We start from the raw sequence: 72,089 nt of genomic DNA, 5'->3' as shown, positions 1-72,089 counted from the left end.
TTTGCAAGAAATGTGAAGAATGTGGTAGATGTCTTCAATGAAATGGGAAATCCTATTACAGAAACAAACTCAGATTTAATTGCTGTTGACACGAACATATTCATGCTAATGAAGTTGTTCAAAGTGTTAGGAAAGCTACTAAAGATCCGGAAAAATTTCAGTACAAGGCTCTTTTTGATGACCGCATGATCAAAAAAACATTACTAAATCAATCCATGACACTACACCAAAAAAACATTCTAACCCTATTCAATTTGCTTCAGGGATGAGCAGTGTGTTGACTTTGATGAATCATAGAGAGTACTTGTATAATCATTAATAGTAGTCTAAACCCATTTGCTCTAGCGACATTATTAACATATCTGATCTATGCCAGTCTCCGAATATTATATTGATAAGCCTAGAAGTGGCCCATATCCTATCATTAAGTACAGTAGTACTTAATGGTAGGGATCATCAAGGTTCACCATTTCCCGCCAAAAAATATTGCACGAAAAGCAGACTTTCTAAGCTATAACGGCGATTTGTCATCATTGTACTATGAAAACAAAGCACGCCTAGTGCTTTCAAAACAGCTCGAAACGCATCCAATGGATTTCTACGAATTTTTAAAAAAAAAATATCCAACCGAATTTTCTACTGACTGACTGACTGACTGCCTGACTGACTGACGCGTTCAGTCAAGCGTATCGGAAAACTGTGTACTGCTACAGCCCTAATTCTTTCACAGAAACGCTCAAAATTTCTGCAAGAAGAAACCTTTGACATAGCGCTAAAGATACAGTGTGCGCTATTGTCTTACCTTTTATCCTTCTTTACTGCGGCCATCAGCCTTGGTTCTCCACTGTAGTGATAATCATACACAATCACCAGCATGGTAGGGCTTCACCACCGCATACACAGCCGGCTTAGGCTAGCGCGGGGCCCAAACACTAGCCAGAAAAGTTGTCGCACTAAATTATTCGAATACACGTCACAGTGTTGTTTAGAAGTAGACTTTGAGAAAGAGCGAGTTGTTCAACGTCGAACTATATACACGTGTAAGTGAATATATATTAGCGATATCTAAGTGTTGTTTTCAAGTAAAGATAGTTGGCCACGTTTTAATTGCGGCTTGCTTTTCTAAACGCATTTCTTTGCTTTGAACAGCACTACCTATTTAGTGTTATTTTCAATTCAGTTATTGTAACAAGATAGCGTTAACTAAGAGTATTGCTGTTATTATCGTTTTGTCCGAGGTAATATTGGATTCACCAGCAGAAGAATAGCACATCAGGAGGTGATAGAGGTTGGGGACGTGGAGGCAGAGGAGGGAGACGTGGAGGCAGAGGAAGGGGACATGGAGACAGAGGAGGGGGACATGGAGGTAGAGGAGGGGGCATGAAGGCAGAAGAGGAGGGCGTAGAGGAAGGGGGCGTGGAAACAAAGAAAGCGATGATGGAGGCAGCCAATCTGGGACAGAAGTTAAAGTTACACCACCAGTGACTCAGGAGCATGACACAGGACAGAACATAGCAACACAAGGTTGCAGTATTTTTGCTTATAATTATAAATAGTTGTGTATCAAGAGTAATGTGGATGAGGGACAGTGTCTATCTGCACTACAGGCACAGCTCTAAGTATCACCTCTGGCTTCCCTAAATAATTAGCCTAATCTCATCATCAACACCGATCATCGCCTATCAACAAATCAGGGTAGATGTGTGGTGATGTGTTAATGCTTTGATGAATCTTAAGCTATAACTGGTAGCTATTATAACAATGCATGGTACTTCTATGCATAATTTACTTCAGCAAAATTAGTACCATGATAAAATTAATTTGCAATTGCATCCTTATGAACTTAGCATTTGTAATAGATTTTGTTGTAGAAATGAGCAGTGCACAGATGGTAGATGAGAATCACATATTAAGATTTCTCAAATTACAAGAAAAAAATAAATAAATTACATTTCAATAAAACAGTCAACAATTTCTGGTAATGAAAATATAAGACAACTATTTCTGCTGAGAAAGATTTCATTCTACATCACACCTCGCTGTATGGTCTGTATAAAAGTCCATTGTACTATGTTACTAGCATTTACATTGAGAACTTGCATGTAATCCTGGAGATTCTGCTAATATGCTGCAGGTGAATAAAAAGTACACAAACAAGTGTAACAAAAAATTTGGAATTTTCAATATGAGTAGGGATCAAAGTAATAAAAAGTACTGAAACAAGTGAGATTTACCACCTGATGCCTTACTACTACACACATATCCTTACTAGAACTGCAGAGGGTCTTGAAATGCTGAAACAAGTGACATTATCTACCACCTGAAGTCTTGCTAGTACACACACAATCCCTACTTCAGTTCCTGAGAAGTTAGAGACAATGGCACTGAAGTAGGAATTGTGTGTACTAGCAAGACTTCAGGTGGTAGATAATGTCACTTGTTTCAGCATTTCAAGACCCTCTGCAGTTCTAGTAAGGATATGTGTGTAGTAGTAAGGCATCAGGTGGTAAATCTCACTTGTTTCAGTACTTTTTATTACTTTGATCCCTACTCATATTGAAAATTCCAAATTTTTTGTTACACTTGTTCTATATAACATCCATTGTACTGTATAATGCCAGTCAATGAAGTTATCAGAAGATGATCCTTACATAGTGAGCAATATGGCTGGACTCTATGCACTAACTGCTATTGGTACTTGGAAGAACATATTTTTACAGCATACCTGCTGGGTGTTCTGTAAGAGCAGCAAGCTACATTCTGCCATAGTGGACAAGAAAGGAAAGGCCATGCATATTGATCTTTAGTGTAATAGAATGGGGACTACCATTGATTATTACTATGGCCATATTCTCCATTGATTTTATTGACAGGAGAGAATTCCTCTATGATACTGAGGAATGCGTACACATATTGGATGAGCCAGCCTTTGGAGTGGGCAAGTTACTAGCCTTCATTTATATTGCATTACAGAACATTTATAATGTAATATTATTTGTAATAATCCTTGTGTTCTTCCTGCGAGCATTACATGATAGTGATCAAGAGATTAGCAAACAATCTGGTTTAAAAACACAACTACTAAAGGTGTCATTTGCCCTACTGGTTGTCACAGGACTGTTATGGATATTCAATCTGATAACAGCATACAGAGATGCCAGGTGGATAATAGGACTAGCAGTGACTGTTAAAGTAACTGAACAAGTGTTACTATTAATTTTGTACTGTTCACTCATACAAAGGCTGTTATGAAGTTGTACTTGACCAGTATTTCAAATATACTGCAGAGAATTAGAGACCCTTTTATCTTGTAAACTTCTACTATAGCTATTAGTATTGAATCAGTTTTTTTGTGTAATAATTAATATCCCCGCAGAGTAGGCTTGAGCCAATTATACTTTGAAAATTGCCTATTATGCTTTTGAGCAGTGCTAAAAAACTCCAGCATATTATGCTCAAAATTATGCTCTCAATATCAAGATTATGTTCAAGAGCTGACTGTTTTATTACAGTATATCTGCATTTCCTGACTGCTGTATTAGAGTAAGTGACTGCTCTATTAAAGTATCTCGATCTTATTTCCATAAAGTGTCAATAATCAGTCAAGAAATAGTAAAAATTATTATATTACTTTACAATACATGTACAGCAGCATTAGTACAGATAAAAAAATTACATGTGTGTGTATGTTGTACAGTATTTTTGGCATGTGCATTGTGTGTTTAATTAAAAATTTTGAAAATCGTTCTATTATGCTGGAATAATGCTTGATGCTTTTACTAGCCTATTATGCTTGAAATTATGCTGGCATGATTGGCGCAAACCTACCGCAGAGTACAAACAATTGCAAGCATTTCTTTCAGTATGATGAGCAAGTTGCTTTAAACATTGGCACAGATTAACCACCATTTGAAGTACAAACAGGAGGGCTACCTGCAGAGAACATTATCCATCCCTACTTATTATAGTGTATAAACAACATGCAAGCATAAAGTGCTTGTAAAAAAAACTCAAGTCAAGACACTTCACTAGCTGATGAAGCCAAATGAATCACTTGATGACCAAACAGAAAACCACAAAATAAAATTCTCCACATAATTGTACTGTATTTGTCCAAGTGTGCTTTATTTAGGGACCCACTGATTATTTTACCTATTATGCTATGCTGCACTGCTCAAACTTTTGCCTATTATGCTTAAATTAAGTAATATTCACCTATTATGCTCAAATTATGCTCAAATTATGCTCAATATTTATACGTCAGTTCCCACGTTTTTCTAGTAAATTTCACTTTATGGGAAAACAGTAAGTTGCTGAAGCACAGACTCTAAATCTTTGCTTGTCAAAATGCATGTCACAGAAAAGATCGATATACTCTAATACAACTCTGACTGTTCTATTAGAGTATATCAATTTTTTCTGTGATATGTATTTTGATAAGCAGTGTTCTGCCTATTATGCTAGCATTATGCTCAATGCTTTCAGGAACTATTATGCTCATTATCATGTCAGCATAATCGGCGGGCCCCTAACTTTATTTGCCCAGTCTGCATAACTGTATTTGCTGCATAACTGTTCTGTATGACTCATACAGTACAGTTATGCAGCTATTTAGTACTCAGTAGGGACAATACAGTACGCATCATCGCTTTGACCCTCCCACGCAAAGTACAACATTTGTACCTACAAGTTTTACAATGAATAAATGACAACAATTTTGTTTTATCTTTACTCCATCATAAATAAGCACACACTAATGACCCTTGTTGTTGCAGAAACAAAACAAACATATTTAAACTATCCATGAACAAGTGAATAAGATGGTGTATATATTTGAGACTTGTCTTCCTAACTAATGGCTCAATTAAAACTCGCACATTTTTTCTTTAAACATGCATAACTTCACCTTTTTATGAATCGTGCTTCATTAAAATGTAAGGTTGTGCCAACTAAGCACATTTCTGTTAAAATAGTTACATATAGTTGTGGTATTATAACTTAAACCCACAATCATTTTGTACAGATACTACAATAGTGGTATTCATAGGCGGTCGAGATAGGGGCCATGGCCCCCCACTTTTATGGGACACTGTTTGCAAGAAAAGATCGAGATACTCTAATAGAACAGTCAGGATCTGGATACTCTAATAGAGTAGTCACAGTATTCAGAGAAGCAGTGTAGCAAACTACTTAGCTACGTATGTGTATAGTTATAAATAAGGAGATATAATTGGTGGAGAACAGCTATTGTCAGTAGGTAGTGATCTTTTTTTTTTGGTCTTGAACTTACAGCTGGCCTGGCCCCTTCACTTTTTGGCCTGTTCCACCGCTCCTGGTGGTATTTGTAGCAATTCTGTTATTGTGTGGTGTTTATAGTTGTGGTTGAGACAAGACTGATATTTGTAGAATGTTGTTTTGATATAGAACAAGTAATGTGGTGGGATGATCTCTATGAAAACTAAAACCCACAATTGATTTGTACACCTTCTACTATATAAGTAGTGAATGAATCTTAACTAAATGGCCAGTTCTAAAGCACCCGAAGTTGCAGAATTTTTGGCAGGCTTCAATGAGCCTTGAATACACAATACAATGTTTAATTCAACACTAGTGAGTGTTTGTGTGATCAATGATACACAAAATGTTATGTCCTTGTTGGTCCACACATTTTAGACATTGTCCTATGCACATGTAACTGGTGTAACCCTGGTCTGTGTTCACCTACACTCAGATCAAAATAATAAGTCACCATCCGAACTAATTGGGGGAAAGGGTGTTCATATAATTGAATAGTACAAAAAATCGAACATTTATACATTTATATACAGAACTTTGCTCAACTACTTTAATAAAGCATACATTTGTTAACAAAATACCCTAATTGGGCAGTTGATTTGGTGTTCGGATAATCAGTGTTCAGATAATTGAGGTTCCACTGTATAACCTTTTCTATAACACAGTATGATAGTACTGTATATTAGGGATCTTTGGAGTTTTGGGCTTTCTTACATTTCAAAGTCACTCTCAGTAATACAGCTTGGCAGTTTTGGTTAATCATAACCAAGCCCAACAATGTCTTCAGAGCAGCCTAACAAGTTTCTATGAAATTTTTAAGATTTTCTATTTAGACCAACCATAATAATGTCACAAAAAAGTTAACAAACAAGTACCGGTATAAGGAAAAAATATGAATTTCCATTCATGTCAATTTACTTTAAAATTTGTTTATTCTGTTAGATTTTTAGTTAAAGACCAAATTGGCAAGTTCCTATGATGTACAGAAACATTTCCTGACACATCTTGAATATTTGCATTCTGTAACTTGCATCATAAGCCAATTAAATGCTTACTAAGAGTTGAAACGTGCATTGCCATAGTATAGTGGTATAAAAAGTTATGAGTGATGAAAATTTGAAAAAGTAGGCAAAAATCATGTGCCCACATGCCCTATTTTCACAGGCCCAATCACAAATGTTTAACAATATCATACAGTTGGCATTGTAGTATTTGCATACAAGTAGCTATAAGGAAAAAAATTTAATTTAATATGCTCTAATAAACATTTTAAACTACTCTAATTGAAGTATCACTTAGCTTGAAACCATCAGATGATCATAAATCTGGTCAATGCATGGAAATATCTTAATGTCTTATAGCTAAAGGTACACATGTCATACACTATCCCACTAGGGACCTGTGAAAGGTTAGAGCCTGTTAGTGAGAAACATGTTACAAAACTTTGTGAAATGTAGTAAAAAAAAAGTCACTGATCCAGTGGTGGTCATGAGTTGATCCAGCAACATGCAATCTAGGCATGCATCAACAGCTGCAGGGAATGACTCTGGAGTCTTTTCTGCATTCAACCTATAATTTAAACATTGACATCTTTCCAGCATTCACTATACATTAATGTATGTAAAGTAATGGAACTTGTAATGTGTCACATTTTGTAAAAAAAGAAATATTATTCTCCATAAAAATTATTATACTATCAGTTCTAGCTGTGCATTTTGGTAGGGTATAGCTACATACATGGTTGAGAATAATGGAGAGGAGTGGGGTGCAGGCCAAAGCTTTAGACAGTTTTAATACTCTAGCCGATCGCAGTACTCTATAGAATATTCAAATTCAAGGAGATGGTTGCAACAACATCACCCTCAGAATGACGTGCAAAGCTACTGATGTATGCTAACACCACTATCTTCCATTGTCAAACTTCTCCTTTACTTATCCATCACCTCCACCATCAAGTGGTGGATGCATGTGTACACAATATACCAATCCAGACTCAAATTATTAGATTGATTAGTAGGATAAACTCCAGTACTTGGACTAGCAGTTCTTCTCTGATGGAGTACCCACACAGGAATCACACACAATTAAAACACCACACAATTAAAACACCACACAATTAAAACACCACACACTGATCATGACATAACAATATACAAATTTAATATTTACAGTCCTCAGTTTACTGCTTAAATCACTGATCATGACAGCTGGCTTGTCCTTACAATTTACACAAAACTTCATAGCCACATGGACACAATGTTGTCAGGTGAAAAAGGATGAGTATATCAGTCACCATTGTGATCAATTGAGAGGAGAAGACCAACAATCTGCCAATTACTGAGGTCAGACATGTTGACCACTTGGTGTATATGGAACATCAGTGATCTGCAGAAAGACATTTATTTCTTGAGTAGTTACATACATTTTTAGTGACATTGTTTGAATTCAGCTAGAGCATCAAAATGCTATACTTAAAGGCATAACTGTCATAGCTACGTAGCGATGTAATTATTGTGCATGTATAATTGATGGTGTACATGCAAATAGTCAGTGCTTATACCAGGTTAGATAGCTATTCTACAGATTGGAGAAACTGATTTGAGCTCCACTGCACAGAAAAAATCTGTTTTCTGTTAGCTAGCTAGTTATAGTGTAGCTATACTGTACATAAATGCAGGGCGGATCCAGACTTTTAAAAGGGGGGTTCCACTTTGGAGTTGCAACTTCAACCTAGCTGTAGGTTGAAGACCAAAAAAAAAAAAAAAAATCATCACCTACTGACAATAGCTACCCCTCACCAACTATATTTATAAATAGATACATAATTTGCTACACCGCTCCTCAAAAGACTACTGTGACTGCTCTATTAGAGTATCTCGATTTGACTGCTCTATTAGAGTATCTCGAGTAAGAGAGGCTCTCTCAAAAGGGGGGTTCCATGGAACCCTTTGAACCCCCCTGGATCCGCCCCTGAAATGACATGCCTTATTATGTCAGTTATGATCACACTGTAAAACTATAGCTTTTCCCAAACCAATACAATACTCTGTGACCAGGATAAATCTTAAAAGTTTTCCACAGCTTTTCCGTACTAACTTGTATGATTATTCAATTAGAGTATTTGAGTCCTCGCTGTTGTTTTCACCATGCATATACTCACGTGTCTATCTCTGCTGTAAACACAAAAATAAGTTGTTGGTATCTGAAGAGCGGCCTGATATTAGAGGTCTAGCGAAGTGTGATATAAACATTTGGCGCTAATAGTTCAACTCAGCCAGACCACAGAGAAGCCGGTCAGTCAGTAGAGAGAAAACGGGAAGAGGAACCATAACAAGGAGCGTGGCTGTGAGTAGTCTATATCATTTTATGATTACAACATGTCGTAATGTCAGAGGGACCAGTTGTAGGGTCCGCAACGCGAAAAACCGATATCCTTCAACTACCTAACTATTGTCATGTGTTAGACTAAGTGTAACTTGAATAACACCAGCGTGGCAGCCAAGTTTTTTCACTTTCTTCTGGTAGAAAACAATACAAATGTCTTAAAATCACGTGATTTTTCGTTGCAGCCGTTCGTAGGGTTCTTCGTATGCCACGATATTCAGGCACTCTCAACATTGTTCAAGTAGTCTATCATCAACTCAAAGTATTGGTGGTTTGATTTTATTGGCTAGTTTCTGGTGGCAGCACGATCTGTGTGCCTTTTTGGCGACAAACAAAATGTTTCTTCCTGTGGAGCACAGGACAAGCAGAGCAGCAACTGCGCCGTGGGTCAGCAATGACCAGTACTAGGTAAAGTACCTGCATGCGGAGTATGGTTATAATTGAAGCTTGTTAGCCATCTGGCTGAAGTATCTATATGCTGGAATTTGGCCAAAATGACGTGATTTTTGCAAACAAATACCAGAATTGTTGATAAATCAGTGAAACAGTCTCCAACAGTAAGGATGCAAAGCTTATAAACCTAACAATACGGCTATCTCGCCCAGTAAACGTATAGAGCAATCCAATGCATGAAATAAGCACTCACGTTGTCAAAATTCAAATCACAAAAATACCCACGAAATCGCTTTCATTTCTGAAAAGGAATCTTGAAGTGCATTCTTTTTGTAAATATTTGTGTTAACTGTTCACTTAGGTGTGTTCTAGGCCAGTACAGGTGTGTCTTATACTGTGATGGCATCATAGAGAGAGTCTTAGACTTCTGGGCTAATCGAGATGCTGAACCTAATGCCGCATACAACTTGTTGTCATTTGATTTCAAGCAATTTTACGGTCATTGGAATAGATTATGGTTGCATTTTCTGCGATTTGAATTTCTATAACGTGAGTGCTTATTTCATACATTGGATTGCTCTATACGTTTACTGGGCAAGATAGCCGTATTGTTAGGTGTTTATAAGCTTCGTATCCTTGCTGTTGGAGACTGTTTCACTGATTTATCAACAATTCTGGTATTTGTTTGCAAGAATCGCGTCATTTTGGCTGAATTTCAGCATATAGATGGCTCAGCCAGATGGCTAACAGGCTCCAATTATAACCATACTCTGCATGCAGATACTTTACCTAGTACTGGTCATTGCTGACCCATGGCACAGTTGCTGCTCTGCTTGTCCTGTGCTCCACAGGAAGCAACATTTTGTTTGTCGTCAAAATGGTGCACAGATTGTGCTGCCACCAGAAACTAGCCAATAAAATCAAACCACCAATACTTTGAGTTGATGATAGACTACTTGAACAATGCTGAGAGTGAATATCGTGACATACGAAGAACCCTACGAACCGCTACAACAAAAATCACGTGATTTTAAGATATTTGTATTGTTTTCTACCAAAAAAAAGTGACAAACTTGGCTGCCACGCTGGTGTTATTCAAGTTACACTTAGCCTAACATATGACAATACTTAGGTAGTTGATTGGAGGATATCGATTTTTTCGTGTTGTGGACCCTACCAGTTGCATAATTGATATAATACCTTTTATATATATATACCCCAAAGGGTACAGAGTGGCAGCACTTGATCCCAGGATCAAATGTCACCGCAGTATCTGAATCAATCCAAGGTCTAGTTTAAGCGATCAAGCACTAAAACGGGCAATCAAAAAGTTTGTAAGCCTTCAGGAACATTCACACACACACACACACACACACATATATATATATAAGGCTTTTGGTTGATCAAGCACGATTTTCTGAATCAACTGGTAGCTAAAATCGATTTGATTTGTCATCGATTTGTCCTTGATTTGTCATTCAAGTAAAAAGTTTTGTACTTTAGTTCAGTGTAGTTAGACACTACTCCTCAGTTTCTATGTTGCATCATTATAACACCTCTTACTCAGCATTTATGCCTCGAAGATGTTGGTATTTAGTGTCTAACTGTTTTAGAAAATGGTCAGCCCAGTGTAGCCATGCCTTGTGCCACAGCTTTGCCAAGTCAGTGAAGAGTTTACGAAAGATTGTACAGGAAACTTCACTCAAAAATGTACCTGCCCAGTTCTGAATATTTAGCCAGATATGTTTTACTGTGGTAGACCGGTGATACATGCTGCTTGATTTTAGTGGCATCAACCAGTATTGCAACAGTTTAAGCGTAGAGACCCACCACCGATTATGCTGGCATAATAATGAGCATAATAGGTGCTTAAAAGTATTGAGCATAATGCTAGCATAATAGGCAGAACACTTGTGCATTACCATAAATTCTTGCTTATCAAAATACATATCACAGAAAAAGATCGACATATTCTAATAGCATAGTCAGCAGTAATCAGGTAGCTGACTGTTCTTATTGATCTTTTCTGTGACATGCATTCTGACAAGCAAGGAATTAGAGTCTGTGCTTCAGCAACTTACTGTTTTTTCCTATAAAGTGCAAATTTACTAGAAGAACGTGGGAACTGAGGTATAAATATCGAGCATAATTTGAGCACAATATGTATATTGAGCATTAATTTAAGCATAAGGCCACATAAACTTAATTATTAGTTTCTCATCCTCCTGTACTCAAAATAGCAGTGTGGGAGGGCAGATTTTTGTTTAATTTTACTGACCAAATAGCTGAATTAGCTAGCTAAAATGACTCAGAATGCAGTTTTCTAAGACTGCTCTAGCAAGCTACCAACTTTAGAAGGTGCTGGATAGCTATACTCAGCCACCAGTGGTATAAAAAATTCTTAATGAGGTAAGAATAATGGCCATGCGGGTGGGGATGAGAAACTAATAATTAAGTTTATGTGGCCTAATAGGCAAACATTTTGAGCAGTGCAGCATAGCATAATAAAATGAGCGTGATTGGTGGGTCCCTAGTTAATTAGCATAGATGCTATGTGACTAATATAGATCTATGGTTTGACCGAGGAAGAAATGCGTGCAAAAGTAAATCCAGACAAGTACCTTGCAACTAGCCAACTACCATGAGTAAGACTCAATCAGTTATAATGGATCTCTTCACCCTGTTCATGTAGAAGAAGTGAAAGTGGGTGTGTAGGGACCATAGCACATCGATAAAAAGTACTGAAACAAGCTGGAGTAGTGCATGATATTAAATCACAGTAAAACAATAACAAGTGTTATATCCCTACTGTGCTCAAGATACCATAATGGAAATGGAAATGCACAGTAGGAATAAAACACTTCTTATTCATTTACTATGATTTAATGTGGTGTGCTAATCCAGCTTGTTTATCGATGAGCTATGGTCCCTACTCTAGTTGAAAATTCCAAATTTTCTTGTGTACTTGCATACATTAGAAGTGTTATGATAATTGTGTAAATATGGAAATACAGCTAGTGTGTATGATAATAAAATATCAAGAAATACTTGTAGTGATTCTGTTATTGTGTGGTGTTTATAGTTGTGGTTGAGACAAGACTGATGTTTGTAGAATGTTGTTTTGATATAGAACAAGTAATGTGGTGGGATGATCACTATGAAAACTAAAACCCACAATTGATTTTTACACCTTCTACTATATAAGTAGTGAATGAAACTTGACTAATAACCAAATTAATTGTGTGTGGTGCTTTCACATTTGAATTTTTGGCAGGCTTCAATGAGCCTTGAATACACAATACAATGTTTTCATTGATTTTGGGCTTGGTTATAACTAACCAAGCTGTTGTTGGCTGTTTTGAAGGAATGCTAAGGCTGTTTTCAGGCGATTTTGAAGAACAAGAAAGCCCAAAACTCCATGATCCCTAATATACAGTACTGTATGGTACACTGTTATTGTGAACTACATACATACTGAATTCACCCTTAAAGAGACATGTGACTTATTATTGTGATCTGTGTACTTGGATTAAAAGAGTGTAGGTGAACACAGACCAGGATTATACCAGTTATATGTGCATAGGAAAATATCCAAAATGTGTAGACCAGCAAAGACACAACAATTTGTGTATCATTGATCACGCAAAACACTCAGCCTTCAGAGAAACCCCAAACCCTTCAAACAAGATTTTGTGGGAAAATGTTTTTTATTTAACTGAATTTTCTACCAGCTAACCAAATGATGCCTTCGGCTAAGCAAACTCTACTGAACTAAATTATACCATGTATACCATCAAATAGCAGAGACTTCAATTCTCATGTTGTAGGTACCTCAGAAAAACTCATAACTCAACACCACATAACAGGAGACCACTTTAATTAATATCACTGGAGTACAATGATATAAAGTAGGGAAGTGAACAACAGAACTGGTGTAACAGTTTTAATAAGATACTTTGATCAGTTAGAGTTGTTGATGAGAAGGCAATTTAGTGAGAAGACTGAAGCATTAAGATTAATGCAGTATTACATGTATGGCTGCTGTGCCAGAACTTTTCTGGTGCCCAGGCAAAGTGACCTGATGCCCAGGAAAGTGTCTAGGTATGCTGGCTGTAGCTGCATCACTTTTTATTGTATTTTTAGAACAGTGCTTGTGTCCATGTAAAGTGTAACTACACATACTCAGTTCTTACCCACAATTGTTCTCTGGTAAAGTAGTTATGTGTTGAGTACATGAAGTGGATCATGATGATGTGTTGATTGTAGTTGTTAACATGTGTAAAACTAAAACCCACAATTGCTTTGTACACCTTCTACTATATAAGTAGTGAATGAAATTTGACTCATGTGCAAGGATACAATTCTTGATTATCATACAGTACTATCGTACTGTATAGTAGGACCACAAAGGAGAAGGTGTGGCCCACAAAATAACATCACCCAAAAACCACCCTCAATTTTCTCTAATGATGATGAGGCAGTATTAGTTAGGTAAAACTAAGTCCAAACAAGCTTTCAGATTGACCCGAAACGCTTTCAACAAGTTGCTACAGAAATTTATTTAACAGAATTTTCTACTGACTGAGTAACTAACTGACTGACTGACTGATTTGATTTGATTGATAGATTTATATAGCTCCTGACAGTCGGCATGGCCGTTCTTCCCTGATCAAAGCTAGTTACACACACACATACATACATACATACATACATACATACATACATACATACATACATACATACATACATACATACATACATACATACATACATACATACATACATACATACATACATTACATCCATGCATGCATGCATATATACAATAATTAATTAGACCACATCTATGTACACACATACACACATACAGTTCCAACATTAGAGAACAGTAACAGCATAATAAGCACATTTAATGTACAAGTCTAATGAAGTTATATACATGATTGTTGGGAAAATGCAAAATCAATTAAATTTTGTTGTCATGTCTATAAACTACTTGAAGGAATGACTTGAAATTTAGTCTGTTCATGAAGTAAATATTTTAGTGCAAACATTTTGTGGGTTGAAAGAAATTGAGATTATGGTCATGGAGTTAAAACAAAAAACCAACCATGTGCTATCACGCCTACCAGACTAACCAATGAAGTGAACGAATTGAAAATTGAAATGTAAGTAGACTAGGTCTGTCCAGTGCAAATATGTGCTTCACTCCCTGATGTCTCAGTGGCCAACGATAGAATCCTTGGATAGTTCAGTTTCACAGAAGTTTATAGGTTTAATACAGGCTGTATATGACCTTTACTTCTCACATAAAGGCTGTTATTAGCAAACAAAGTTTTGTTCAAGTGGGTGTGGAAAGACAAACAAATATACAAACACACATACCGTAAAGTCGGGTTGTTAAGCACATGCGCTTATAATTTTCGGAGAAAACTTTTTGTAAAAATCACACTATCTGTTAGGCGCATATGCCTAATAAATAATTATGGCGAGTGTAACACAGAATCACTATGTTGTAATAGAGTAGTTAATAGTTTGTGCCAGTAACCACGCCAGTGTGTAAGGATATTTGACTCCATTTCTGGGTGAAATCCTTCATGATAAACGAGATTATCACTATCCAGATGGCTGATTTGCTGAATACACAGCGAAGGGAGACATAAGCACTTGAGAAGACGTTAATTTGTCAGTACTTTCAACTTTTCTTGCCATTTCTTGCTGTGTGTAACTTTATTGTTGAATTTGGCCATGTGCCCTTATCATCCATGGTTAATTACAAGAAATGTGTATGCGCTTAACAAATAATATGAGCTTAATAGATACATGCGCTTAACAACCCGACTCTACGATACGTACATACACTGTACTTACATACAAACACACATACTTTTCAGAAAATAATATCAGCTATAATGACATAGCTATGTACATACATGTCATATTAATCAAAATCCTCAGGAGTATCTTGCTAATGTACAATTACCGTATAGCCGGTAATTTTTGAAGGGTTTTTTATTTTCGGATATTTCGAAGAGGCCCTTCTCTTTGAAAATAAATTCCCACGTCCAGTTGTTCTTCGAAAATAAATTCCCACAAGTGAAAAGAATGATCCAACTTTTGGTGATTCGCTTGTGTATTCCTCAGGTTTTAGCTCATGATAATGGGTAAATTGTATCATTACTGTACCAATGACCAAAAAACAGGTGATCCAGAATGGGAATTGATGCCATCTGCTCTAGAATCTATGCTAGATGATAGCCAGTTAGCTACGATCGAGTGTGATTGAGCCAGTTCCCGGAATTTACTCCACTCAAGACTCCCCCAGTCTTCTCTCCAGTGCACAGGGATGGGAATTATTCCATCACTAAGTCACTTTTTGGCAAACATTCATAATTTGTGACACGAATTTCTGTTTATTTGAAATCCACCCAGAGTTCGAAATATACACTTTTCAAAATTAAAATCCTTTGAAACTCAGATTTTTTGTCTTATGCAAAATTTTCTGCTTCAAAAATAACCTGCTATACAGCACTCTAGGTTAGTATAAATTAAATGACTCTAATAAAATTGACCAGTTGATTTAAATTACTCCAAAGTAGTTTGCTGGTTTCCTGTGGCTCTCCTTTTCACAATACAGCCACATTCATCATATCTTTTCCACCCTTTTCCAATGACTTTTAAGCTAAGTATAAAGCTGCTTGTTCTCTTTCCTTTCTTGCAAGGTAAAATCAGGGAATAAATACACCTTCTGGAAAGCAGGATCATTCTTAAGTCTTGAAGCACATTTAAAAAAAAAAGTACATTTGTAACTATGGCAGCTGTTGGAACATTCTCCCTGTATTTGTGAAGTCTTAATAACTCAGTTCTTACCCACAATTGTTCTCTGGTAAAGTAGTTATGTGTTGAGTACATGAAGTGGATCATGTGTGTTTGATGATGTGTAGATTGTAGTTGTTAACATGTGTAAAACTAAAACCCACAATTGATTTGTACACCTTCTACTATATAAGTTCAGTAGTAAAGAAAACTTGATCAGTAGTGTTAGATCATTGTTTTAGGACCATTAAGAATTTTTGGCAGGCTCTAATGAGCCTTGAATATACAATGCAAAATTTATGTTATGATGATACTACAGGGACAGATCTAGGATTTCTAACAGTGGGATTCCAGTGGTAGTGGGCTGTGGGTGGCAGCCCCCAGACGCTGGCAATATTTTATAATGTTTGGAATTTAACAAACTTGATGGTTTAACACTGCTATATACATTAGTTTTGGTCTACTGATCCTCACTACTATCATCTCATGCCATCACCAACTATTTGAGTGTTTCTTGGAACTTCTTCAGTACAGAAATACAATGGTGTCTTGACTATATATAGGTGATCAATTTTACCAGAATCTTTGAACGGCTACAATACTTACAGTACCTACACTCTATCTAGCTATAGCTATGTGGTACAGTAAGTATGCAATCCATTCACACTCATTAAACCATGTTCAGTTAAAAGATTAATACCTTCCATATTCTATGATCTAATCTTGTAGGAAACTTAGATAAAATAAATGGAACTTTATTTAGTACTTTTTAAAATTACTGGTGGAAAACATTTGCTTCCCATGTATAGCTACTTACTGAACATACAAAATAAATTGCAGCCAAGTTACTATAGCTAGTGATATAGTTATGTAGTTGGATATCAATGTCTAGAATAGATAATAAACAGGTCAGTCTATCTAGTGAATTCTTACTATATGGTTAGCTTACTTAGCTAGCTTTACGCCAGCTATAGCTCACTAGACTAGCAAAATTTTACAATCATTTTGGAACATTTTAATCAATGAATGCTCTGTTAGAGTATTTCACTACAAAGTGACTGTTCTGTTAGAAAGTATCAAACTACGGAGCTAATCAACTCTTTGCTTCTTTGTCTTGGCATTTGTCCTTCATTGTCACTGCTACCATCACCTCTTCTTATGTTAGTATTAGTTAGCTAATGAATATTGGTGAGTATAATTCATGTGTTATGTCCTATGGGATGGTTTGTGGTGCCAGAAGAACCTTACTGAGCTATAGCCAGTTGCCTAATCAATGGCTGGACAACTGTTCTAAAGTAAGCCAAAGTTTATGGAAACCTTGAAAATCCCCTAAAACCACCCCTGGGTTTTGTCTACTGCTGTTCCGCTTATTTCAGACATTTTCAATGACTATTGTTCTGACTAGCCTATGTACTGTATGTAGGTAACTTGTAACTCATGAAGATTGGGACCACTTTACTAACAACTTCACACCGACTTGGATGTGGTATAATATGTAAATATGTAGTGTTGTAAAGAAGTAGTAATGGGTAATTAATGGTTGGGAAATGAAATTACTGGCAAGTTAGAAAAGGATGGATGACACTGCTGTAGTGATTTAGAAATATTTATGTGTGCCCAAGCAACTATGGCACCCATACTTCCTAAGCCCCTGCAAACCCTATCTTACTGATTAACATCATCTGATCTAGTAAACTGCTGGACCCAGTCAACATTAAAAGTTTCTATTGTTGGTTGGTAGCTGATTTGGTATTAAACGGTACAAATTCAAAAACATGAAACTGTACCAACCTGGCTATACATTGATGATATTGATTAAGACTATAGTACAAGTTTCCAATTATTAACATCATCTGTCAAGTGATTCTTATTTCTTCTGTACCTGTCAATGTTATTCCCCACCTCCTACTCCAGGGAATAATAGAGGATTAGTGTACAATTGATGTGGATCAATGCCCCAATGGTGGAGTACATGTGTTTGGTCCTCAGTGGTAGCCTACCTCAAACAGATAATACAAAATTATTTAATACAACTTCACCATCAGCCAGCATAGCTTGTAGAGCACTGCAATAATTACTGATTGACAACTAAGAAAAGTTATTGAGAGTATAACAGCCCACTGTGTTGTTAGGTAGCCTCTATATACTCCATAGTCTGTTTACTTGACAAGTACTGATAATTGGTACCTGCTAATAATACTCTACATTATTTTCAAATGCTTTGAGTGACAAAACTACTGGTATGGATCGACCCATAGTACTGCTTCAAAGTTTTGTTGTTGTTATTAAACCATTATTATTATATTGATGTACAATGTAGCAAGAGTTCAAGAAACTCTCTGTGTGTGTATGTGCGTGTGTACGTGCGTGGGTTGCGTGTGTGTGTGTGTGATCATTATCAGTCTAAAACCGATTTCACTGGTTTAATGGCTTATGCATGCATCTCAGCAAAAAGGTAGATGTATGTAAACAAGATTGTCATCATTTTAAAACAAGCCTGGTTTACTGAAATTGTTTTCCGAAAAGTGTGTGTGTTTGTATGTATATATGTTTGTATATTTGTTTGCCTTTCCGCACCCACGTGAGCAAAACTTTGTTCGCTAAAAACAGCTTTTAGTATGTGATAAATAAAGACCATACAGAGCCTGTATTAAACTTCTGGGCAGCTAAGTTTTGGTTTAAGATGGTTAATATGTGCCAGTTTAAAATACCAGTAAAACGAGTTTATAAGGACGCGGTGAAGACCATTCTCAATGGGGGACGTCAAACAGCCAAAAAAAAACTATCCTCCTAGGCTACCAGGTATAACGAATTCCTTCTATTTGAAAAGAGGGTGAGCATGTACATATGTGAACGAAAATGAAGAGCAACTTTGAGGCTTTGCCTGGAGAATTTGCATAAGAAATTGTTATAGACGAACTATAAAACAGATAAAAAGATACTTCTGTGCATCACTAGTAGGTTAAAGCGGTTTGTTTGAGGTACGCCTCCTTAGCTCTGCTTAGCAACGTAATTGCAGAATTATGAAATATTTCATCAATTATGAAATACAAATTACTATGATTTAATTATTTATGTAGCACAAAGCAAAACCCAATATAAATATTAGTTTAGTACACTGTTAATTAATTCCAGTTAGGTTTGTTTGCTGCATGGCACCTGGTTTTTAGAAGTAGCACACCATCAACTTGTTCTCAATAAAACTGTGCATGCCTTCATATATGTATATGCAATAACTACAAGGATAATAACCATACCTTTGTTGATCTGCTAATTTATAGTGAAAATTTAAAGCCAAATTCCAACACTGTAGACTAATGCTTATGGTTGTGAATGTCAGCGCCTGTATAGTCACTGTACAAATCAATTTCCTTACTCTTCCTACTTTCTAGTGCAATAATTCTGAAACTTTGGTGACCCCTTCCTTGGACACTGTAGATGTTGCTGAGAAAATAAAAAGAAATTTGGAAGCTGTGCAAACTAGTTTGCTTGTGGTCACATATGGAAAGGTAATCACATAACTATGTACATGTCATAACTCAGTTCTTACCCACAATTGTTCTCTGGTAAAGTAGTTATGTGTTGAGTACATGTAGTGGATCATGTGTGTTTGATGATGTGTTGATTGTAGTTGTTAACATGTGTAAAACTAAAATCCACAATTGCTTTATACACCTTCTACTATATAAGTAGTGAATGAAACTTGGATTTTTGACAGGCTTCAATGAGCCTTGAATACACTATGCATTGTTTAATTCACTACACTAGTGAGTGTTTTGTGTGATCAACGATGCACAAATAGTTACGCCATTGCTGGCTTGCACAGTTTAGGCATTGTCCTATTTTATTTTGATCCATGTAACACATCTAACTGGAAAATCCTGTACAATATTTTACTATGATCTGTGTTCACCTTCACTCCCAAAATTCAACTATGTAGATCACAACAATAAGCCACACGTTTTCAATTCAGGTTGAGACGTTATGTTATTATCTTTGTAGTTTACAATAACAATATAACAATATTGTTCTGAGTGTGATGGGTGTTGTTTTCAGTTGCTATTTTCTCAGACTGACTATGGAACAGTAAAAGACTGTTCATATTTTAAAGAAATCATCCTTTATTTTTGTAAAGGCCTGTGACTCTTGGCTGTCTGTGTTACTATATAGCAATCAGAATCACTTCCATGATTGTCAACAAAGAATACCATAGATCAGGAAATATTCAGCAGTAAGAATGTTTCATGGCTGCCTCGACCACCAAAAATAAATCATACGAAATATTTTCACTCAGGAATATTTCCACTAGTGAATTTTTAGGGTGGTTTGTAGGTCAAAATACTTGAGGAATAAGCATGCTGTTGGGGAAGAAAGAATGGGCTACAGGATTCTAATCTCTGCTTGAATACGTACTATAGAGAAGTTGAAGCTGACCTATGTAGCTCTGTCACAGCATCCATTACAGTTACACATTCATAGTACAACAGGTAGCTGTATGACATTTTTGTTGTACCTTTTATCATACCTTGCTCATCTACTTCTGTGTATGAGTCACAGTTGTAGACTGAAGTAGGGATTAAATGTCCACTAGTATATCTTCAGATGTATGTACCCAGTGGCGGATCTAGGTGGGTTTCTGTAGTTTCGACAGAAACTCCCTTTCAAATTTAGTTCAATGGAAATTTTACTTCATTATACAATTTGTCATAGCAAACGACTGAATACCACTGTATTTTAGTAGCATGCATGCTACTGAAAGCATTTTACATCAGTAGCACTTTACTTTCACCTCCCACGACATTAAAACAATCGAGATACTCTAATAGACCAGCCAAATAGCTACTCTAATAGAGCAATTAAGGCTACAACATAATCACAAATTCTATCTTACAGTTAATTATAGTATTCATAGTTTACAGTACTGGATTTAATGTAATTGTTTACTAAAAGTGCCCTAAAATCTCAGAGCTTCTAAAGTCTCAAAGTTTTCTGGAGAGATGCTCAGGTGCCTTATTTTTCAGCTGCATCAACTTTCAGAAACCTCCTTTTAATACTCATCGATCTGCCACTGGTGCCTCCATCCTTTATCAAACTTAAAAGTGCAACTATGAAGACATTTTACAATGAAGAAATGACAACAATTTTTGTTTATGTTTATTCAATCATAAATAAATGCACACTGATGACACATGTTGGTACAGAAACAAAACAAAGATATTTAAACTGCTTTTACTAATAATCAAACTATCCATTAACAAGTGAATAAGATGGTACATAGATTTGAGACTTGTCTTCCTAAGTAATCGCTCAATTAAAGCTCATGTATTTTTCTACCTTCAAGCATGCGTAGCTTTGCCCTTTTTAAAGATTTGCTTCATGCTTGTGCCAACTAAGCATATTTTTGTTGAGATAGTCACATATAGTTGTGGTGTCATAAACTTAAACCCTCAATCATTTTGTACACATGCTACAATAGTAGTATTAGTAGTGATTCTGTTATTGTGTGGTGCTTATAGTTGTGGTTGAGACAAGACTGATGTTTGTAGAATAGAACAAGTAATGTGGTGGGATGATCACTATGAAAACTAAAACCCACAATTGATTTGTAAACCTTCTCTATAACAGTACAATGAAGATTTCCAGTCCATGTACTGTACAGGTACATCTGAAGCGATTCACTGGAAGTCTGGTTTTCAGGTATTTGACCCACAAGGCAATTAATCTATGAAGTTTAAACCACCCAGTAGAGTGTTAAAATGTGTCTAGTCTATCTCCTTACCATTTCCTTTCTTTTATAAGATCAGAATCACTTTGGAGTGTTTGTTTCCTTGTCAGCAAGGAAATGAATATTATAACGAACCAAAATGCTTCAGAAGCTGTACAGTAATTCTTTGCTATCTCCAGGTACTACACCATCTTCAGAACCATTCTGTCAACTGGACAGCATTAAAAGCAAATTGGTACTTTGTGGACTTCCATAATTGTAGCATAAGCAAAACCCACAAACCTGCATACCAGTGTCAAAAAATCACCCTTAAAGTCATCGTGAAAGATACCAAAGGTCAGCGGATATCTAAAGCTAAAAGCCTTATAAAGCAGTCATAAAATAATAGTACAAAATTTATTTCATAAATGTAAAAATGTCACTTAAAGTCTAGTTCTTCTGTTTACTAAAAATTATGGACAAAATCCAACCCCAAAGGTTTTGGTGCTTGTACATACAAATACAAAAAGAAATGAAAAACAGCCAAGCTGTGGAAAAGTGGTGTAGCCTTCCAAAATAATTATAGGCAGACATATAAGCCCATGTGAATACATGATAATATTGCACAAGTACTGAAAGTATTTCATGTGAGCTGAATAGACCCTGTACAAAAATTAGAGGGAGGGGATTGGCGGGGATTAATACATATTCTAGTTCTACTTAGTTTGTTGTGTGCAATGGTGTGATTCATGATTGGAAAAACGCTGCTGTTATGGAGTAATTAAACTTACAACGATGACGATGTGTGGCGGTGATGACTTTCACATCAACAGTAACAGTGGTCATCAATGATTACAATACAGTCATTTTTTGTGCGATCTATTATTTTCAACAGGTAGTATGACTACATTTAAAATAAATATTAAGCACTCTGTAGTGCGCGTGGTCCTGTCCTACCCCCCTGATAGGCAGATGTGATATCAAAGGTAGCAGCCATTTTTGGCTTACATCTTTGGTATCGCATCTTTTTCATACAAGCTTTTTTGAAGGCCACACCCCTTTTCATCATTTGGCTGTTTTGGTGTATGCTAGGCTCATGGATTGGTTGGCAAGCACAGTATGTCTGTGTGCTCTATTAGAGTCAGTAAAATTTCATTTTGAAATTTCCATTGTTTTTTTATGTTGAAACTTTATTTGTGATAGGATGTAAGCTAAGTAATTGTAAATAATATACTAGTGAAAGAGAAGATGTTGTAGGTGTTTGTGGAACATGATTGAATAACATCTGAGGGTAGAGATCTGGAGACATAATCCACTGTTTGTATTTCTGTAAAATTTATACTTATTATGAACTGCTTATCAATTAAAATTTTGCTTTTACACTAGTGCCTTAGTCTATTGCCAGTGTTCCTCACCTTAAATAATTAGCTTAGCTTATACATATGTACTTAAAAATTCTGCAATATACAGTACTACCACCATATTATATGATTATGTAAACTGGTTGATTTGTTGATCATACGAGATCATCCCCATCTAGTTCCCACAATTTCCAATTTCTTTTTGTTATCTCAGTATTATCTACAGTGTTGGGTTACAGTTTATGGTGAGTAATTTTGGAACTATAACATTATACACCAGACAGTTAGAAAAGCAAAGAAATTGATATGTACAGTGACTATATTGATAATAAACTACAGGCACTTACACTGACATAACATTTATTTGTATTGTTCTACAAAGTTGGAATTTGTCATAACATACTCAGCATGAATTGGCAAATTGATTAAGGTATGGTTGTAGCCCTGTATTTACCTGTGTGTACAACTATGAAGGCATTTACAATGAATAATTTTGCATACGTTTACTGCATCCTAAATTAACACACATTACCCTTGGTTTTGCAGAAAACAAAACAAAGATGTTTAAACTCTCCATGAACAGCTGAATAAGATGGTATAGATTTGAGAGTTGTCTTCCTAAGTGATGACTCAGTGATAACTCACATAATTATTTTTTCTTTTAAGCATGCATAAGTTCACCTGCTGCTTTTGTTTAAAAATTTGTTTTAGTAAAATGCTTATGCCAAATAAGCAAGTTTTTGTTGAGACGGTTACATGTAGTTGTAGTGTTAAAACTTAAACCCACAATCATTATGTACACATGCTACAATGTCTCACAACAGGAGTGAAGGTCCTAGTAAGGCATTCGAGTACCCACATAGTAGTTCTACCCCAGATGGATTTCTCTATGCTGACTTACTGTGCCTAAGTAATAGGCATGTGTCCTGGTACTAGTTCATTAGGTAGGCAAGAACGTGTGTGTGTGTGTGTGTAGTGTGTGTGTGTGTGTGTGTGTGTGCGTGTGTGCGTGGGTGCGTGCGTGCGTGCGTGCGTGCGTGCGTGCGTGCGTGTGTGTGAATGCACTCTGTATATTTGTATGTGTGTGTTTGTTGTAGCTGTGATGATAATAATATTGTTGTAATCTAAACTTGATTTTGCTGTAGTCAGGTAAAGAACAACATAGATACTGTACAAATGTTGCTATTGTTCTGAAAATATCATAATAAGTCTCTATTTTGGTGTCAAGGGAATACCTAACACCCAAATAGGCCTTATCGTGTATAGCTTCTCCATGCAGTAAGCAATCTGTGATGGTTTGTATGTACATTTGTAAGTTGCTGTTTTCAAGTATTTGGCATGCACAGCTACAGTAGTTGATTTATTGTGTGTTCATATAGAATAATGTTAGCAGTTGAAAATTTCTTAGCTATGATGCATTAATGCTAACTATTGACTGTGCATGTCAAAATATTTTTGAAGATTAGTGATACATTACCAGTGAAAAGGACGTGGCCCCAAGATCATGTAAAATGCAGTCAGTTTGTGTACTTTCAAAAAGCCAACAACATTACGTGGTGGTACCCACAAAAATGGCCTGTTTAATGCTCACATACCTCAAAGGAATACTCCACCTTGTTGTCATGGCTCTAGCTGCAGTGCACATAACCACCTTCTCACAAATTCTTCCACTGGTTCATTGCTTTGCCCTGTGTATAATGTATTGTGGGATTTAGAGGCATACCCCCAGACTGAGCCTTACTACTTTCACTTTTACTCTGATACTGCTGTAGAGTAAAGTAGTTCAATTGAATAATGAGTGTGGTATCACAAAACAACTTCATACTGACTTGGTTGTGGTGTAATATGTTAGTAAATATGGAAATACAGCTAGTGTGTTTGTGATAATAAAATATCAAGAGGTACTTGTAGTGATTCTGTTATTGTGTGGTGTTTATAGTTGTGGTTGAGGCAAGGCTAATTGTAGAATGTTGTTTTGATATAGAACAAGTAATGTGATCACTATGAAAACTAAAACCCACAATTGATTTATACATCTTTTACTATATAAGTAGTGAATGAAGCTTGACTAACAGTTCTCAGCAATCTTTCCGAACATTCAGAATTTTTGGCAGGCTCCAATGAGCCTTGAATACACAATACAATATTTAATTCAAATTGGTCCCACACTAGTGAGTGTTTTGTGTGATCAATGATACTGTAATTGATACTTTATGGTCTGAAAAGTGAAGTATCCTGTTGGCTATGCTTAACCCATTACATAGCAGTACGAATCAAGAACTGGTCAAAAAGCACCTCTGCAATCAAAGTAACCACTATGAAAAATATGGATGATTTTCATTACAAAGGGAAGCCATCACGTACTACTGCCCATTCGATACTTTTAGCTGTCAGTAAAGATGAGGGTTAGCATTGTATGTACTGTGGTATGCCAAAAGGCAGCTCTCAGGCCAAAGTGACGTTGAACAATGAAAAAATCTAGCCAGTAAGTAGCCTTAGCCGTTATCGAGTTACACTTGTCTGAAGGAATCAGGAGTCAGTCAGTAGAAAATTCCATTAAATTTTTTTTTAAATTCTGTTAATTCTTTTTTTAAATTCCGTAGCAACTTGTTGAAAACATTTCAGGTCAATCTTAAAGCTTGTTTGGGCTTAGTTTTACCTAACCAATACTGCGTCATCGTCGTCAGAGAACACTGAAGCTGGTTTTTGGGTGATGTTAACCTACTAGATGTGTGCTAGTGTTGTTCCAGTATACTTTTACTAATATTTACTTTTGGAAAAGTATAGCCATTTTTCTGTTAGTATTACTTACTAATACTATACCACATATTGGATAATTTACTAAAGAGATACTTAGTACTTAAGTATAGGGATGGTTAGATACTAAATACTTACTATTTACTTACAGTTTCTGCACCAAAATTTAGTAAGTATTGTCATTCATTTTTTTCAGTATTTCAGCTGAGTTCTTACATTATTTACAGTATAGCTATAACTTTTCAAGATTTCTTTCCAATGTACAAGTAGGTAAGCCTTAGAACGTTCTTTGTGCTTATATTTCAATAAACACTTTGCCTAGAAATTTAGAAAGGAGGTTTCCGGTTCTACTCAACTTCAGCCTAGCTGTGAGTTGAAGACCAAAAAAGGAAAGGTCACTCCTGCTAATAAACGTTGTAATTGTAATTTCAAAGTAAAAGTATGAAGTGTTGCCAGTAGAAAAGTCTTTATATAATACAATATCAAGAGTAAATAATAGACTTGGCAATATGTATAACTCGTGGCGATTTTATCACACACACACACACACGCACGCACGCACGCACGCACGCACGCACGCACGCACACACACACACGATGGATTGTAAATAAATTTGGGGTGCACATAATTTTCAAAGGGGTTTCGATGGAAACCAATGCAACCAATCCACCATAGCTTTGCTCATGCTGTCTGGTCTATCAGTACTGAAGTTAGTGTACAGTATATAATTTTAGTGATAACTGCAACTGTTGGAGTACATTGTAACTGTTAGGAATTTGGGAGTAAACATATCAGTATAGCCATTGAAGAGCATAGAATGGATCAGTTAAGATGACTGGGTTGGGAAACTGAAGCATTAGCTCCTTAACAGCCTGATATTTTAGCAGTAACAGCCCCAAAAAACACATTTTATCAACTGGTGGGTATGCTAACAGTGAAAGGAGAATCAGATTAATGTAGACAGAAATATTTGTTCAAAGAACTCTGTAGATAACTGTTATTAACTGGTTAGATATAGTTATGTTATACACTAACTAGCTACTTACTAAAACTTTTGGTAAACTATACTTTACCAAATCAAAGTTTTGGTAGTAAATACTTTAAAATACTTACTTTTGAAAATTTACATACCAAAAGTATTACTAGTACTTTGCTATCATTGAAAGTTAAGGTCAAATACTAATAATACCAATACTATACTAACAGAATTCATAATACTGGAATGACATTAATGTGTGCCCTAAAGTCGAATACTCAGGGAATAGCATACAACTAGTGTGCTTGATAGTGAGAAATCTAGTGGACTGCTGGAACAATAGCACTGACAAAATATTTCCGGCTGCCGGAACAATAGCAACTTCGTTAAATATAACTAAACACTTACAGGTGGCTGGATATAGAATTTTTTTTAAATCGCCAAAACTTGAATTTTAGTCTCACTGACTGCCTGACTGCCTCACTGACCACAGTCGCAAGGCTAGAGGCCAAACGAAGCAGCATATGGTTACCATTTTACGTCACAATAACAAACTCACCAGTGGAATGTACCTTTTGGAGTTCTGACGAGTGTAGGTCCTCTGTGCCTTGCCTTTTCTTTTATCTTCAATCAGGCTGCTTGTCTTCTTCATCCAACAAAACCATATGGAGGTGTTAATTTTCCATATCAATGCTTTCTTTCAGCAGCATATTTAGATGCCATAGAATTATTTCAGAGCTGGATTCAGAAGTGCTTCAGTCTGGCGCTACTATGAGAGGTGCACTTGCTAGATATCTGCAACTTCATGATTGCGATCTGGTTCACGATAGGTTTGCAACCACGCCCATAGGGACCTGCTGATTATGCTGGTATAATTATGAGCATAATAGGTGCCTGAAAGCATTGAGCATATTGGCATAATAGGAAGAATATTTGATCTATGCTACAAACTCTTGATAGTGCAACGGTTAAGCCTCAAAAATAAAGAGGAATGTTCACTTTGTGATAAAAGCATGAAATTTGGTGGAGATGTAGAGTAAAGCTTTCTGAATCATTGCAGGATTGGTACCACCCAAATATAATTTAATTTAGTGGATTATTACACAATAAAAATAAACCATTAAATACCATTGATAGGGCAGTATTATGTGTGTTTAATGATGCGTTGATCAGTATACCTTTACTAGTTGTCTAAAGAATTTCAGAATATTTGGCAGGCTCCAATGAACCTCCAATACACAATACAATGTTTAATTCAGACCAGTCCCACATTACTGACATTAGTGAGTGTTTTGTATGATCAATAATATCCTGACTATTTTATATTAAAACTCTTGACGATACACAAAAAGTTATGTCTTTTGCTGGTCCACTCATTTTAGACTTTTTCATTGTGAACAAGTGACTTGTATGTGGATGGGTCTATGTACAGTATGTAGGTAACTTGTAACCCATGAAGAGTGGAATTAGTAAAATTGCTTCACCTGTAAATAACACTGAAATTGATCTAGCTATCAAAGATGACTACAGATATTTTATCAGCTGTTCTTATTGTTGCCTCACATGTTATCAGGAAGTGTGAAGCAGTTCAATTAAAACAATGAGTGTGGTAGTCACAAAACAACTTCATACTGACTTGGTTGTGGTGTAATATGTAGATATGTAGTGTTGTAAAGAAGTAGTAATGGGTAATTAATCAATTATTAATGATAATAATCATGTGATAAAATATCAATATTACCCATCCTATATAGAAGTGTTATAATAATTTTATAAATATGGAAATACAGTTAGTGTGTGTGATAACAAATTTCAGGAGCTATTCATAGTGATTCTGTTATTGTGTGGTGTTTATAGTTGTGGTTAAGACAAGACTGATGTTTGTAGAATATTGTTTTGATATAGGACAAGTAATGTGGTGGGATGATCACTATGAAAACTAAAACCCACAATTGATTTGTACACCTTCTACTATATAAGTAGTGGATAAAACTTTACTAGCAAGTTTCATTATTACAGCACTGTACTTTTTGGATTAGAATTTTTGGCAGGCTCCAGATAGCCTTGAATACACAATACAATGTTTAATTCAAACTAGTCCCACGCTTGTGAGTTTTTTGTGTTATCAATGATACACAAAATGTTATGTCTTTGTTGGTCTAAGTTAGGCGTTTACCTATGCACATGTAGCTGGTATAACCCTACAGCTGGTCTGTGTTCACCTACACTCTTGTAATCCAATTACACAGATCACAATAATAAGTCACATGTCTCTTCAACTATAACCTAATTCAGAATGTATGTAGTTTACTATAACAGTGTATCAGACAGTATGATAGTACTGTGTATTAAGGATCATAAATTTTTGGGCTTTCTTGCCCATCAAAATTATCCATATTAAACTAAAGCCTGTCCTAAACAAAAGCTAGGGAGCACTATCTTTATACACAAGGTCTTGTACAAGATCATGAAAGCTTAATCTGTAGAACAATATTTAGTGCAATGTTGAAACCCATAACTTATCAAATAGTGCTCGGCAGTATTGAAATTTGAATACACGGTATATATATATACCTGTAGTAACAAGAAAATATCACGGTATATCGATATATAGTTAGCTAGTTATTGTAACTATTACACCATTTCTTGGGCCTAGTATGAAGCAGTATTGCATCCCAAAAACAAAAAAATATATATATAGTTCAGTACAAGTAGGCATGTGTTGTAATGTGAAAACCTCAAGTTTTTGTTTAGGGCGTGTCTGCTAAACCATTAACAAATTGGGTAATTAAACACCAAAGGCTGGGTTAAAGCAATCCTATACTGGTATTCATCGATAAACCGGTATTTCAATATGTCGGTTATCAAAGGCTTTCACGGTATGATGATCGGTCATGATATTTTATCACGATAAACGGTATCACTGGTATATCGCAGAACACTATTGTCAAAAAGAGGTTAACAGCAACTGTTACAAGGAGCACCAAAAATTTTAGCTTTTTCATGAGTGGATTATAAGAAACACCAGAGCGTCTTTATGATAAATACGATATACTAGCACTCCTAGTTGTTGTGTGGTGTATACAAGACAAAGTTGTAGAATGTTGTTTTGCAAGTTATATGGTGGGATGATCATTATGAAAACTAAAACCCACAATCATTTTCTACATGTGTAAATAGTTATTAAGCATTAACAAAATGTACTATTGTTTTCTGTCTCCAGCCATATAAATTTATGCCAGGCTCCAATGATCCTTTATTCACACAATACAATAGTTGACCAGGTCCTGTACTATTGCATGCTTCAAAGATGTTTAAATGTACAGATAGTATTATTGTGTGTCTTGATGTATATAGTGCATGGACACATCTTGTTCTTCCACACAGTTAGCATATATCATGTCATTGTATTGATATTGTGTCTTTCAGGTAGTATAGCTACTAAGAACTAGTATGGCTCATCCAAGGCCATGTTGTGTGACAATCATGTTGGTGTGACCTGTGGGATGGTGTGTCCGTCAAGTGACTTGTGTGTGACCTGTTTATCACAGAGGAGGGACTGATCACAGATTACAACAGTTTACGACTGAAGTTAGACAGTATATTCGTTTTTGTGTGTCTGTATATGTGTGTGTTTGTTACAAATGCTAACTGCCCACATCTCACACAGTGGGTGAAGGTCCAGGTGGGACTTTAGGTGCCCACACATTCAGTAGCTGAGACTAAGGCTGTGGGCTTGATTTTTGCTGTCCAATGTCATTTCATGCCTTATGGCATACTGCAGTACGTACATTGTATTCTTCATGGACTTACCAGTGTCCTCCTTTGTGTCCCATTCATCTTTTCTGACAGTGAAAAGTGTCAATTTGTCGGTAGTACGAGATAGTTTCCCTTCATAATGGAAATTGTCCGTATTTTTCATAGTGATTACAGAGGTGCTTTTCCAACCATTCTTGATTCGTAATGATGTTAACAGGTTAAACATAGCTGACAATGAAGCGTAATGGATACGTCACTTTTCAGACAATAATTGATAACTGAGGTGCATGCACCATATCTTCTCTGGATGTGGTATGTGTGGGTTGACCAGTCATAATTATTTTTTTTTACAATAAAAAAAGTTAACAAACAAGTATACAAAAAAATTGAAATTTTCAAACTAGAGAAGGGACCATATCACATCAATTAAAAGTACTGAAACAACAAGCTGGAGTAGCGCACATTATTAAATTACAGTAAAACAATAAGAAATGTTATATCCCTACTGTGCTCAAGATACCAAACGGAAATGCACAGTAGGGATATAACACTTCTTATTGTTTTACTGTGATTTAATATCGTGCATTACTCCAGCTTGTTTCAGTACTTTTTATCGATGTGCTATCATCCCTACTCTAGTTAAAAATTCTGTATACTTGCATAGATAATTGTGTAAATATGGAAATATAGCTAGTGCATGTGATAATAAAATATCAAGAGGTACTTGTAGTGATTCTGTTATTATGTGGTGTTTATAATTGTTGTTGAGACAAGACTGACGTTTGTAGAATGTTGTTTTGATATAGAACAAGTAATGTGGTGGGATGATCACTATGAAAACTAAAACCCACAATTGATTTGTATACTTTCTACTATATAAGTAGTGAATAAAACTTGACTAACAGTCCTAAAGGGGAAGGTTCTTGCTCTGCAGAATTTTTGGCAGGCTCGAATACACAATACAATGTTTAATTCAAACTAGTCCCACACTAGTGAGTGTTTTGTGTGATTGATGGATGATACACAAAATGTTATGGTTTTGCTGGTCCACACATTCTAGACATTTTCCTATGCATAATGCCTGGTCTGTGTTCACCTATACTCTTGTAATCCAATTACACAGATCACAATAATAAGTCACATGTCTCTTCAACTGTAACCTAATTCAGTATGTATGTAGTTTACTATAACGGTGTATCATACAGTATGATACTACTGTATATTAGGGATCATGGCTTTCTTGGCCATACATGCATTCATCAAATTGCTACTTTCAAGTACATGTCTAGCTGCAGCTGTTGACCAATCATTTATGTATTATAGAATAACAACTTATCATTTGCTATAGCTGTGAAAACGTCCTAGCTATGATGTATTAATGTTAGCTATCAATTGTGGGATTTCAGCATCATGTGCACCACATGAACTCAACTGGGAATACTTCAATTCACTAAATATTATGCAACCAAACTGATCTGTTTGCTTACTCATGTCTTGACCAGTCTAGATGATTGAAAGTTAAGCTACACATACTCAGTTCTTACCCATAATTGTTCTCTGGTAAAGTAGTTATGTGTTGAGTACATGAAGTGGATCATGTGTGTTCGATGATGTGTTGATTGTAGTTGTTAACATGTGTAAAACTAAAACCCACAATTGATTTGTACACCTTCTACTATACTGTAAAGTCGGGTTGTTAAGCGCTTGCGCTTATAATTTTCGGAGAAAACTTTCTATAAAAATCATACTATCTGTTAGGTGCATATGCCTAATAAATAATTTTGGTGAGCGTAACATGGAATCATCACATTGTGAGAGTAGTTAATAGTCACCACGATATTTGACTCCCATTTCTGGGTGAAATCCTTTGTGATTATCATTATCCAGATGACTGATTTGCTGTATACATAGCGAAGGGAGACCCCAAGGGAGACGTAAGCGCTTGAGGAGACATAAATTTTTCAGTACTCTCAGCTTTTCCTGACATTTCTTGCTGTGCGTAGCTTTATCATTGCATTAGCCCAAGTGCGCCTATCATCCATGGTTAATTACAAGAAATGTGTATGCGCTTAACAAGTGATATGCGCTTAACAGATGCATGTGCTTAACAACCCGACTCTACGGTATAATTAATGAATGAAACTTTCTAAACAATTCCTTCAATGCATTGTGTATTGTAGCTCTCCAATGTACAGAATTTTTGGCAGGCTTCAATGAGTCTTAAATACACAATACAATATTTTTTCCCACACTAGTGAGTTTTTTGTGTAATAAGTGATGCACAAATAGTTATTTCATTGCTGGTCTGCACAGTTTAGTCATTGAATTTTGATCCATGTGTCACATCTTACTGGAAAAACATTATACTATGACCTGTGTTTACCTTCACTCCCAAAATTCATCACAATAATAAGCCACATGTTTTTCAATTTGTGACCGGGCCTGCGAAAACAGGGCATGTGGGCACAAACTACATCCTGTTACTTTACTGGTAATATCTTAGTATTGGAATAGAATATTTGCATTCTGTAAATTGCATCATAAAGCCAATTAATTGCGTACTAAGAGCTAAAAATTGCATTGCCATAGCATGATGGTACAAAAAGTTATGAGCGATGAAAGTTTGAAAAGGTAGGTAAAAATCATGTGCCCACGTGCCCTATTTTTGCATGTCCAGTCACATAAATTTTAAGTTTAGACCTTATGCTATTATCAACTCTTGTTATTACCTTTGTAGTTTACAATAATAATATAACAAGATAGTTATGGCACACAAACATGGTTTGTTCTGAGTGTAATAAGTACAGATTTGGGAGTAACTAAGTTATGTAACTAGTTACTGTATAAAGTAACTAGTAATATAATTAGTTAGCTGCTTTGTAACTAGTTACAACTGCCTGAAAAGTAACTTAGTTACAATAGTAACTAGTTGCAATGATTACATTGTAACTATAGGTAATTATGCTTTAAAAGCTCAATTTTGTGTGCTACAGTCACATTAAGTAAACACTTTCTGTGTACTGCACTTCATGATTCAGCTTGAGCATATAGGCGTAACAGTTGAAACTGAGCTGAAATGGCTACAGAATTGTTATTTTCAAAAAAGGGTGCATATAATTATTATCTAATCCAAAACAGCCAAGCTGCAAAAAAAGAGTGCGGCCCTGAGAAAGGCTATGGTGAAAAAAGATGTGAAATCCAAGGTGGCGGCCAAGAAATGGCTGTGATGGTAGGTTAATGGTAAAAATTTTAATAACAACAATTCAGGTGAATTTGGTGCCGCTTGGTCTTGGCACAAAGAATTGTCGTTATTAAAATTTTTTACCATTAACCTACCATCACAGCCATTTCTAGGGCGCCACCTTGGATTTCACATCTTTTTTCACCATAGTCTTTTTGAGGGCCGCACTCTTTTTTATACAGTTTGGCTGTTTTGGATTAGATTTCACTTCTTTTTGTATTTGTATACCCCAAAGCCGGCCTATGGCCGGCTTTAGGGCTTTTTAACGTATCATTTTTTTCTTTACCACAGGAAGAAAAGATGAAGCAGGGTGATTTCTTTGTAGCTGACCTCTCTACAAGGTGATCCTTCTAGCTGATCTCTCTACCGGATTACTTGTTTGTAGCTGAACTCTCTACAGGGTGGTTTGTTTGTAGCTGAATTCTCTACAGGGCAATTTGTTTGCAGCTGAACTCTCTACATGGTAGTTTCTTTGTAGCCGAACTATCTACAATGTAACTTCTTCTAGCTGAACTCACTACAGGGTGACTTATTTCTAGCTGATCTCTCTACAGGGTGACTTGTTTCTAGCTGAACTCTCTACAAGGTGACTTCTTCTAGCTGATCTCTCTACAAGATGACTTGTTTCTAACTGAGCTCTCTACAGTGTGATCTGTTCATAGCGGAACTTTCTACTGGGTGATTTGTTTGCAGCTGAACTCTTTGCATGATTGTTTCTTTGTAACTGAACTCTCTACAAGGTGACTTCTTCTAGCTGATCTCTCTACAGCGTAATTTGCTTGTAGCTGAATTCTCTACAGGTGATTTATTTGAGCTGAACTCTCTACATGATGGCTTCTTTGTAGCTAAACTCTCTATTAGGTACCTTCTTCTAGCTGATCTGACTACAGGGTGACTTATTTGTAGCTGAATTCCCTACAGAATAACTTGCAATGTAATATAACTGAGTAAATTATAAATGCAGCTGAATGCTTTATTAGGGTGACTGTTCTATTAGAGTATTTCGATCTCGCATTTGCTACACGTAGTTGTCTTTCGAATCATAACTCAGTGGTTTGTAATCCGATTCTTCTGTACTACTGCAAGGACTTTCTATGATGATTATTCCAGCTACATACTGATTTTCAGCTCGTTGCTCTAAGCGGTTTGCCTGGTAGACACGAAAACTAATAGTTTTTTATTCATAAAAATCGATCGCGTAATTTTGACACAGGTTGGATTTTGTATCATATCTCCATGGTCTTTATCCCGATTCCTTTCAAACCACACAAAGGCACTCCTACGATGGTTGCTCCATCTACATATCAATTTTCAACTGATTCCTCCAAGGGGTTTATCCTGTAGGCGTGACAGACCTTCGACCTTATTTTACGCAAATAAGCGGTCATAACGCCGTGCATGTTCATTGGATTCCTACCAAAGTAGGTACGGAGATCCGCCTTAATGAGCCCTTTAAGTGTACCAAATTTCAGCCCGATCCGAGTACGTATTCGTGATTTATGGCGGATTTTGCGAAGTGTGCAAAATGAAGAAGTAGAAGAAAAAAACGAAGAAATTAAAACAACATTTTGTTCGCTAGTATCTCGGAAATTCCTGGAGCGATTTTCTTCAAATTTGGTGTGTAGACTCCCCTAGCTGGCCGGCACTTCTATAGCAAATTTGGTTCAAATCCGATAAGGGATCACAGAGCTACATAGGTGTGAAAATTGCATTTTCTTTCTTCCTGTTAATATACTCACGGGTGGCACGCTGGCTTCTAGGGCCGCACGACACACTACCGTGTGTCTTGATATATAGTTATCTTCTCCCTTGCTCTGGGCAAAATAAACATATTACAAAAGCCAACAAACAAGCATGACTTACATATGAAAGTAACTAGTAGCTAGATACTTAGTTACATTTTTAAACTGTAACTAAGTTACATGGGATAAAATTAACTAGCAACTATAGTTACTTTTTGAAATAATTACCCCAACTCTGGATGAGTGCTATTTTCAGTTACTATTGTTCTCCTCAGACTGACAATATAACACGTACAGTAAAAACACTGTCCATATTTTAAAGAATTTTTGTAAAGGCCTGTGACTCTTGTGGAAAATTGGCTGTATATGTTACTATATAGTAATCAGAGTCACTTCCATGATTGTCAACAAAGAATACCATAGATCGGGAAATATTCAACAATAATAATATTTTGTGGCTGCCTCAACCATCAAAATTAAATAATATGAAATATTTTTGCTCATGAATATTTTGACTTGTGAATTTTTTGTGGTTTGTAGGTCGAAACACTTGAGGAATGAGCACACTGTTGGAGAAGAAAGAATGGCCTACAAGGTTCTAATCTCTGCCAGAATAAGTTTGCACACCACTGTAGCTGCAAATATAGTGAGGTTGGGGCTGACCTAGCTCTCACAGACGTCCATTACAATTACACGTTCATCATACAACAGGTAGCCATATAACATTGTTTTTGTACCTTGATCAACTTTTATCATACCTTGCACACTTACTTTTGCGTACAATATATAAGTCATGGTTGTAGACTGAAGTAGGGATTAAATGTCCACTAGTATATCTTCAGGTGTATGTTCCCAGTGGCTGATCTAGGTGGGTTTCTGTGGCTTCAACAGAAACCCTTTTTAAATGTAGCTCAGTGGAAGTTTCACTAGCTTCATTATTGTTGTAAAGACAATTTGTTGACTACATAGCAAGCTAGATGTGGATAATATTATCACTTCAATGATTTATGACTGTTTCAATTATGGCCAATTTGTCATTCAGTTTTACATTTCCACAACCAACCTTACTTTCCTCTGGTAAAGTAGCTACACTGTTAGCCTGACTTTAGTATGTAAACTGATTTGTTGATCATATGTGACCATCTCAACAAAACCGCTTAGCTTGCACATTTTCCAAATTTCTTCTTATTGTCTCATAATTATCTACAGTGTCCAAAGGATTGGTTACCAAAGTTAATAATGGTGAATCGTTTAGGAATTATAAGTAGAGCAGCAAAGAAATCAATTTGTAAAGTGACTACATTGAAATAACTACAGGCATTTACATTTGCAGTCACAACATTAGTTTGTATTGTTCTACAGAGTTGGAAATTGGCTTGAAATGTTAATCACGAATTGACATATCAACCAAGATATGGTAGACCTGTATTTACTTGTGTATACAACTATGAAGACATTTGCAATGAAGAAATGACAACAATTTTGTTTATGTTTACTCCACCACAAATAAATGCACACTGATGACCCTTGTTATTACAGAAACAAAACAATAATATTTAAACTATCCACGAACAAGTGAATGAGATGGTAGTCATGGTATGTAGATTTGAGACTCGTCTTCCTAAGTAATCACCCAATTAAAACTTGTCTTAAAGCATGCATTGCTTTACCTTTTAAAAATAGATTTGCTTCATTAAGATGTACACTTATGCCAACTAAGCAAGTTTTTGTTGAGATATGTTATGTATTTACCTTTTGTTGTGTAAAATTGGCTTTTGTATATTTTTATAATTCAAAGTATCTACTGTAGCTGCATAGCTATATAGAGAGGTTGAGGCTGACAGCTCCGTCACAGGTAACCATTACAATTACATGTTCCTCGTACAACAGTTAGTTGTATAACATTGTTGGTGTGTCTTGACCAACTTTTATCATACCTAGCACGCTTACTTCTACTGCGTGTGAATCATGGTTGTACACTGAAGTAGGGATTACTAGTATGTCTTACGTGCCTCCACTATTTTCTATTCTTTGATCTCTAATAAAACTTGTATCTAAATTTTTCCTTGTACTTGTTATTATACTTTTTGCCTATTTTTGTCCCATCTGTTTGTGTGGATTGTAAGGGACTATATAGCTAGTGAGATATGGATAATATTATAACTTAAATCCTTCATAACTGTTTCAATTATGGCCAATTTGTCATTCAGTTTTACATTCCCACAATTGAGATAGTGACAGAGTTGGAACATGACATCAATACTTAGACACTATGGAAAATGATTAGTGTTAATGTTTTATTTGAAATGTGGAGAATATACAACCAAATTTACTTCCTCTGGTAAAGTAGCTACACTGTTAGCCTGACTTTGGTACATCAACCACAGTGTCCAAGGAATGTGTTAGCAAAGTTTATGATAAGTAGTTTTGGAATTATAAGTATGAAGAGCAAATGAGATGTAATTTACTACAACAGAATAAATTGAAGTTAACATGCCTTGGTGTGGGCGTAGAGTGGATACAGTGCAAACCTACGTACCATACCATAGTAAATGAAGCCAGCATCCTTTAGTGATAAACTAGATTTTCAGGTTAAGTAATTAAATTCAGCAACACAGAATCCATGAGATGACTGTAAGGTCCATTAGATGAGCATTGTACATTAGCAAAGTAGCTCAGTGCTAGCACCACAAACTGAAATCCATTCATTTGTTTCAGGTAAAACTTGAACCAATCTTGTAGGATCCATGAGACGTAATGACATCATAATGATTCATTGTAAACTGGCTTGACAGGTTTGAGATCACGAGATCATGCCATAGTGCATGGTGCGTTCGTGGACAATTATGCTAAATTTAACTTGTATGATTATTCATTGGTTGCTGCTATCACGTTGTGTTGCTATGCATATATGGTGCGTTGCTGCAATCTTGTACTAATTGGAACACATATTTGTTTCATGGTCAACTGTTAATCCAGTTATGCCATATCCACAATGCTTGTCTGCATGGCTTGTGCAAAAGTTATTACACCCTACTCCAGCAATTTCCTCAGTTGCCCTTTCCCCGATATAGAGCAAGTAATGTAGTGGGATGATCACTATCAAAACTAAAACCCACAATTGATTTGTACACCTTTTACTATATAAGTTGTGAATGAAACTTGACTAAACTGTCACAACCAATAAAACTTCCAGGATTTTTAGCAGGCTCCAATGAGCTTAAATACACAATACAATGTTGAATTCAAACTAGTCCCACACTAGTGAGTGTTTTTTGTGATCAATGATACACTAAAACGTATGCCATTGCTGGTCTGCACAGTTTAGACATTGCCATAATTGTATGGATATTTGCATGAGTGTTTGTTTATTTGGTATTGTTGCGTACACTTTATGGCTTTGTGGGAAAATGTTATTGTGGTTAGAACTAGGAAAAAGTAGGCAATAGAGCTAGGTGCGGTGGAAGGGTGGTGTGTATAACTAGGAAAACATTATATAGTCATGTCTATTTTGTATGCACACATACTAAATATGTGGTAAGCGGTGATTGCACCCCGGGGGTGTGCACTGCTCGAATATGCTGAGTGCACACTGCCCCAGGGTGTTTCCACACCAATCAGCATGTTAATCAATTTGTAAAGTGACTACATTGAAATGAAATACAGGCACTGGTCTTACATTCACAGTCATAACTTTTGTTTGTATTGTCTAATCAACCAAAGTGTGGCAGCTCTGTATTACTGTGTATATAACTATGAAGAAATTAATATAATGAAGAAATGACATTTTTGTTTATGTATATTACATCATAAATAAATGTACATTACACATCCTTGGCTTTACACAAACAAAGCAAAAATACTTAAACTCTCCAGTCCATGAGCAAACTTGTATATTTTTTCTTGAAGCATGTGTTATTTCATCTAGCCATTTTCTTTTTAAAAAGGTATGTTGCACCAACTAAGTGGGTTTTTACTGAGACGGTCACATTATATTTGTTGTATTAAAACGTAAACCCTCAATATTTTGTACACATAGTACTACCATATTTATCTGTAATAAAACAGTCCTAAATGAAGGCCAGGGACACTACCTTTATACACAAGGTCTTGTACAAGATCACAATAACTAGCTTAATTTGATAACAAGGTTTACTACAATGAATGAAATGTGTGACTTGTCAAAAGGAGGTCTACAGCAGCTGTTACAAGGAGCACCAAAATTTGATTCACGAGTGGATTATACAAATTAATCGCTCAGGCATCTATATGGATAAATACTATATTGTGAAATGTTAGAGACAAATGTGAAAAATGTTATTTTGCAACTGATGTGGTGGGATGATCACTAAAACCCACTATCATTTTAAGTAGTTATTGATCTTTACCCTTGTTTTCTGTCTCTAGCCATATAATTTTTTCCAGTCCCAATAAGCCTTTATTCACACAGTACAATAGCTGACTAAATCCTGTACTATTGTATGTGTGATCAATGTAACGCATCTCACTTCAAAGGTATTTACAGATAGTACTATTGTGTGTCTTGATGTATGTAGTGTATGTATCTAGTTCTGCACTGATATTGTATTGATATTGTGTCTTTCAGGTAGTATAGCTACTAAGAACTAGTATGGCTCATCCAAGGCCATGTTGTGTGACAATTGTGTTGGTGTGACCTGTGGGATGGTGTGTCCAACAAGTGACTTGTGTGTAGACCTGAGGAGAGACTCATTAATATTGAAGGAAACCAGTGAGGTTAGACAGTATATTATTCATATGTGTGCGTGTGTGTGTGTGTGTGTGTGTGTGTGTGTGTGTGTGTGTGTGTGTGTGTGTGTGTGTGTGTGTGTGTGTGTGTGTGTGTGTGTGTGTGTGTGTGTGTGTGTGTGCAGGTGGGACTTTGGGTGTCCACACATTCACCAGTGAGACATATTACAGCCTCCTGTGCCATGCCCCAAGTATGTTCTGAGTAGTACATAGGAATCCCAGTGCTGGTTCATTGTGTGTATACACATTAATTTTATGCCTGTGTATGTGTGCATGTTTATATGAGTGCTTATATGGTCTGTATAATTGGTCTGTATAGTTGTGTGCTTAATGGCTATATCATGCCAAAGTAGGGATTTCCCACCGAGCTATGCTGTAATAGCTACCATTGTTCTTCTCTTGTTTCACTACTTTTTATTGTTTGGATTCCTACTTTATTTTTAAATTTATAATTTTTAATATACTATATTATTTAGGTAACGTGTTACATTTGTAAGCAAAGTAACTTGAGTTATATTACCCGTTTTTATAGCGTATTTTGTTATATTACTTAGTTACCATAAAAGTAATAATATTATGTAACGCGTTACTCCCAACACTGTCTCTAATATATGACTGTCTTAAATGTATTCAATAAGCTTATAGTAAAGTCCTAATCTAATAATATAATTATGCTGTACTATTTCATTCCAATACTAACATAATAAGACTGTTATAGACCTTATTATTCTGAGCTTTTTTCACAGTGTAAGCTGAGTCAGTATTTCCCAATTGTTAGTGACTGACCTGTCACAGATCAGTTGGGGTCATGATTCACATAGCTGGTGACATCAAGATATATGTAACATTTTAATGCTCTAGTATTTCATGAAGTGATCATAGAGGTTATGCTATTATACTACAACTTGTCTACAGCCATCCATGCCCCCACCAGCTACAGACAGTTAGGGAGTACTAACTTTGAGGACAAGTTTTGATCTTACAAAAAAAACAAGCTAATTTATTATTTGGCTACAAGGCAATGCACACGTCTGGCTGAGTGTTGAAACTTGATGCATCTTTGAGAGGTATATATGATAGCCTAATATATAGGGAGAGGTATAATATATAATAGCCTAATATATAGGGAGAGGTATAATATATAATAGCCTAATATATAGGGAGAGGTATAATATATGATATAGCCTAATATATAGGGAGAGGTATATATGATAGCCTAATGGTGCCACTTGTTGTACACATGTTTTACAGAACAGCAAACATTTTACCGTTGATCCTACGATGAAATGTTACTAATTGGTCATGTGATCTACCAGCTAGTCTTGTGGTAATCAATAGTATTGTATCAGTGGCATTGATACTTAGTTTGAATTTTATCAACACTTTTTGGGTGTTGTATTGCCAATCCATACAACTAGTCCAATAGTGATGTGCTATTGCAAGTGATGTCTAGACTGAAAGTGTTTGATGGAAACTAACCTTGTAACACCTTCACATGACAGAGATTTGGCCTGATCACTGTAAACACAAGGGAAACGAACAACTACAATGGGTCAACCGAAGATTAGAGAAACTCCGCATGAAATGTGACATATTATTTTACAGATATCAATGGTTTGAAACACTCTTACTATTAATTTTTATATTGCAGATATTATATATAAGCGTAAACCAAGGTACATTGTTAACAGTCACCTCCGTCTTGCACTAGATAGTTAGGTTCCAGTCAGCTTATGCTTATAACACACTAAACATTTACAGGTGATGCACAACCTCCTGACATCTAACACTTGTCTCAACCTCATTAGTTTCTACTGTATATATAGTACTACAAAACACAATATACAGCTCAATAAATCATCACGTTACAACACTATTTAAATACAACTACAACAATGGTGATATCATCTCTGTACCACCTGCTATACTGGGGATCAACAGTTAGTAGTCTGTAAACAGTTTCATCATCAGAACCCAGTGACTGCTTTAATAAATTAGTAGCTATGTTATCACTAGATGATAAACCTTTACTAACTATATCAATGACTTCATCACTGCTAAGGCATTCCCACAGGCCGTCCGTTGCTATAACAACAAACTTATCTTGTTTATCCAGTTTACGATGAGTCACAACAGGTTCTGCAGTCAGGTAAGGCGGGGTTAGGTAATTTGGAGGGACTTGTTGGTAAATGATGTTAAGGTATTGTTTACTCCATTTGTAAATAACATCACCAAATGATCTTAACGGCATTAGACCACCCAGTAATCTCTTGTGGACTATCACTGTATACTCTTCACCAGGGTGAGCCTTCTTAACACGAGCTACTTCATCGTCATTTTCAAAAGCTTGATCGATGGACAATGGTACTGCACGCCATTTACCATCCTCCAACTGCCCCAGGACACACCTACAGTCCCCGGTGTTAGCAACATACAAGTGCTGTCCATATAATAATGCAGTGTTAACACAGGCACCACTAAAGGCTGTTAAAATGTGTTGTTGTGACTCCAGTGATCGGCCAATACCTACTTGTTTAACATCAGCTAGTGCTGCTTGTGAAATATCATCATCCAGGCTAATGAAGGATTGTTGTAGTTGTCTCTTAATGTCGTCTACGGAGTTACTAGCTAGTGGAGGTGTGGCAGTAAAGTCAACATCTTCTAGTTTATCAAAGTTTTCTTCAAGTTTCACTTTAATGGAGACATCATCAAGATGACTCATCACATAACTGCTAATCTGTTGTTTGACATGTTGTCCACACCGCCATCCTCCATGACCATCTATCACCGTGAACATTGCTGCCCCTGTGGTGGTGCACGTGTGTACCACATGACGATCCTCCATCGGGTGATTGGAGGCCAGAGAATTTGCATAGATAGCAGAGATCGCGTGATGGTTAATAGACTTCACCACTTCATTTTTCCTTAACGTCTTGTTGATTGTTGTTGAGTAATGGGTGGGAGTGGTGCTTATGAAGGCGCCAGTCGTATAGCGCAATATCCGCCCATAATTTGCCTTTAATCGTCCATAATTCATCTGCGTTCACCTGAAGTAAAATGCTTCACCTTCTTGTTTATTAATCACAAGGCTTAAAACTCAGACCAACCAAACTATGCGCGCTTACCCAGAAAAGCGAATGTGCCTTTTAATAAAGACTTGGAACTATTCTGCAGTTTCCTGCCCTACGACTACGTACGTTGATTTGATTCGGTTTATATTAGGCAATCGGCTACAGCCGTTCTTCCTTACCCAGAGGTACATACAAAAAACGACCAAAAGAAGTGTTTATCAAGGGTAGGGTCCGCAAACCGAAAAATCAATATCTTCAAAACTATAGTCATGTGTAGGGGTAGGTCTAATCAAGAAAACACTAGAGTGGCAGCAAATTTCGTCCATCTCTTCTAGTGAAAATAACGCGAAATACCTTGAATTCTATCGATTTTTCGCCATCGTAATTTGCAATGTTATTCTTTTGGGCCAAAACTCTCTCTCAAGCTTTGAGAGGTTGTCCACTCTTGCTATGGAGTATAGGTAGTTAACCCTAGGAGATATGTTTGTGACAAACAGTGTGTTGGATGGAAATCATACAATATCTGTGCCCACTGTGTTGCTACAGCTGAGGACAATAAGGAACTCGATGACTTCTTGGCCTGGTTTGCTCAGTCAAAAGGAAAGGAATATAACCTCACAAAAGCTGTATATCATGAAACGTATAAACATGCAGGACTAAAGAAGCCACCACGTAGAAAATATGGAGATGTGACACACCTACCAACTGATCAGAAAGCAGACAGACTTGCTCTTCGTGATATTTCTAATGCACAGTCCTGTATAACATCTAAGGACAAGTTTAATGATGGTAAATCTGGATCTGAAATTAGTGCTGCAACCCGGTTGACTAGCCAGTCTAGTAGATGTGAGTTACAAGACGGTTCTGCAGTGCTTGTGCCAAAAGTTGCTTATGATTCCACTAAAAACCCAAGTAAAAAATGTAATCATCAAAGTCCTGCCATCTTAGATAAACATTGCAGAGATAATAGTCAATCAGTAGGATCTTCTAAAAATATTCAAATATGCTCAAATGCTCAGAATGTTGGTACAGTAAGTATTAGTACTCCAACTAGTTCAATTTGTCCTCAGCAGGGTCAGCATCTATTACCTACAAGTACTTCAGTGCTTACTGCCTATTATCTTCAATTGTACCACAGCTATCTTTGCCATCATTGATTCAATCATTGACAACATCTGGTGGAAGTACATCTAACGGTATGCAAGCAAGGCCGACTACTGTGAAAAGTCAGCAACCATTTTTCCTTACCATCCTTACTAACCGAGTTAAAAAGTGCTCAGTATGTGGCCTAGCATTTCGTGACACAGAAAATGGAACTGCTCCAGATTACATTTTAGGTCATATGGAAAGGGATTGGTATCCCAACAATGGACAATGGCAACTAGGCAAGGAGCAGAATAAATATTATCACTTACAGAAAAGCTTTATCCTCCAACGTTGCCCACTGTATCGGTTTCCAGCAGACTTCAGTAATCTTGACTATTACAAATGTACCACCAACAGTCAAGGAAGCTCTTTCCAAGGAATTTGGACTTTAATCATAATACTGATCATAATAACTGACAGCTGAAAGTAAGATTTAGGTATTGTCGTGATCGTGACCAATACACTAACGTACCCTCTCATTTTTTTGCTGTAAATGGTTATAAAAAATTATGTGCAAGGTAAACTATGCTTGCTAATGGCATGACATATTAATCTTATTAGGTGCCTAATAATGATTGTTTGTAATATGTGGTCAACTTGTGGTCTGGGCGAAGACTAGGTATATAATATGCGTACTGCATGGCTTGTAACTTCCGTTTGCACACGTGCATGTCTGCGCATACTCAGTAGATTAAGGTCTGCGTAATTTGGCAATTCATCCTTACTAGTTGAACTCTATAGTAGTTTGGCGTATAAGTAGCCGATGCGCGAGACTAGTTAGGCACTGTAACTACATTGTGACAGAAGCAGAGCTCAATCGTAATTAAATCCTTGATTTCAAGGGGCCATCTGCTAAGGCCATTGGGCCATAGGCCACAAGGCCGCTTTATGCAATAACCCCTCTAAATCTCCTTGATTTAAGCCTCAAATGTCTTGTAGTAGGTATCATGTGATCAGTTAATTTGAATATTGGGGCGCCTCCGTATTTTGAGCTGGAAATTTTGGCGGTTTCCCGTATTTTTTACTCTGTCACGAGTCACTACGCTGTAAAACTCAATGAACTGAGCATTATTTGAAGGTGAAATCCTTTGAGAAAAGACTCAGCACACATGGAAGGTGAAGAGTAGGGTGAAATTATTATTATTATTATTTGGGGGAAAAGGGCAGACAGCAAAGCTGATTAAGCCCAAACAATCACAAATTATAAGTGCTGTTCACTCAAGTTTGAAAATGTAGCTAGAGTGTTCAGTTCAAAAAATCCTACCAGTTGCATTATTTCATAGATACTACACCCCCGGGGATGTCAGGGGCGGATCCAGAGTTTGGAAAGAGGGGGGGGGGGGGCACCTTGCTGAAAAATAGTTTAAGACCAAAAGAAAAAAGGTCACAACAATAATAGCTAGTTATCCTTTACCAAATATATCACGTCTGTTATGTAAAATAAAATCTAATCAAAAACAGCCAAGCTGTAAAAAAAGGTGCGGCCCCCAAAAAGGCCATGGTGAAAAAAGATGTGAAATCCAAGGTGGCGGCCAAGAAATGGCTGTGATGGTAGGTTAATGGTTACATTTTAATAACGACAATTCAGGTGAATTTTGTGCCACTTGGTCTTGGCACCAAATTCACCTGAATTGTTGTTATTAAAATGTAACCATTAACCTACCATCACAGCCATTTCTTGGCCGCCACCTTGGATTTCACATCTTTTTTCACCATGGCCTTTTTGGGGGCCGCACCTTTTTTTACAACTTGGCTGTTTTTGATTAGATATCACTTCTTTTTGTATTTGTATACTGCAAAGCCGGCCTATGGCTGGCTTTGGGGCTTTTTTAACCCATGTGTTTTTTTCTTTACCACAGGAAGAAGAAAAGAACTTAAAGAAGATTTTAATACTTCAATTATTTTTGATTTTATTAGTAATTATACAAATTATATACATATATTTATTACATGCCCATTATTCCCCACAGGATATTTTTTTGCAGCTGATCTCTCTACTGGGTGACTTGAAATGTAGCTGAACTATATACAGGATGGTTTCTTTGTAGCTGAACTCTCTACAAGGTGACCTCTTCTAGCTGGTCTCTCTACAGGGTGATTTGTTTCTAGCTGAACTCTCTACAGGTGATTTGTTTGCAGCTAAACTCTCTACATGGTGGTTTCTTTGTAGCTGAACTCTCTACATGATGGTTTCTTTGTAACTGAACTCTCTATAAGGTGACTTCGTCTAGCTGAACTCTCTACAGGGTGATTTTTTGTAGCTGAACTCTCTACAGGGTGATTTGTTTGCAGCTGAACTCTCTACATGATGGTTTCTTTGTAGCTGAACTCTCTACAAGGTGACTTTGTCCAGCTGATCTCTCTATGGGGTGATTTGTTTCTAGCTGAACTCTCTAGTACAGGTGATTTGTTTGCAGCTAAACTCTCTACATGGTGGTTTCTTTGTAGCTGAACTCCCTACATGATGGTTTCTTTGTAGCTGAACTCTCTACAAGGTAACTTCTTCTCTACAGGGTGATTTGTTGTAGTTGAATTCTCTACAAGGTAGTTTGTTTGAGGCTGAACTCTCTACATGGCGGTTTCTTTGTAGTTGAACTCTCTACAGGGTGATTTGTTTGCAGCTGAACTCTCTACATGATGGTTTCTTTGTAACTGAACACTCTACAAGGTGACTTCTTCTAGCTGATCTTTCTACAGGGTGAATTGTTTGTAGCTGAACTATCTATAAGGTAACTTCTTCTAGCTGATCTCTCTACAGGGTGATTTGTTTGTAACTGAACTCTCTACAAGTGATTTTTTATTTGCAGCTGGACTCTTTATGTGGTGGTTTCTTTGTAACTGAACTCTCTACAAGGTGACTTCTTCTAGCTAATCCCTCTACAGGGGGATTTATTTGTAGCTGAACTCTCTACAAGTGATTAATTTGCAGCTGAACTCTTTATGTGGTGGTTTCTTTGTAACTGAACTCTCTACAAGGTGACTTCTTCTGGCTAATCCCTCTACAGGGGGATTTATTTGTAGCTGAACTCTCTACAAGTGATTAATTTGCAGCTGAACTCTTTATGTGGTGGTTTCTTTGTAACTGAACTCTCTACAAGGTGACTTCTTCTAGCTGATCCCTCTACAGGGGGATTTATTTGTAGCTGAACTCTCTACAAGTGATTTATTTGCAGCTGAACTCTTTATGTGGTGGTTTCTTTGTAGCTGAACCCTCTACAAGGTGATCTCTTCTAGCTGATCTCTCTACAGGGTGATTTGTTTCTAGCTGAACTATCTACAGGTGATTTTTTGCAGCTAAACAGTCTACATGGTGGTTTCTTTGTAGCTGAACTCTTTACAAGGTGACTTCTTCTAGCTGAACTCTCTACGGGGTAATTTCTTTGTAGCTGAACTCTCTATATGATGGTTTCTTTGTAACTGAACTCTCTACAAGGTAACTTCTTCTAACTGATCTTTCTACTGGGTGATTTGTTTGCAGCTGAACTCTCTACATGGTGGTTTCTTTGTTGCTGAACTCTCTACAAGGTGAATTCTTCTACCTGATCTCCCTACAGGGTAATTTGTTTGTAACTGAGCTCTGTACAAGGTGCGTTTTTGTGGGTGATCTCACTGCAGGTTGATTTGTTTGTAGCTGAACTCACTAAAGGGTGATTTGCTTGTAGTTGAACTCCTTGCATTGTGTCTAGTTTCTAGCTGATCTCTCTACAGGGTGATTTGTTTCTAGCTTATCTCTCTACAGGTTGATTTGTCTGTAACTGATCTCTCTACAAGCTGATTTGTTTGTAGCTGATCTCTCTGCAGGTTGATTTGTTTTAGCTGAACCCTCTACAGGGTGATTTACTTGTAGCTGAACTCCTTACATTGTGTCTAGTTTCTAGCTGATCTCTCTACAGGGTGATTTGTTTGTAGCTGATCTCTCTACAAGTTGATTTGTGTGTAGCTGGTCTTTCTACAGGTTGATTTGTTTGTAACCGATCTCTCTACAGCATAATTTGTTTGTAGCTGAACTCTGTACAAGGTGCTTTTTTGTAGGTGATCTCACTGCAGGTTGATTTGTTTGTAGCTGAACTCACTAAAGGGTGATTTGCTTGTAGCTGAACTCCTTACATTGTGTCTAGTTTCTAGCTGATCTCTCTACAGGGTGATTTGTTTGTAGCTAATCTCTCTACAAGTTGATTTGAGTGTAGCTGATCTCTCTGCAGGTTGATTAATTTGTAGCCGATCTCTCTACAAGGTAATTTGTTTGTAGCTTAACTGTCTATAAGGTGATTTGTTTGTAGCTGATTTCTCTGCAGGTTGATTTGTTTTAGCTGAACTCTCTACAGGCTGATTTACTTGTAGCTGAACTCCTTACATTGTGTCTAGTTTCTAGCTGATCTCTCTACAGGTTGATTTGTTTGTAGCCGATCTCTCTACAGGGTAATTTGTTTGTAGCTGAACTCTCTATAAGGTGATTTGTTTGTAGCTGAACTCTCTGCAAAGTGTTTTGTTTGTAGCTGACCTCTCTTCAGGGTGATTTGTTTCTAGCTGATCTCTCTACAGGGTGATTTTTTGTAGCTGACCTTTCTTCAGGGTGATTTTTTTTTAGCTGATCTCTCTACAGGGTGATTTTTTGTAGCTGACCTTTCTTCAGGGTGATTTGTTTCTAGCTGATTGCTCTACAGGTTGATTTGTTTGTAGATGAACTCTCTACAGGGTAATTTGCTTGTAGCTGAACTCCTTACATTGTGTTTAGTTTGTAGCTGATCTCTCTACAGGGTGATTTGTTTGTAGCTGGTCTCTATACAAGTTAATTTGTGTGTAGCTGATCTCTCTGCAGGGTGATTTGTTTGTAGTCGATCTCTCTACAAGGTAATTTGTTTGTAGCTGAACTATCTATAAGGTGATTTGTTTGTAGCTGATCTCTCTGCAGATTGATTTGTTTTAGCTGCACTCTCTACAAGGTGATTTGTTTCTAGCTTATCTCTCTACAGGTTGATTTGTGTGTAACTGATCTCTCTTCAAGCTGATTTGTTTGTAGCTGATCTCTCTGCAGGTTGATTTGTTTCTAGATGATCTCTCTACAGGTTGATTTGTTTGTTGCTGATCGCTCTAAAGGTTGATTTGTTTGTAGCTGAACTCTCTGCAAAGTGTTTTGTTTGTAGTTGATCTCTCTACAAGGTGATTTTTTTGTAGCTGACCTCTCTTCAGGGTGATTTGTTTCTAGCTGATTGCTCTACAGGTTGGTTTTTTTGTAGCTGAACTCCTTACATTGTGTCTAGTTTCAAGCTGATCTCTCTACAAGGTGATTTGTTTGTAGCTGATTTCTTTACAAGTAGAATTGTGTGTAGCTGATCTCTCTGCAGGTTGATTTGTTTGTAGCCGATCTCTCTACAAGGTAATTTGTTTGTAGCTGAACTGTCTATAAGGTGATTTGTTTGTAGCCGATCTCTCTGCAGGTTGATTTGTTTTAGCTGAACTCTCTACAGGCTGATTTACTTGTAGCTGAACTCCTTACATTGTGTGTAGTTTCTAGCTGATCTCTCTACAGGGTGATTTGTTTGTAGCTGATCTCTCTACAAGTTGATTTGTGTGTAGCTGATCTCTCTGCAGGTTGACTTGTTTGTAGCTGATCTCTCCACAGGGTAATTTGTTTGTAGCTGAACTCTCTCCACAGTGACTTGTGTGTAGCTGAATTCTGTGTAGCTGAATTCTCTAGAGAGTGACTTAATTGTAGCTGAATTCTCTACAGGGTGCATGACTTGTTTATAGCTGAACATTCTTCAGTGTGACTTGTAATGTTCTGAATCTCTACAGTGATATATTTGTAGCTTAACTCTCCACAGGGTGACTTGCTTCTTGCTGAACTGTCTATAAGATTAACTGTTTGCAGCTGAACTCCCTACAGAATAACTTGTGATGTAATAAAATTCTATAATGGAGTAAATAAATTAGCCGAATGCTCTATTAGGGTGACTGTTCTATTAGAGTATCTCGATCTCGAATTTGCTACACGGAGTTGGCTTTCGAATCATAACTCAGTGGTTTGTACTCCGATTCTTCTATACTACTGCAAGGACTTTCTATGAAGATTATTCCAGCTATACACCGATTTTCAGCTCATTGCTCTGAGCGGTTTGCCTAGTAGGCGTGAAAACTAATACTTTTTTTATTCATAAAAATCGATCGCGTAATTGTGACACAGGTTGGGTTTTGTGTCATATCTCCATGGTCTTTATCTCGATTCCTTTTAAACCACCAAAAGGCACTCCTACGATGGTTACTCCATCTACATAGCAATTTTCAACTCATTCCATGAAGCGGTTTACCCTGTAGGCGTGACAACAAATCGATGTTGTTTTACGCGAATAAGCAGTCATAACTCCTGAACCATTAATCGGATTTTTACCAAATTTGATGTTAGGATTCGCCGTTGGACTCCCTTTCTGTGTGCCAAATTTGAAGGCGATCGGAGTACGCGTTTGCTTGTTATAGCAATTTTTGCAAGTGTGCGAAAAGACAAAGAAGAAAAAAAAAACGAAGAAAAAAAAACGAAACTTTGGAGGCTCGTATCTCGGAAATGGCTGGATCGATTTCCTTCAAATTTGGAATGTAGACTCCCCGGACTGGTGGGCAACTGTGTAGCAAATTTGGTTCCAATCGGATAAGTGATCACCGAGATACAAAGGTGTGAAAATGACGTTTTCGTTCTTCCTGTCAATATACTCACGGGTGTGGCGCGCCGGCTTCTTGGGCCGCTGATCCTATTTATACCTTAATAGGTAAGCTACACTGCCTCATGAACATTGTGACTGCTTTATTAGTGTAATTGACTGCTCTATTAGAGTATCTCGATCTTGTATGCAATTTCTTGAAGGGGGGGGGGGGGGCATTTGCCCCAAATGCCCCATCCTGGATCCGCCATTGGGTGTAGTATCTATGGTTATTACAAATGTTTATTGCGGCTTAATTTCGGTTGTTGTGCGGTGTACTTGTGCAAAAAATCTGTGCTGAATACTAAATCCACTGCTGGATACTGATTACTCAAGAAATGAGAGGTGAATTCAATGATGCGGAATCACTGGTGAAACAGTACATCAACTGAGTTGAAAGACTGATATCACGTGATTCAACGATGGAGCTGCAAAGATAGTAGGTTCTTGTCATAATAGGCTACACTGTAGCATAGAGATGTTATAAGCTGCGGTAAACAGCAGTATGCACCCACACATAGCTAACTAGTTGTGCCTTTTAAAACATTTTTTTAAAGTTAAAACAAATGTATGTGCGTGAGCCCCATCACAAAGATGGTAGGCTTCACAGCTGCACGGGGTTTGGGTGGCTGGCTTTCTCACGACCAGGTCTGATTCCAGGTTGAGTTCTGCTGTAGCTAGACTCTATGTTATACTTTGAAATACACAAAACTATCAAAAATGCCTTCAACCTCAAGACAGTTTATTACGTCACGTAAAATAAAAAATTTACACCACATCAATGTAAAGATTACTTGCAGACACTGACTGTACAATCCAAATTTGAGGGTTCAGCAGAGTTTGAAGTTTCTTGTAAATCAATGATAATTATGATGCGACAAAATATCAATATTACCCATCCTACTGTATATATATAAGTGTTATGCATAGGCGGTGGAAAGGGGGGGGGGGGGGGGGGGCTAGGGGGCTTAGCCCCCCCTCAGAATGATATCACACTGAAATTATCTTTCTTGGAGTGGGGCTGAAAACCGTGATAAAGATCGAGATACTCTAATAGAGCAGTCACTCTAATAAAGTAGTCAGTGTGTAGCGAGCTATGAAAGGATTTTTATGTAGTTTATCAGCTAGAAATGGTAGCTGGTGAGGTGGAAAGCTCTTGTCAGTTGGTTGCGACCTTTTTTTTTTTTTTTTTTTTTTTTTTTTTGGTCTCACTTTACCAAACTATAGAAATAAGTCTGGGTCAGCCCAGCCCCCCCTCATATCAACTACTTCCTCCGCCGCTGGTGTTATGATAATTGTGTAAATATGGAAATACAGCTAGTATGTGTGATAATAAAATATCAAAAGGTACTTGTAGTGATTCTGTTATTATGTGGTGTTTATAGTTGTGGTTGAGACAAGACTAATGTTGTAGAATGTTGTTTTGATATAGAACAAATAATGTGGTGGGATGATCACAATGAAAACTAAAACCCACAATTGATTTGCACATCTTCTACTATATAAGTAGTGGATAAAAGTTTACTAACAGGCACTCCATCATATGTTAGTTTCAGGTATTTGAATTTTTGGCAGGCACCAATGGGCCTTGAATACACAATTATAATGTTTAATTTTAAACTAGTCCCACACTAGTGAGTGCTTTGTGTGATCAGTGGTACACAAAATGTTGTGTTTTTAGTTAGACATTTTCCTATGCACATGTAACTGGTATAACCCTGGTCTGTGTTCACCTACACTCTCGTAATCCAATTACACAGATCATAGTAATAAGTCACATGTCTCTTCGACTGTAACCTGAATTCAGTATGTATGTAGTTTACTAAAACAGTGTAGCGTCAACGTTGAAACCGGGTCACTACTGCTGACCCGGATGACCCACTGACCTGGATAGCAATCCGGGTCAGACCCAGATTTGACCCAGATGTGACCCGGATTCACCCGGATTAATTAAAGCCGAGGCGTGCGGTAAGAGCTATGTTTCGGCTAGTCTCGAGTGAGCGAGACTACCTTTTTGAGCGTTCGATTCGTGTTGAGTAAACAGGGGTGGATCCAGACGCAACTTCAGCCTAGCTGTAGGTTGAAGACCAAAAAAAAACAAAAAAAAAAACGTCATTACCTACTAACAATAGCTACCCCTCACCATAGATACCCTCAGTTTCGTGCTACATACTACACTTACTAATACATGGGCGTGGCTGAATGTATGTTTGTAATGCGATAAGTGGGCGTGGCTCACGAAAGAGCTATGCGATAGCGTTTATAAGTTTCCACGTCATCAAACGAACAATTTCTTTTCTCACGTGATCCAATCCGGGTCAGACCCGGATAATTTGTAAACAGGGTCTGACCCGGATGACCCGGAGAAAATGTGACCCGGTTGACCCGGTGACCCGACCCGGTTTCAACGCTGTGTAGCGTATATTAGGGATCATCAAGAGTTTTATACTTTCTTGCCCTTCAAAATCACTTGAAAACAGCCTCAGTTTACCTTTAAAACAGCTTGGCAGTATTGGTTAACATCACCAAGCTTAAAATACCTCCATGCAGAGTGACCCTAACAAATTCTATGAATTAAAAAAAAATTCTGTTGAACTGAATTTTCTGATTGATGCCTTCAGCCAAGCTCAACTCTACTGAAATAAATAAATTATACCATATATACCATCAAATAGGCAGAGACTCTCCAATTCTCATATTGTAGATACCTCAGAAAGATTGATGACTCAACAGCACACAACAGGAGACCACTTTAATTAATTTCACCAGAGTATACGTACAATGATATGAAGTAGGGAATTGCACAACAGAACTGGTGCAACAGATTTAATAAGGTACTTTGATCTGCTAGAGTTATTGATGAGAAGGCTAAAATCTCTTAATTGTGATTAGAATTTTAACTGAGCTAAAAAATTTAGTAAAATTTAGGCAGGCTCCAATATGCCTTGAATACACAATACAATGTTTAATTCAAACTAGTCCCACACTTGTGAGTGTTTTGTGTGATCAATTTAACACAAAAAGTTTCACTGTGAAAAAAGAGGAATATAATATGGTATATCTAATGGCTTAAACTATACAAATAATCTCAGTATAGCCTTGCATTATACTAACTATCTTATACTTTAGTATAAACCCCATCTTATATTATGGGAAACAGATTATACTTTAGTTTAATACACATTCTTTGTATGGCTTTGTTTACTTAACTAAATGTGATAACTTTTTAGCTTCACCATCAGATCTCATTATTGTCTCATTTTTAGCTTCACCATCTCATTATCACCATCTCATGTGACTTAAGGTTTTTTTTACTGTACCAAACAAAGTCATGATGATTTTACAATAAGTAGCTACACTTCTGTTAATCACTATAGCTAGCTAACTAGCTTCAGTTTGTTGTGATAATTTCATACGCACACATTTTCATATGGCAAAGCATATAATACCAGTAAAATTAATGATTCAATCTAAGAGCCATACAAATCTAGAGTTTCTTGCACAGTTAGCACAGCTGCAAAAGTTCGTAGTAATGCTTGTTTAAAAATTGAAGGGGAGCGTATGCGTATTACTGATGCAATTAAGTCGCCATCTTTGTCGCTATTGTTGTATCAGAGGTTGTAAATGTGAGTGATACGACGGTGTATCTCGCGGAGAGAGTGTACGCGATCGGCGCCATCGTCCAATGAGCCACGATGATAGTTATGGACCACAACTGTACATCCCTGCTGGCTGTAGTGGTGAAGTGGCGCGGCCAAGTGGACAATTCCTTCGATGGCAGCAATCAATAACAGCTCTAGATGAGTAAGTATTAGACTAAAATGATAGCTTGTACGATAGGTTTAGCCGTATTAAATTGTTTATTGTGTATTGTATGACAATGGCCTGCAAATGATTCAACTTTGGTGTTGCTGTGTACGTATTACATGTTTTATATCCTGCTATATCTCAGCTTATGGCGGATGACGAGTGGACACAGTTCATCAGCCATCAACGGTAAGAGTATGCATGGTCTGCTCTTACGATTTTGTATATTATCTCTTCAGAGGTACAGTTTCTTGTCGAACCTCTTAGTTCTACAGGCTGTCAGTGTACAATATCTGCAGTGTTAGTTTCCTTCAATGGCAGCTGCTTCCTTTAAAGAATCTGGTAGTGACCATATGTGGACAGTTTTGTTCTTTTTTCACGGAGTTGTTCAACGTCATCTAATTACTTACAGCTGTAAGTGCATTAAGCCTGATTGTGTTTTTATTCATTTTCTTTTCAATGGGGTAGGAATTACAGACTTGGTGATTCTTATTGCTAACATCTGTAAGTAAGTACACTGAGAGTGTCCAGTATACAATTTATATTTACCTTCATTTAGGTTTGTGGAAACTGGTCTCATTTCTTCTGGGAACCGGTCTCATTTCTTCATGTTTTCACTACTTTTTATCAACAGCTGACGGCTGCTACCTTGTCTGGCACTGTAAATGAGTTGAGTGCTTTCAAGAACCTGTTCCGTCTTGTTTGTCCTTATTTCACTGACCATGCTCATATTGCTAACAAAAGTAAGTTCACTGAGAGTATGCAAATTATATTATATTTAGTCTTGTTTCAGTTGTACTTAGTGATTACAAGATTCTTGGACTTGGTTATGAGTGTATCAGATGCTTCTTGTGAGCTTACGTAACACGTTAGCCCAACAAAGTCACATACTAAGTGGCTGTTTTATGTCTGGTTAGACTCACTGATAACACCTGTAAGTACACCAAATAATCCAGAATATGAATTATGTTTGCCTCCATTTAGGGTTGTGAGACCTAGTCTTATCAGACTTGTCTTAGATGTACATGGATTGTCGGTCTCAGTTTTAAAAGATTGTTACAAACTGTAAGTATAATGGTTGTTCAGTATACGCATTATATTTACCATCTGTAATAGAGTTGTGGGACCTAGCCACCATTCTACATGGTAATACTAGGTTTCCAGACAAGGTCGTGGTTTTATGAGATTCTTATTGTTACAAACTGTAAGTCCAACGATTATCCAGAATACATATTATATTTACCATCTTTGTATTAGAGCTGTGGGACAGTTCTACCAGACGACTAACAGATTGTCACAGAGTTCTACATAGTGATGATAATACAGGTAATTTGTAATGGAATTGTATTTACTGTCTTACCTGCTGCAGTTGGATAAAGACTGATAAATGACGAAATTGATTTGATACTGCCATGGCCAATGAGACATTGATTTACTAGCTGTACCTATTGTGGTTTTAACATATTTACAGAATTAAATTCATTACGAATATAATTATAGAAATTATTTAGCCACAGATTATAGGAAAGTAAAAAAAGTACAGTAGTATAGTAGCCAATATATGGTTGAAATAGGCTTAGTATAGTCTGATAATACACCGCAGTATACTAGTGATTTAATCTCTAATATATGACTGTCTTAAATGTATTCAATAAGCTTGTTATAGTAAAGTCCTAATCTAATAATATATGCTGTACTATTTCATTCCAATACTAACATAATAAGACTGTTATAGGCCTTATTATTCTGAGCTTTTTTCACAGTGTTTGCTGGTCCACACATTTTAGATATTTTCCTTTCATATTTGGTTCCATCACATGTAACTGGTAAAACTACTGTAGTTGATTTACGTTCATCAGAACTTTTGTTTTTGTTCATAACTCTTGTTACAAGGGTCAGTTGCTCAAAGAGTTAGCAGTACTATAAGCCCTTTAATACCATAATGCCATTAATATAGGCAAGGATTATGAGGTTTTAGAAATATTCCATACGTTCAGTTTAGACCATTTAGGTATGCAAACATACTTGCAGTTGCAACACACACAAATACATGCTTGTTCCATTTGGAGTGAGTGTAATTTTTATACTATACTGTTTTTTTTGGGTGGGAGGACGGGATGAATACAGACTAACTATGGTTCAGGTGTTATCAGGTAAAGCCAGGCTGTGTTGTGTATTTATAGTGATCAACAGTACAGTACTATGGGTTGATTATGCTCGTATTACAAGTATAAGAAAAATAAGAAACTTTATGGATAAAACAAGGAAAGTTGCACATACTTGTAGCTAAAATTTAATTCTGCAGGTGTTGACAACCTGCTTTGTTCAATTTATATTTTCATACTTGTTTGTTTACTTTTAATGTCTGGTGAACCAGTGCATACTGCATCAAAAACAGAACAATGCCAGACTTGTTAGTAAATAACTGAACTTGCTTGAAGTGAAGTGACTATTTCACTTTGTTTTCACCTCTGTTCTACCTTTTGTACAATGTTACAAGCAAGCAATAAGAGAAGAGCCTCAGTAATCAATTACAGAAGTTACAGACGATTTTTGTGATAGCTGTATACACAGGACACAAAGGAGGACAAAGGTAAGTTTTAGATATGTCTGCAGTAGTAGGCAAAAGGTACATCTCAGGTCAATGCAAGCACTGCCAAACAGTGAAGAAATCAAGCCCAAATCATTTGCCATAGAGGAGTTATGCTTGGTTGAAGGCAGTCAGAATATTCAGTTTTAATTTGAATTACCTAACCAATATTGATGTCATCATGAAGGAAAGGTGAGACTGGTTATTGTGTGATTTTTATGGCAGGAAAGTGGCAAGTCTTTCTGGTCCATGCTCAACAGTGCTACCAAACTGTATGGTGATACATACATATGGTATTAATCAATTTTGTCAAAAGACCAGGTTTTAACTAGTTACTTTGTAACTAAGCTACAATAGTTACATTGTAACTAAGTTACAATAGTTACATTGTAACTATAGATAATCACATTTTAAAAACAAGTTAGAGCATTTCAATGTTTTTGCTACAGCCACATTAAGTAGACGCATTCTGTGTACAGTGGAACCTCAGTTATCCGAACTCCTTGGGACCAGGGGTGGTCCATAAGTCTGAAAAGTTTGTATCTCCGAAACTGTGTATAAATAACCTTTAAAAATTTATAGTATTATCAACTACCCTAATAGAACAGTCACTACTCTAATAGAGCAGTCATTCCGTAGTTCGATTAACCGAGAATCCAGATAAGTGGGGTCCAGATAACTGAGGTTCCACTGTACTGTCCTTCATAATTCAGCTTGAGTAATAGACGTAACAGTTAAAACTGAGCTGAAATGGCAACAGAATCGTTATTTTCAGAAAGTGTACATATAATTATTATAATAGTTCTCTTCTTCCCTTGTTCTGGGCAAAGTAATCATGTTACAAAAGTTAACTAACAAACATAATTTATTTATGAAAGTACAGGTAACTAACTAGTAACTAGATACTTAGTTACATAATAGTAACTGTAACTATAACTAAGTTACATGAGATAAACTACTTACTTTTCTGAAGTAACTACTGTACCCCAACTCTGTGAGTTCACCAGCCACAATAATGTTACAAAAATGTAAACCAACAAGTATACAAAAAATTATAAATTTTTTCTTATAGCTACTATATGCAATACCAACTGTATGATATTGGTAAACATTTGAAGTCACTGTGTGGTGGTGATATAAATAATTAATGAATATTTCCTTGTCTGTGGGCTAAAATCTATTTAGTGGATAATGATATTAGTTGTAAATATAGCTCAACCTTTAGTTTTACATGGTTAAGTGTCCAGAGGTGTCAGGAAACCCCTCTGTACATCATACTTGCCAATTTGGTTTTTAACTAAATAATCTAACAGAGAAGAAACAAATTTTAAAGTAAATTGATATATTCTCACATGAATTAAAATAATGTAATCAAAATTTGGACTACTCTAATTGAACAATCACTCAGCTTGAAACTATCAGATAATCTCGATGCATGGAAATATCCTTTTAATGTCTTATAGCTAAAGGTACTACACTACATTAACATATTTAATTTTATCTTGAGATGTTATCCCTCTAGGGACCTGTGAGAAGGTTAGAGCCTGTTAATACTGGAGTGAGAAACATGTTACAAAACTTTGTGGAATGTAGTAAAAAAATCACTGACCAGTGTTGATCATGAGTTGATCCCAGCAACATGCAATCTATAGGAATACCTTAACAGCTGCAGGGAATGACTCTGGAGTCTTCTCTGCATCCGACCTATAAGTTAAACATTGACATCTTTCCAGTATTTAACTACATTAATGTATGTAATGGAACTTGTAATGTGTCACATTATGTAAAAAAGAAATATTATTATTCTCTATATGTATTATCAGTTCTAGTTGTGCATTTTGGTGGGGTTGCTACATGCATGGTTGAGAGTAATGGAGAGGAGTGGGGTACAGGTCAAAGCTTTGGACAGTATACCTGTTTTAATACTCTAGCTGATCACATTATTCTATAGAATATTCAACTTCAAGGAGATGCTTCCAACCTCAGAATGCCATGCAACAGGGGCGGATCCAGACTTATGGAAAGGGGGGGGGGGGGGAGTCAAAAATGAGGCACTGCATTGTCTCGGTGAGACCAAAAAAAAGGTCACAGCCAGCTGACAATAGTTCCTCACCTCACCAACTACGCATTTATAGCTGATAAAGTACATAAAATTCTTAAATAGTTCACTACACACTGTTCTAATACCGTGACTGCTTTATTAGAGTAACTGCTCTATTGGAGTATCTTGATCTTGGTATACTAAAAATTTTTGGAGGGGGGGTCAAGAGCCCCCTTTGACCCCCCCACTTCTATCCACCCCTGCCATGCAAAGCTATACTGATGTATGCTAACACCACTATATATCTTCCATTGTCAAAGCACCACCTCCACCATCAAGTGATGCATGCATGTGTAGAGAATATATCAATCCAGAATCAAATTATTGGATTGATTAGTAGGATAAACTCCAGTACTTGGACTAGCAGTTCTTCTGTGATGGAGTACCCACACAGGAATCACACACAATTAAAACACCACACACTGATCATGACATAACAATATATCACAAATTTTATATTTACAGTCCTCAGTTTACTGCTTAAATCATGACAGCTGGCTTGTTACAATTTACACAAAACTTCATAGCCACATGGACACAATGTTGTCAGGTGAAAAAGGATGAGTATATATCAGTCACCATTTTGATCAGTTGAGAGGAGAAGACCAACAATCTGCCAATTACTGAGGTCAGACATGTTGACCACTTGGGGTGTATATGGAACATCAGTGATCTGCAGAAAAAAACTGCAGATCACTTTGAGTGTATACACTTTTAGTGACATTGTTCGAATTTAGAGCATCAAAACTTAAAGGCGTAACTGTCATTTTAGCTACGTAGCTAGCTAGCTATATGTATAATTGATGGTCTGCAAATAGTCAACACTTATATACCAGGTTAGGTAGCTATTTTACAGATTGGAGAAACTGATTTGAGCTCCACTGCACAGACAGAATCTGTTTTCTGTTAGCTAGCTAGCTATAGTGTAGCTACTGTTCATAAATGACCTGTCTTATTATGTCAGTTATGATCACACTGTTAAGCTATAGCTAGCTTACTGATTCCAAATCATTAGAATACTCAATGACCCGGCCGGGATGAATCTTGCTATTACTAAGCTGAAAGTTGTTCACGTGCTATTCCGTAACTCTGTATGATTATCCAATTAGAGCGAGCGAATTAGAGTATTTGAGTCCTCGCTGTTGTTTTCACCATGCGTACTCACGTGCCTATCTCTGCTGTAAAACACAAAAACAAGTTGTTGGTATCTGAAGAACTGCCAGATATTAGAAGTCTAGCGAAATATGATATAAACGTTTGCCTTTAAATTAGTTCAACTCAGCCGGACCACAGTAAAGTCAGTAGATCGAGTGAAAACGGGAAGAGGAACCAGAACAAGGAGTGTGGCTGTGAGTATATCATTTTATTATTACAGCATGTTGTAATGAGGGACCAGTTGTATAATTGATATAATACTTTTTAAACGACCCCAAGGCCTTGAAGGGGTAGAGAGTGGCAGCGCTTGATGCCAGGATCACTGAATGTCACCGCAGTATCTGAATCGATCCCAGGTCTAGTTTAATTCAAGCGATCAAGCACTACAACGGGCGATCAAACAGTTGTAAGCCTTCAGGAACATTCATAAGGCTTTTGGTTGATCAAGCACAATTTTCTGACTGAATCAACTGGTAAAATTAATACAATTTGTTACCACAGTACTTTTAGTTCAGTATAGTTAGACACTACTCCTCAGTTTCTATGTTGCATCATTCTACATATCAAAACTTGTATATTCCAGATTTCCGAATGGGTTATGCCCATTCCATATAAAATAACACCGTCTTCTAAACAAGGCACCACAACTTCCATGTACTCTGGTTGACAGACAAAAAGTTTGGTTTATCAGATTCCTTGATGAAAGGCGATTTGATTCATGTGTAAGTTCTTTGTGTAGTAATGAAGGGGAAGCTAAAAAGGAGCCTTGTACTGCAAAATTTATGTGTTCAGAATGCCCGTAAAAACACATGTTTTTCAACATATTTCTGTAAACTAACCTGTTTAACAATTTATACGGTCAGAGTCTTATTAAACATCCTTCGCTGCGTAGAGTGATACCAAATTTAGCGAATTTGGTTGAGGACAACAACTTGTAAATTGGGATTTTCCTGCCGAGGTAATTAAATTTTCCAATAGGTTAATGTATGGAGTGCGTATTATGTCATCATCAGCAATAAATAACTGTCGCTATGGTGATATTTTCCCATTTCTATGGTCGGAATTGGATAGAGAAATTCAAGGGCTTTCTTTTATTGTATGGTGTGCTGTAGAGATTTTGTGAGTAAATCAGTGTTTTTGTATGTAGTGTAAAATACCATAAGAGTAGAAATTTTCGTGGTGTATAATTTTCATGGATTTCGTGGTTTGTAGCTGATCCACAAAAATTAATCCACATAACACGAAATTAATCCATTTAGAAACTATGTCTCAGCTCGAGCAGACCTATTAACCATTGCCACCAATGCACTTTCCATACTCAGACTATAAACATGCATAATAGCTATATTAATTCTATGGAATTCGCTATGTACGACCTGACGACAACACGTGTACCTGTTTACCACATGAATAGATACTGATGGCCTTGTTCAAGTATGTAAGACTCGCTTCCTCAGATTCCAGCTGGCAAGATTCTTTTGTGGTGAATGCTTGCCAGATAAGTATGCCAGCTTAAATGGAGTAGCCATATGCAAACAATAGTAAGCTGTTATTAAGCTGTAAACCTTAAACGCGACCTTAAAGCACAACTTTTGTTCCCCATGGCTCCTCGAGAAAATAAACTGGCTCATCGACATTACACCACAAAAATTATACCCACAAAATTTAATACACTTGCAAGCCTGTCTATATGGCAAACCACGAAAATTTTACTCATAAAGTTTAATGCACTTATGGTACATATATTTTATATTGGACAATGAATGACAAAGAATGATGAGATTAATTATTTATGATCAGCCTGTTTTACCAAGTTGAGGTTTCAAAAACGATATTTAACAGATATTAGACACAGAAAGTGTGTTTGAAAAGCTGAGAAAAATCCATGACTGGACTTAGGTGGCCTCGCCATCCAATTAACACTCAAACGCTTACATGAGTCTACCAGGCAGTCAGGATATTTCTCCTTGTCAATTTCATGTATATGTATTCAAGGAACTCTAGAGAGTGACTTACGTATCTCAAAAGTACCCCATGTGGAACCAAATGGATGTTAGTTTATTTATTAAGGCTTTACAGCACAAGTGCTGGACACCTGTAATGTTGGCCATCTGTAAATGCTTGATTTGACAAATCCCTTACATATGTTTTGATACAAACACCTCTTGCTCAGTATTTATGTCTTGAAGATGTTGGTATTTGGTGTCCAACTGTTTTAGAAAATGGCCAGCCCAGTGTAGTCATGCTTGTGCCACAGCTTTGCCAAGTCAGTGAAGAGTTTACGAAAGGTTGTATAGGAAAGTCTGCTCGAAAATGTACCTGCCCAGTTCTGAATACTGAGGCAGATGTTTTACTGTGGTAGACTGGCGATACACGCTGCTTGACTTTAGTAGCATAAACAAGTATTGCAACAGTTTAAGCATAGAGACCCACCGATTATGCTGGCATAATAATGAGCACAATAGGTGCCTTAAAGCATTGAGCATAATGCTAGTATAATAGACAGAACACTTGTGCAGTACCATAAATTCGTGCTTGTCAAAATACATATCACAGAAAAAGATCGATATATTCTAATAGAACAGTCAGTAATAATCAGGTAGCTGACTGTTCTTTTAGAGCATATCGATCTTTTCTGTGACATGCATTTTGACAAGCAAGGATGGCATCTGTGCTTCAGCAACTCACTGTTTTCCCAAATTTGCTAGGAAAACATGCAAACTGAGGTATAAATATCGAGCATAATTTGAGCATAATAAGTAAATACTGAGCATTAATTTAAGGAAAATTTTGAGCAGTGCAGCATAGCATAATAAAATGTGCATAATCAGTGGGTCCCTAGTCTAGCATAGATGCTATGTGACTAATGTAGATCTATGGTTTGAGTGGGGAAAAAATGTATGCAAAAGTAAGTCCAGACAAGTACCTCACAACTACTATGAGTAAGCCTTAATCAGATAACGGATCTCTTCACCCTGCTCGTGTAGAAAAAGTGAACGTGGGTGTGTATAGGGACCATAGCACATTGATGAAAAGTACTAAAACAAGCTGGAGTAGTGCACAATATTAATCACAGTAAAACAATAACAAGTGTTGTATCCCTACTGTGCTCAAGATACCATAGTGGAAATGCACAGTACATTTCTTAAATCCCAGTGCATGGGAGTATCAAAACGCTGCGCTGGGTTATAACTACCATACAGCTAGACACAGTGGCGCTGCTACTGTATGATGTATTAGTTATCACCCAGTGATAACTAACTTATCATCCAGTTGTGGAGCCACTCAGTCTCATTCATGACATCATAATAACCGCAAATGGTATTGTTTACTAATGGAACATAGAGCCAAATAAGGAAAAATTGATACAAAACACACCAATACAGCACTTAAACCAGTTAAATCTTACAAGAAAACTGTTAATCCTTTACACAGTACCACTACAAGTTACCAATACGATAGTTTAACAAATATCGAGAACAGTCTGTGATGATTTTCGCTCCAGTAATCACTCCTAATGGTCACTATGGTGAAGAACTAACTTCCTCTAGCTTTCATCGTTCTATCTCAGATTACAGCATAGCCACTTGTTGGTCTTTTGTTTCTCTCGACACTACCATACCAACTTCTGATGAAGGCAAATCGTACCTGGAACCACTGCTTCGTAACACCGCCCTTCACTACAGTTTGTAGACAGTATGCAAGGTCTCTCTTGTAGCTACGAAGTAGAATCTCCACACAATTTGGATGAAATCTTGAGCACAGTGACAGGAACTAAAACCGTAACTTAATTTACTATCCGTAAACTTCCGCACACTGGGATGTAAAATAGTTAATGATATCACCCTTGTAACAGGATATAACTATAACTTATTGTGATTTAATGTAGTGTACTAATCCAGCTAGTTTATCAATGTGCTATGGTCCCTACTCTACTCCAGTTGAAAATTTTCTTGTGTACTTGCATAGAAGTGTTATGATAATTGTGTAAATATGGAAATACAGCTAGTGTGTGTGATAAAATATCAATAGGTACTTGTAGTGATTCCATTATAGTGTTTATAGTTGTGGTCGAGACAAGACTAATGTTTGTAAAATGTTGTTTTGATATAGAACAAGTAATGTGGTGGGATGATCACTACAAAAACTAAAACCCACAATTGATTTGTATACCTTCTACTATATAAGTAGTGAATGAAACTTGGCTAAGTGGCTCCAGATGTCAACTTTGTACAGAATTTTTGGCAGGCTCCAATGAGCCTTGAATACACAATACAATATTTAATTCAAACTAGTCCATTTTAGGCTTGGTTATGGCTATCCAAGCTGTTTGTTATTTTGAAGGAACGCTGAAGTTGATTTCAGGGAATTTTGAAGGGCAAGAAAGCCCAAACCTTCATGATCCCTAATATACAGTACTATCATACTGTATGATACACGTACACTGTTATAGTAAACTACATACATACTGAATTGGGTGTCACTAAAAGGAGGAATGGGAAATTAGGAAACCGGAAATGGGAAATGGAGCATTTCCCTATAGTGCATTTTCATCATATGGGTGGTATTGCTAGCCAATGAGGGCGTCAGAAGCCGTCAGTGATGGTGCAAGCTGGACAAAGCCAAGTGCATGGTCAAAACTTACTATTTCAATCCATTATTTGGCATTCCACAGTCTTGCTAGGAGTAGTTAGAGTGCATGACAATGAAAAAGACTGATTGAAAGCACTAAGTAGCTCTTCAAGTGTTCTCAGTCAGTAATGTGTGAACTCGGCATGATCATCTTATATTTGTGTACCTCCTGCTGTGATTACTATAGTGTGATTACCCAGTGTCACAAGTTCTCCTATCACTGCTGCTAACACTGGTATATTGTACATGTGATGTTGTAGCCATCAGATGATAGCTCATGGCATTGTGACATGCTTATTGTAGTCTCAGGTGTAGTGGTCGTTGAAGGAACTTAATAGCATTACACCTTGCAATGTTTGTAGTAGCTATAGTACCTCCTACATCATATCCTGACTACACCATACACCCCACATATACTCTCTCACCCAATGGGGTTGTGCCACCACAGTGGTTGGCTAATGATAATGGTTTTGTAACTATACACACAAGCATAAAACACATCACACCATACACTGCATTTACACTGTGATGATTGGGAATTTGCATGAATACTCGGGAGGCAGAGTGGGGGCTAGCATAATAATAATAAACTTAACAAAAAAATCCAGAACTGCTCAGCCCAAGCAGCCCTAGGAAAAACATGATGGTATTTTTTTATAACCATCAGAGAAAAACCCAAAATAGTTCCACTCTGCCATGTATGCAAAATGTGACAATGAGTTATGTAAAGTCCAAATTGTTGATCCATTTCATCGCCATCCGTCTCATCTAGAACAGAGCTAAGGAAAATAGGGTGGGTGGGTGGGAGCCAACCTGTACTAAACATGTGACGTAGAATGAATTAAAGCACACCATACCAACCTTATAAACATACACAGCAACAATGGCCAAATCAGTACTCTCACTGCGAACAAAAACACAAGGATCAGCTGAACACTGCTTGAAGTTTCCAGACTCCATGTGTGCTGTAAATACAGTATTCCAGCAATGAGAGGACTGTTTTAACCCATATAGAGACCTTTTCAACTTAAAGACAAGATGCTCTTCACTTTCTTTAACATACCCTGGAGGCTGCTCCATGTAGATCTCTTCATCTAACACTCCATTTAGGATTGCTGTCACCACATCCATCTGATGAATGATCATACCATTCTGAACTGCAAAAGCCAACATCGCACGTATAGATGAGTACCGAACTACAGGTGAGAACGTCTCGTTGTAGTCTTCTCCATACTTCTGAGTGTATCCCTTTGCTACTAGTCGTGCCTTGTAACGTTCTACTGTTCCATTACTACCACACTTAGTCTTAAAGATCCATTTACATCCAACTGGCTTTCTTCCACTGGGCAACTCTACTAGTTCCCATGTGTTGTTTTCTGTCAGTGACTGGAACTCTGAATCAGCTGCCTCTTGCCACTTCTTAGAAAGCCTACTCCGTAGAGCTTCTTCAATACTCTGAGGATCTTCTGTTTGGCTTCCACCTAACAATGCCATGTCTGTGTACTCATCAATGCCATACCTTACTGGCGGACGTCTCTGTCTTGCAGGATACCGGTGTTGACCTTGACCTTGGTCATCAGGTTGTTGTACAACTGACTCCTCTCCCTCAGGAATCACATCATCATTGAAACACTCCAAATTCTTGTTGATACCTCGGTCATTTTGGAAATCAGCCTCACTGAATATGACATCTCGACGTATGATGACTTTCGACGTGCTTTCATCAATCAAGTGGTATCCCTTTGTTTGAAGACTGTATCCAACAAAACGTAACCTTTCAGCCTTCTTGCTCAGCTTTCCATTTCTGTTGCTGTCAGGAATATACACGTAAGCCACACAACCAAACACTCTAAGATGTGCAAGATTTGGCTTACGACCATACCATCTTTCGTAGGGTGTCATCTTCTCCAGAGATCTGGTAGCTGTTCTGTTTCTCAGGTAGGCTGCAGTAGCCACAGCTTCCGCCCAGTATTCCTCTGAAAGTCCTGCTTGAGCTGTCATAGTATGTGCAGACTCCATCAGGGTGCGGTTCAGCATCTCAGCAACACCGTTTTGAGCAGGTGAATATGGAGCTGAAAGCTCGTGGTGTATTCCTTTAGTTCGTAGGTATTCTTCAAACTCCTTTGAGAGATACTCTCCACCATTATCTGAACGCAAGGTTCCAATTAAATTACCACACTCATTAGTAGTACAGAGCTCAAACTCCTTGAACTTGTCAAACACCTCTGATTTATTCTTCATAAAATAAACCTTACAACATCTTGTGTAATCATCAATGAAGGTAACAAAGTACCTTCTACCTCCAATTGATACAATAGGCATAGGCCCACACACATCACTATGCACACACTGTAACTTTCTTACCGGGTGAATCTCTCCCACTGACTTAAAAGGTATCTTAGCCATCTTCCCTTCCACACACTTCTCACAAAAAGAAAGATCTTCACAGCTTTGGAAATCCTCATTCCCATCACCATGTTATGGGTAACTATCTCTTTCAGTTGACCTCCATTCAAGTGACCTAAACGCTGGTTCCAAAGGTCAGCAGTGTTTCCAGATTGAGGTCTTGATATTACAGTCACATGGTTCTGAGCAACAGTGTGGCAGTCTAGATAGTACAATTTGCTAGCAACTGTTCCCATTCCTAACAGCTTGCCACTCTTCCCATGAATCCAGCACTTGGCTTCTCCAAATTTGACGACATTTCCCTTAGTGGCAGCTGCTCTAACTGAGAACAAATTACATTTCAAATTAGGAACATACAGAGCATCATACATAGTAATCTTCTTAGGATTACATGAGCTAAAAACCATAGAGAGGTGGACGTTTCCTCTTCCAAAGGCCTCTACCGTTCGGCCATCCCCTAGACAAACCATTTGGGGCTTGTCGAACTCTACATAATTGACCAGTGTCTCCTTTACTGGTGTCATATGGCTTGATGCTCCAGAGTCAACTATCCACCTCCCAGGTTCACATGAACTAGATGACGCTCCAAATGCTCCATCATCAGTGTCACAATCGGAGTGAGATCCCACAGACTCAGTACTAACAAGCTTTGCCTTGTGCTTAGGCCTGGAACTCTGCTGATTTCTTGGACAACCCCTACAGAAGTGACCAGTTTCTCCACACAAAAGCATACCTTCTTCTGGCTATGTTTTCTGCCCTTATCAGACTGCTTTCCAAGTAGTGCTCGCCCTGTGCTACCTCCTGTAGCTACACTTCCATCTGTCAGTCCCTTCAGCCTCTGCTCCTCTCTGATTTGAGCCTGATGAGCATAGCCAAGAGTAACTGTGTCTCTGGCCTCCAGAGCTGTCAACAGGGTGGAATAAGTAGCAGGTAGGCTCCCTAAGAGCGTCACTATCTGGTCTTCTTCTGCTATTGGAGCATTGATAGCTGCTAGTCTGTCCGTCAACTCCTTCATTCTCTTGATGTGTTCCTCAACAGAAGTTCCTTCCTCCATCTCCATGCGAAAGTACTGCTTCTTCAGCATTAACTTGGAGACGCTCGAAATGGTTCCATAAAGCCATCCATGCTGCTACTGGACCTTCGCACGAAGTTACTAGGTAGAGTTGCGACAAGCCTATCACCATTACCATTGTTGAGAAAGCTTTCTGGGATCTCTTGTTGTAGTCCGCTTGCTGCTGGGCGTTTGCTTCATCCTGTAGAGCCTCCGTTCTGTTGACCAGCCCCCACAGCCCTCTCACCAGCAGAAGATGCTTCATCTGGAATTTCCACATCGGCCAGTTCGACGAATCCAGCTTGTCTATCGACCACCTGTCGACTTCAGCCATCGTTCCACCAGTCCCAAGTGCTGTAAGCCAGAAGGTCAAAGGTCACGAAGGTAGCCTGGCGCGTCTCTCTCTCTCATCTCCTCCAGACGAATTGCTTGAAGCCTTGCCTTCCTCTTCCAGTCGAGGCGTCAGTCTTCAAAGCCAAAAAACGCAGCAAGACGCTCTGGGCCCATAGCCTGTTGTAATAGAAAGGTTTCCACAGAGCAACTTTAATGACTGATTTCAAGTGGATTAACAAATTGTACAACAATATGCTCTTTTATAGACTACAATTCTAGAAGTCTGGAGATAGTTCCAGAATAAGAACAATAAACAACATAATAATTAGCTGTAGTCTAATTACACAATAATTAGTCAATTCAACAGTTAAAAAGTCGATCTACTCCACAACAGCACGGTGTCATGGCCCCACAAGAATCCAGCTTGCAGCCAGTATCTGCTTGAGCTGAGTAACTTCACTAAATGTGCATGTTTTGTTCTGTAGGTATGCTAGCACATGGGAGCTGGTTACTCATGAAAGACCTAGAGGACCCAGAGCTAAAGGATCTCACCAGCAGGCTGCCACACATAATAATGCACAGCCGTACAAACAGCACTGTTAAAAAGTACTGTGGTGCTGTCAGGAGGTGGAAAACTTGGGTGGAGGCACACAAGCTACCACCCATTCCAGCCAGGCCACATGAATTTGTGTTGTATCTTCAGTTCATTGGTGAGCAATTGGGATCAAAGTCAGCAGCAGAAGAAGCCTGCAATGCATTGTCCTGGGTCCACTCTATATCAGGATTAGCCTCACCAGCAACTCACCCCTTGGTGAAAAATACGTTGGCAGGCCTGCAGCATTCCTTAGCTAAGCCAGTGGTGAAAAAAGAGCAAATGACCATTGGGATGATCGAGGCAGTTGTTAGAGATGCTGAGCAATCAGGTTCTTTGTCGGATTCGAGGCTTGCAACAGCCATGTGTTCTAGGGTATGCTGCATTTCTAAGGTTCAGTGAGCTAGTAGATATCACACCAACTAATTTTGTTGTCAAAGGGGAGATGATGTCAATTCGTATCAGGCACAGCAAGAACGACCAGTTGAGGCAGGGCATATACTCTCTCACCCAATGGGGTTGTGCCAGCACAGCAGTTGGCTGTTGATATACTAGGGCCACAAAGAGTGTGTTACATTGAAGATACAATCCAATTTCTCTTGAAACCTCCAATTGGTTCTCCAGCCCATGTCCATCTTTAGCATTCTCACTTTTCCATCTCCCATGTCTCTTGAAAATATGGTCTGGCACATTGGCATTAGCTGCAGCAGTGGCACCCCCTGACCTCATACTGTGAAGGCCGAACTCTTGAGCTGGGAAACCCAGACTTTCCAACTTCTTAAGATATAGATAGCATAGGCAGGTGTAACTTATCTTTCCAGATTCTTGCAGACTCTCTCCATTCTTCGTTTTTTGGATTGCTCGAAATAGAAATCTGCTGTCACTTGTTGTCATTCCCACTCTCTGTAAGTAACGCTCAAACATAGCAACAGGGCAGGTCCAGGACCAAGTTCTGGCAAGTTGATGATCTAATCATTGCTACCAAAACCTTACTAGTGATGAAGAAGATGAAAGATGATTTGTCCAACCACTTCGAGATGAAAGATCTGGGAAAGATCCACTACTGCCTAGGGATTGCTATGGAGTATGATGAGGAGAAAAATACCTTGTGGATGCACCAAAGGCAGTACATCCTAACACTTCTGGATAAGTATGGGTTAAGTGAAGTCAAACCATCCACAACACCAGCTGATATTAGTGTTAAATTAGTAAAGGATGATGGAGTCAGTAAGTCTGTTGACCAAATAATTTATCAGTCCATGGTGGGCACTCTGCTATATGCAGCCACTGCAACAAGACCTGACATAGCCCAAGCAGTGGGAGCTGTGTCAAAATTTAACTCCTGTCCCACTGAAGCTCACGTTACTGCAGTTAAGCGAATAATTCGCTACCTTAAGGGCACCATCAATCTTGGTCTGATGTACAACAAATCAGCTGATCACAAGCTCTTTGGGTTTTCTGATGCTGACTGGGCCGGGGACATAGACAGTAGACATTCCACAACAGGAAATCTGTTCATTATGTCTGGAGCTGCGATTAGTTGGCTGAGTAGGAAGCAACCAGTGGTTGCTCTGTCAACTACTGAAGCAGAGTACATTGCTCTCTGCACAGCCACTCAAGAGGCTGTATGGCTCAGAAGATTGTTATTATAGAAGCAGAACCAGAAAAACCAACCGTAATCAGAGAGGATAACCTAAGTGCTATTGCCATTGCTAAAAACCCCATTACTCATGCTAGAACTAAGCATATTGATATTAAGTTTCACTTTGTGAGAGAAGCTCTAAGTAATGGATGTACTGAATTGATTTTTTGTCCAACGGAACAAATGGTGGCAGATGTGCTTACCAAACCTCTCTCACGTGACAGATTTGAACGTTTTCGGCTGGAGATGGGACTTACCCAGTGTCAAGTCAATTTAAGTGGCAGTGTTGTGGAGTAAATTGACTTTTAACTGTTGAATTGACTAATTATTGTGTAATTAGACCACAGCTAATTATTATGTTGTTTATTGTTCTTATTCTGGAACTATCTCCAGACTTCCAGAATTGTAGTCTATAAAAGAGCATATTGTTGTACAATTTGTTAGTCCACTTGAAATCAGTCATTAAAGTTGCTCTGTGAAAACCTTTCTATTACAACACATGCGACCAGTACAACCCTGGGACTACAACTGACACAGCATGCTTTAACGAGGAGATGAGACTGATCCACCTTACATTTCTAAGCTGTGACCGACACAGCATAAACCTCTGAGCTGTAACCAACACAGTAATTTACCTCTAAACTGTGACTGACACAGCATAAGCCTCTAAGCTGT

The 72,089-nt window shown here is 37.4% G+C and overlaps 1 protein-coding gene and 2 long non-coding RNA genes across 6 annotated transcripts; 2 read left to right on the top strand and 1 right to left on the bottom strand.

The window, feature by feature from the left end:
* Positions 1-30,142: 30,142 nt before the first annotated feature.
* Positions 30,143-41,871, top strand: LOC136255693 (uncharacterized). 2 transcript variants are annotated; one of them, XR_010701049.1, is made up of 5 exons: positions 30,143-30,278; positions 35,970-36,140; positions 40,036-40,184; positions 41,112-41,263; positions 41,448-41,871. It is a non-coding gene; the product is annotated as an uncharacterized lncRNA (long non-coding RNA). The 2 variants fall into 2 exon arrangements; XR_010701050.1 differs by lacking the exon at positions 41,112-41,263.
* Positions 41,872-42,039: 168 nt separating this feature from the next.
* Positions 42,040-43,348, bottom strand: LOC136255692 (pyruvate dehydrogenase [acetyl-transferring]-phosphatase 2, mitochondrial-like). The gene has a single exon (XM_066048508.1). It carries the CDS (start codon positions 43,231-43,233, stop codon positions 42,070-42,072), a length of 1,164 nt encoding a protein of 387 aa, XP_065904580.1. The 5' UTR covers positions 43,234-43,348; the 3' UTR covers positions 42,040-42,069.
* Positions 43,349-54,642: 11,294 nt separating this feature from the next.
* LOC136255900 (uncharacterized) lies at positions 54,643-56,387 on the top strand. 3 transcript variants are annotated; one of them, XR_010701198.1, is made up of 10 exons: positions 54,643-54,909; positions 55,058-55,101; positions 55,152-55,326; positions 55,381-55,420; positions 55,472-55,655; positions 55,706-55,846; positions 55,897-55,977; positions 56,029-56,116; positions 56,170-56,238; positions 56,282-56,387. It is a non-coding gene; the product is annotated as an uncharacterized lncRNA (long non-coding RNA). The 3 variants fall into 3 exon arrangements; XR_010701197.1 differs by having other exon boundaries at positions 54,646-54,909; positions 55,381-55,416; XR_010701196.1 differs by having other exon boundaries at positions 54,649-54,909; positions 55,381-55,416; positions 55,547-55,655.
* The last annotated feature ends 15,702 nt before the right edge of the window (positions 56,388-72,089 follow it).

Source organism: Dysidea avara, chromosome 5 (assembly GCF_963678975.1).
Source record: "Dysidea avara chromosome 5, odDysAvar1.4, whole genome shotgun sequence".
NCBI classification, from domain to species: domain Eukaryota; kingdom Metazoa; phylum Porifera; class Demospongiae; order Dictyoceratida; family Dysideidae; genus Dysidea; species Dysidea avara.
Note: the sequence above shows the minus strand (reverse complement) of the source record. Positions and strands in the feature narration are given on the sequence as shown.

What these genes read in the sequence shown, in the direction of transcription:
- LOC136255692 (XM_066048508.1), bottom strand. Translation starts at nt 43,233, where the DNA reads ATGAATTATGGACGATTAAAGGCAAATTATGGGCGGATATTGCGCTAT.